We start from the raw sequence: 72,089 nt of genomic DNA, 5'->3' as shown, positions 1-72,089 counted from the left end.
ACAGTCTTTTTTCACGAAACCGGCGAAAAAGTCACAAAAAGCAACCAAAGCCTCGTTTAGAGCTACACATTTTCCGATAAAGAAGAAGAAGGCATTTTCAGATGGAGAAGTTGTCAAAGAAGCAATGATTATAATTGCTAAAGACGAGAAAAATGGAACCGATCTAATCTCCACTCTCTCCGACATCCAACTGGGGGCATCTACGATGGCTAGACGAGTGTCAGCTATGTCTGGTAACTTGGCCGATCAGCTGGACCAGGATCTGGCGAGGTGCAGGTGGTTTAGCATACAGTGCGACAGCGCAGCTGTTGATTTTTATCCGGATGGTGTTTGAAGATTTCTCCACAAGAGAAGAACTCCTGACACTACTGCCCTTAAAGACAACCACGAGGGGAGGTGACATTTATAAAACGGTAAAGGAGTTTTTTGTACAGAAAAAGGTACCAATGGAAAAGCTGGAAGCGGTGACTACAGACGGCGCTCCTGCTATGATTGGCCGACATACAGGTTTCATCGCTCACTGTAAAGGTGACCCAGACTTCCCAAAATTTCTGCATTATCACTGCGTCATTCACCAGCAGGCGTTATGTGCAAAAGTGATCGGCTTTGAGCATGTGATGACTCCCATTGTAAAAATCATAAACAGCATCCGCTCCAAAGCAAAACAGCACAGGATTTTCAATGTGCTATTGGAGGAGATGTCAGCTGAATATGGTGACCTGCTGCTACACACCGAAATCCGATGGCTCAGCAGAGGATGAGTTTTACCTTGTTTTTTGTCACTTTTGGGTGAAATCAAAGAGTTCATGCAGTCCCGAGGCGAAGACGTCTCACTGCTAGAGGACACAGAGTGGACACTTGACCTTGCATTTTTGACGGACATTACTGGGAAACTAATCCACTTGAACTGCGAGCTGCAAGGCAAAGTTAAGACTGTTGTTGTATAAGTTGTTTTAATTCATTTAAAGCCAAGATGAACATTTTCACATTTCATTTACAGTGAAAAAAGGTGGTGCACTTTCCCTCTGTGCAGTTGGTGCTGAAAGACAATGCTTCTGCATCTGAGACATTTGAAAATGTTGCAGAAAAGTACTGTGAAGTCATAAACAGACTTGGGCAAGAGTTTGAGAATAGGTTTTGCGGCCTTGATCAGCTTGAGCCATGTGTGTCATTCATTTCCAATCCTTTCATGAATGTGGACACAACATGCTTTGCTAAGCAACTTAGTGCAACGTTCAACTTGGATGCTGGACAGGTGGAGATTGAAATCATAACATTGCAAAATGACCTTCACCTCAAAGCCCACCAGGCTGCACCAAACTCTTGGTGCCTTGTTGACACAGAGAAGTACAGTGGTGTATGCACAGCAGCTATGAAGGCTGCCAGCCTGCTTGGTTGAACCTATCTCTGTGAATCAGCGTTTTCCGACATGAACTTCATCAAGAACAAACACAGAACACGCCTCACTGATGCACATCTGAAAGACTCACTCACAGTTGCAGTGTCAAGTTACACACCAGATTACAGTACAGTGGTGAACAGCATTCAATGCCAGTCTTCCCACTAACAAGGAAACAGATACCAGATGTTGTCAGTAGCAACATGGCAGTGCCATGGCAAATTTGAATTAAAATGTTTTAGAATAGTGTTCAATTTAAAAGTGTGTTCATGACTTGTAAGTTATAATTTTGTTAAAAATGCCGCAGATTTGTTCATTAGTTCAAAATGTGACAAGATTTATTTAAAAATATGTAAGTTGATTTTTCTTTAACATTACATAATTGATAACTTTTTGAAACATGGTGCAACATAGTTCATGGTTTGTTAGTGGCTAGTGAAAATGGGACATTTTTCCTATGAAATATAGTGATGTAAGTGATCATCTGAAAGTTTAACAATTACTGAGATTAATAAAGTTCTGAATATTGATATCTGTTTCCCACCTTGTTGTCATTGTTGATAATTGTGAGAAATCATTAACGTGATCAGTGTCTTTATATAGATGAGTATCATTAATCATTATTGATAATGTATACTGTAATTAAAGGCAAACTGAGCAAATTTGTTATTACAGAAGAGCGTATCAAACTGGTAGCCCTGGTACTGACTCAGTACCCATGAAGTAGCTCTCAGTTTCAAAAAGGTTGGTGACCCCTGCTGTAGTCCATTTTAAAGACTTTTTGTAATCTTTTTTAAATGTATTCTACATTTACATTTACATTTTGTCATTTAGCAGACGCTTTTATCCAAAGCGACTTACAAGGGAGAATAACATTCAAGCCACATTGCGACAGAGACATTAGTGTAACAATAAATACTGCTAAGTAGTGCTAAGTAATTGTAGGTTAGGAGAGGAGGTACTCACTGAAGAGCTGGGTCTTCAAGTGCTTCTTAAAGACAAAGAGGGAGGTCCCTGCTCTGGTCATTTTTGGCAGCTCGTTCCACCAACGTGGAACTACAAATGAGAATAGCCTGGATTGCCGTGGCTGTATGGCTGGCAGAGCCAGGCGACGCTCATTTGACGAGCGCAGCATCCGGGGGGGCAACATGTACTCTTACAAGAGCATTTAAGTAGGTGGGAGCATTCCCAGCAATCACTCTGTAGGCCAGCATAAGAGACTTTAACTTGATGCGAGCGGCTACAGGTAACCAGTGGAGCTCGATGAGCAGCGGAGTGACGTGCCCTCTTTGGCTGGTTGAACACCAGTCGCGCCGCCACATTCTGTATCATTTGTAGTGGCTTCACCGCACAGGCCGGCAAGCCTGTTAAGAGGGCGTTGCAGTAGTCGAGACGGGACATCACCAAGGTTTGTACCAGCAGTTGAGTGGCATATTGGGTCAGGTACGGCCTGACTTTTCGGATGTTGAATAGTGCGAAGCGGCAGGACCAGGAGATGGCGGCAACATGGTCCGAGAATGTCAGTTGGTCATCAATAATGACACCAAGATTCCTTGCAGCCTTGGCAGGAACAAGAGATAGAGAGTCGATTTTAAAATCAATGTTGTGATAAATACCTTGTTTGGCCGGGAAGACCAGCAGTTCCGTTTTCACCAGATTTAGTTGAAGATGATAATCCTTTTATCCATGTGGATATGTCAGCGAGACAATCCGAGATCCGCGTCGAGACAGTGGGGTCATCGGGCGGGAAGGACAGATAGAGTTGAGTATCATCCGCATAGCAGTGATGTGAAAAGCCATGTGAGCGGATGATCGGGCCCAGTGAGGTAGTGTATATGGTAAAGAGGAGGGGTCCTAGCACCGAGCCTTGGGGCACCCCTGTGGTGAGGTTGTGAAGCACAGACAGCTGGCCTTGCCATGTCACACTGAACGAGCGTCCAGTAAGGTAAGATTCGAACCAGGAAAGTCCACTGCCCGTTATGCCCATACTTGAGAGTATGGACAGGAGTATGCTGTGATTGACAGTGTCAAAAGCAGCTGATAAGTCAAGCAGAATGAGAACCGAGGATTTGGCAGCAGCTCTAGCAGTTTTTTATTCTGATGTAATGTCATATGTATGTATGTAACCTAATATGCTGCCACTATGACATCTACAACTCCAGGGAAATTTAACTGCATCCAGCAAATTGTCTTAATGTGTTCAATTTTTTGTATTACTTAACGTTAAGTGTTAAAATACCTGTAAAGTGAAAATAAATTTAGTTCTGAGTTTGTCACACCACAGAAAAATGTGTAAATAACAACTCAGCCAGATTTGAATGACTCAAAATAATTAGCGACGATTCCCCTGGTTCCCGTTTACAAGCCATGTATCGTACGGGAACGGGTGGTGATGAGGGACGTAAAGCGGTGGTCGGACCATTCAGAGGCCACGCTTCAGGACGCTCTTACTGACGTAGACTGGGACATGTTCCAATCAAGTTCCAATGATGTCAGTGAGTTTACGGAAGTAGCTGTTAGCTTCATAACTACGCTGGTGGACAGCATCGTTCCCACGGCGAAAGTTCGGATCCGCTAAATCCGCTGCGCTCTGAATGCTTGCACGACCACTTAAAACGACGGTCTTGTATCCAGAAACATGAACAATTACAAAGCGGCATCGTACAATCTGCGGAGGGCGGTGAAGGACGCTAAACAGACGTACAGAGAGACCATGGAGCTACAGATGGAGCAACAGGACACCAGACGATTGTGGCAGGGGCTGCTGACTATTACGAACTACAAGGGCAGCCCCTCCCCAGCCACGAGTGTGGACGCCTCCCTAGCCAACGTACTGAACTCTATTTATGAGTCTGACAACAACACCGTTAGCTCGCCGGCTAATTGGAGTTACACCGCTGGGGATGAGCGCGCACTCTGTGTCTGAGAATGACGTCAGGAGGGCTCTGATGTGTGTGAACACCAGGAAAGCTGCGGGCCCAGATGGCATATCTGCCCAGATGGCAGAGCTCGGACTAAGCACTCCGCTGTGTGCCTGGATCCTGGACTTCATCACAGCCAGGCCCCAGGTGGCTAAGGTGGGGAGGCACACGTCCAGCTCCCTCACACAGGATCCCCCCAGGGCTGCGTCCTCAGCACCCTACTGTACTCCCTGTACACACATGACTGTCTGGCCAGGTCCAGCTCCAACACCATCATCAAGTTTGCTGACAACACCGTTGTGGTGGGCCTGATCACGGCGATGAGGTGACTGACCTGTCACTCTGGTGCCAGGACAACAGCCTCCTCCTGAATGTCAGCAAAACTAAGGAGCTGATTGTGGACTTTAGGTGAGGATTACAACCGAGGACGCACGCGCCGTTGGTAAGAAATGGGACTTTGTCGACAGGGTGAGTAGCTTCAAGTACCTGGGAGTCCACATCACAGAGGATTTAACATGGACTATACACACAGACACTCTGGTGAGAAAGGCGAGGCAGCGTCTTTACCATCTCAGGCAGCTGAAGAAATTCCGGGTCTCAGTGAGGATCCTCAAGTCCTTCTATGGTGGAGCAGTGGAGAGCATCCTGATAGGCAACATCACTGCCTGGTTTGGGAATTGTACTGTTCAGGACTGTACTGTACTCTAGCTGGCACAAAAGAACGTTCATTATCTGGGTCCTGACATTTCATCACAGGGTCGCACCCTGGGCAACTCGAGAGTTGCCGCCATTTTGGATATGCCCAAACCAAAGACTAAAAGGCAGGTGATGGCCTTTTTAGATTGCTCTGGTTATTGTCATTCTTGGATTGTGGATTATGCGATACTTGCCCACTTAACAATGGCTCATGGGAAGGGTTTGTCGTTGTGGGATAGGGTTGATTGGAGCCCTGATGCAGGGGAAAGCTTTGTTGCTCTTAAAAAAGCTGCCCCATGTTTGGGTTTGCCGGATATGATACAATCCCATGGAGATAAATTACGTGGTATTGCATATTCTCAGAAATTTGGCCTACCGTCCACTTACTGTTTAAGTATCACATGCTGTAGCCTCTATCTTGCTAAAGACTAAAATTAATTGCTAATCGATGTACCATTCTTAATCCAGCCACTCTTCTCCCCAACGCTGACGATGGGGATTCACATGATCGCTTGGCAGCGATAGCCATTGTGGCTTCACCCTGCCCAGATCTTGCTGCTGACGCTCTTGCAAATTATGATATGGAACTTTTTGTGGATGGGACAGGGGTCACTGGCTGGTGACCCACTTGTGGCATATTCAGTTGTGACTTCTTTTGAGACCCTGGAATCTGCCAGGCTCCCTGGGCATCTTTCTGCTCAGGCTGCAGAATTGTTTGCATTAACCCGTGCTTGCATTCTTGCTGAAGGAAAAAGTGTCGACAGTCTTTATGCATTTGGTGTTGTACATGATTTTGGTGCTCTTTGGCACCACAGAGGGTTCTTAACCTCCACTGGGAAATTCATTGGTAATGCTGACCTTGTAAAGAACCTTTTGGACCCATCAACCTCCCAGTTTAAATTGCTATTTGTAAATATGCTGCTCATACTATTGCCTCTGACCCCATCTCTAAAGTTAACGCTTGTGCCAAATCAGCCGCCAAAGCCGCCGCTGTATCTGACATTGCTCGTGTTCTAACAATGGCCATCTCTACTGCAGATGGGGAGGACTCGGATTTTCTTACTAACCTTGTTTCCCTCCAAAGACAGGCGTCCCACACAGAACTGTTGTTGTGGAAGTCAAAAGGTTACTGCGACAAAGACATTTGGCATAGTCCGCAGGGGAAACCACATCTCCCCCGCCAGCTTTTTCATTACTTTGCGCGTTTGACACATGGTAAGGACCAAGTCTCAAAAGGGGATGGTTCGAGAATTAAGTAAACATTAAGAAATCCCAGGCTTCAGTTTTTGCGAATTTTTTTTGTAAAAAAATGTGTTATTTGTGCACAGAACAATGCAGAGAGAGGTGTTTCCCCCGCCAGCTCTTCCCACCCTACTCTGAGTACTCCATTCGAGCACTTGCTGATGGACTTTATTGAGCTGACTCCGTGTCGTGGTAAAAGCATTACTGATCAAAATCATTCCGTGGTAGGGGATCCCAATGAAGTTAAGCTCAGATAATGCTAGTCACATTGCAAATCAAGCGTTAAAGGAAGTCTCTGCTTATCTGGGGATCCAGATAAGGTTTCATTGCTCTTATCATCCACAAAGTAGTGGTGCTGTGGGAAAAGCAAATGGAACGATAAAAAATTAACTAGCAAAAACTATTGCTGAAACCAAACTCGATTAGGTCCGCTATTCGTAATGATGGAATGCAAGGATGGTCACATGGTGTGACAGGACTGTAAAAAGTGCTGACCGGGAGGCCAATGCGATTAGGTCCGTCTCCCTCCGTTAAAGCCACGGATGAATTACATCACTTGGACCGAGTAATGTTGTGATAATGTATGTCTCTCCCCTAAGTGTTGGTCAAAGGTCAAGGTCAAAGCAACCCTACCTGTTCCACTTGAAGGACCGCTACACAACCTCCGACCAGGTGATTGTGTGGTGATTCGCAACTTCCGAAGGAAAAGCTGGAACTCTGCCAGATTCCTGGGACCATTCCTGATCCTCCTCACCACCGCAGCAGCAGGTAAGGTGCCAGAACGACCGACATTGGTACACACACCTCATTGCAAGAAAGTCTGCAACCTTGTAGACGACCAGATAAACAACAACGACGGAGAATCATGGGACGTGAACTGAGATCACGATCCGAACAAAGAAGGTGCTGGTAACTTCCAAAGAGGATTTTCCACTATAGTGGCAAAGACCTAAACTTGAAAAGCATGACGCCCCATCAACAGGAAAAGATTGGTCACGTATGTGTATATGTGTATATATGTATGTATGTTTGTATATATGTATATATATGTGTATATATATATGTATATATGTATATGTGTATACAGTATGTTTGTTGTTGTATGTATTCTGAAAAACATGTTTTTAAATTTATTATGGTTATTTTTGTCAGGTTCATTGACTCTTTTGAACTCCCCCAAATCCACGCTTACCTAGGTCAACACTCGTAAGAGTAAGAGACTAGAAACGGAGTTGCGCCGTTACCTCCTGTCAGCCGAAATAAAACCTAAAAAAAAAAGTCCTCAATAAAAAGGGCTATTACGGTTATTCAAAACATGTGGCAAAAATACACACCTGGCCATAATAAGCAGTTGTAGCAGTTTTAAGCGCAGAGAAGAGTAGGTTTTTAATATTTTAATATCAGGGCAATTTGGTCACTTTTGACATCAGTCAGCATATCAATTAGTATAGTTTGCAAAATCTACTCAAAAAAGTTCTTCCAAAGATTACGTAAGTACATGGATAAAACAAGTTACTACGCATCTCTGTTTGCAATGCAATTTTTAACCAATGGTATTAGGACCCCAAATTTAAATTAATTTTTTTTTTATATTTGTGTCACATGCTGAAGCCTATCATTTGAATGTAATTTAGAAAGTTTACCAAAGAATAAAGCTTCAAAGTGCATCCGTATATCATTAAGTTCGGTGTTCATCCTCACAAGATTTGCCTGAGATATGAAAATACTGCTAGGAATGTCCACACAACCCCTTAATCAGCCCAATGAGTGGAAGATGGGTGTCAATTTTTCTCTTGCTGGAGGTCAGGAGCCACTTCAAAAGCAGAGCCTGGTGAAGAGGGATGCTCATGATTGATCAACTAGCAATTGTTCTTCATGTTGAACAAATTAAATTAATACATTTTCCATGAGCAGCTCCGTTTACTGTTTTTTTTTTGCCCACTAGATCAATCTACACAAAGCCCTTCATGGGCCAATAGTAAATGCTTGGTCTTTGCACGGGACCAGGGCTAATGTAGCTGCGAAACCTGCTAATAAAAATTTATTTCATGTATTAAGTGGCAAAAAAAAAAAAATGATATATGTATATACATTACTCACAAAAAGTTAGGGATATTTGGCTTTCGGGTGAAATTTATGGAAAATGTATAAAATTCACGCTACAGTGATATTATATCACGAAAGTAGGGCATTTAAGTAGAAGCATGCAATGGTGATTTCCTCATCTCAAACAATTTATTGAAACAAAAGCCAACAACAGCTGTGGGTATACCACAACAAAAAATGTCTGTCTCTGTGATGTTCTGATGTTATCTGGGGAAAAGGCTACCCTGGTGGTAACTCTAAACGCGATGTTGTTTGTACTATCGATCTTGCCGTAGTTTGGGTTTGATGACACATGCGGCAGTGAGCCGCCACATGCTTTTCTTTTTTGATCCGGTTGGATGGAAAACACGTTTGTCTTTTTACAGTGCTTTCTAAGTAAAAGTTTGAACGATACAAGCTGCTCCTTTCTTGGAAAAACTGTTAACTATCTGTCGAGCAGATGTAGCAGGTGTGCGCGCCACACACACACACTGAAGCAGGGGCAGAAAAGTCTCAATAACTTGTCATGTGCCCTTGAGCATCAATTACATCTTGACAACGACATCTCATGCTGTTCACAAGTCGACTTATTGTCTGCTGAGGCATGGCATCCCACTCTTCTTGAAGGGCGGCCCTCAGGTCATTGAGGTTCTGGGGTACAGAGTTACGAGCCTCTACATGGCGACTCAGCCGATCCCATAGGATTTCTATGGGATTCAGGTCTGGAGAAAGTGCAGGCCACTCCATTTTTCCAGTCTCCAGCAGCCGTTCCCTAATGATGCGACCTCGATGAGCTGGAGCATTGTAGTCCATGAAGATGAAATTAGGCCTGTGTTGTTCATGCAGGGGCACAATGACTGCATTAATGATGTTATTCAGCTAGTATGGGCTTGTCACTGTACCATTCTGGGTCAAGACTGGTACCTGCACGTGCTGGCCCTGCTACGGATTCCGACGACCCTGACGATCCCGATCTGAAGATACCAAAGAATCCAACAAAACCAGTCATACTAGTACTACACAGATTCTACATCAGCAGCCCTCCGTCCTTAACAGTACAGTACCCACTATGCGTCTGTCAAGACGAGCCTCATGGCTAACACCTAAGTGCTAAGTGCGTCTACTGCAACTGAACGCAGAGGGCCTGACACGGTCGAAGCGTGATCTCATCCAACACATTGCCAACCAACATCAGGCGAACATACTGCGGCGGCAGACTAAAAACAAGAGAACCACTGTGTCACTGAAGACAAGCTACTCATGGTTTCGACCTCATCAGCTTCATAGATCACAACAAACACGGCATTGCCTGCTACACCAAACAGGGAATAACTGCAAGAGCCCTCCAGCAATCTCCAGTCAACTCCATTGAATGGTGCACCATGGAAGCTCTGGGCACCACCTTTTGCAACATCTACAAACCACTACCTGCTGAGTTGGATATATCCTTCCTCCCCACCATCCCTGTGAACTCTTTTGTCTACAGTGATTTTAACTGGAGGAACATCAAATGGGGGTACTCAAACACTGATAGAAATGGCTCTGTTGCTAGCGACTGAACAACCTTCATCTGCTCTTCGACAACAAGGACCCCAGAACCTTTTACTCTGGCAGACACGGCACCTGGACATGCCCTGATCTGTCCTTTGTCTCCAACATCAGCAGACGCTGCAACAGAATGGTTCTACAGAAGTTCCCTACAGAATGCCCTTGAGAAAGATCTCTCGCTACTGAGCAGGTACTTCCACAAATGGCATCTCAAGCTAAGCCTGCCCAAGACAGTTTGCTCAGTGTTCCATCTTGCCAATCGATGTGCGAATACCATGCTGAACATCACACTCGATGGCACCATCGTCAGGCATGACCCCAACCCTAAATATCTCGGTGTCACACTTGACCCTAGCCTCACCTTCAAGCCACACATCCAACAAATTGCTGCCAAGACCGCTGCCCGTGTAAACCTCCTGAAGAGACTGGCTGGCACTGGATGGGGTGCAAACTTCACCACCCTGCGCACCTCTACCCTTGCCCTGGCATACTCCATGGCTGAGTATGCCGCCCCTGCATGGAGTCACAGCAGCCATACAGCCTGTGTTGATGTTGTGCTTAACACCGCCATGAGGCTAATTAGTGGTGCCCTGCCATCAACCCCTGTCGAGTTCCTCCCCATACTGTCTGGCATTCCACCTCCAGAGCTCCGTCGTAACTTCCTGACCTTGAAGCTGGCCTGCAAGAGTGCAGATGAGCCAACAAGCCTGATCCCCCCCGCCTGCTGAATATGGCCACCAGAGACTCAAACGCAGACACTTCTCCACCGAAGCTAGGAGACTCCTTACCACAAGCCCTCCACACCCTGGATGGATCCTTGACTGCTGGAACAAGCAATGGTCTGAGTCAACCTCCACGTTGAGGAAGTTCATCAACTCCCCATCAACCAATCCACCTGGGTGTGATCTACCACTGAATGCCTGGGTCAACCTCAACAGAATTAGCTCTTGAGTAGCAAAGACCAAAACCTATCTGCATATGATTGGAGTGCCTGCCACGAATCTCTGTGAATGCGGAAAACCACAGACTGTTGAACACATCATTGATGAATGCCCAATCTTCAAATCACCACATGGAGTCAGCGGCCTCATTGAACTGGATGACGATACCACTTCTTGGGTAATGTCCCAGTTGCCTGTGTAGCCCTACACGGACGAACTGTACTATTCAAAATGTGTAGGGCAGTTCTGTATTGACTAGACACACCTGCCCACACTGTAACACCACCACCAAAGGCTTGTCTGGTGACAACAGTGGCTGATGCATAGCGCTCTCCTTGATGTCTCCAACATTGTTGGCGACCATCATTTCTGCTCAACGTGAATCGACTTTCATCAGAGAACAGCACTGAGGCCCACTGGTCCCTCGTCCAGCGTCAATGCTCCCTGGCCCATGCAAGACGATGATGCCTGTGCCTGGTGGTGTGGTCAGGTACCCTTGCAGGTCGTCTAGCACGCAGACCACGCTGATGTCAACGGTTTCGACTGGTCTGACATGACACTTGGGTGTCTCTCTTAAATGTGCCTGGAGTTGAGTGGCATTCATCATCCGGTTCCGCAGGGCACTGTTCACAATGAAGCGGTCATCAGTGTGGGATGTGGCCAAAGGACGTCCACTTCTATGCCTTTCTGTGACTCTTCCAGTTTCTCTGTATCTCTGTTGCAACCTGCTGATGACAGTGTGACACTCTAAGCTCAGTGGCCACTTCCCTCTGAGACCATCCTGTTTGAAGCCTCGCAATGGCGAGGTACTGTTGATCCGTTGTTAGGTGTCGTCTTGGTCTCATGATGTCAAAATGTGAACAGCATGATGAAGAGGACTGTTTAAATACCAATTCTAATTGAACCAGGAAATGTATTGGTCGATTCATGGACCAAACACTTGTTGTGAATTTTGCCGTTCAGCTCCTTGTTAAAGAACAGCAAGTTGTGCAAAAAGTACTGAAACATTGGATAGTTTGACATGTGCATTCAAAAGTTTAGAGAAGGTCAAATTAAGTTCACCTGTAAAGTTTATAGTGCATTTTAGGGTCATCCTGAAATTTCACCTGAAAGCCGAATATCCCTAACTTGTTGTGAGTAGTATATATCTTTTTTCTTTTTTTAAGCAGACCATTATTTTGTCCTTTTGAGGTCTCCATGGACAACATACTGTGTGTGTGTGTGTGTGTGTGTGTGTGTGTTTGTATATATATATATATATATACTGTATATACTGTATATATCTGTGTGTGTGTGTCTATATATGTATATATACACACATCATATGAATTGTTTATACAATAAATATTTGGTGAGAATATACCAAGACCCTGACGGCACGATTAAGAAAAAAAAAAACACGGACACAAACAGTAATATCTCTAATCGACAAAATATATTCGTGGATAAATGATAATAATGTTAAAAGACAAAGGTCAAAACACAATCAAACACATTTTGTATAAATGCCTTTCACTGTGTGAGAAATATTATTTACGGGGTTTACTCTTAACGGCTAGATTATATTTCATTAGTTTAAAAAGATTTCTGATTCGGACCAAGTTGTTCGTCATCTCTACTGTTAAAACGCTCTCGGTATTTTCTCACGTCGCTGGCATTTCTACGAGGCAGAAATGTCGGACGATGACGACGGGGGAGAGACGTGAAACAATAGATCCTCTCGTGGTTTTCGGCTTCCGAGAAGGGGGAAGAGGCTAGCAGAGGTGGTCCTCCTCATCCTGGTCCTCCTTTGAACCCTTCAGCCACAGGCGGGCAAAGTCCTCGAACACAAAGTCGTCGTCTGGAGAGAAGCCGCTACTGGAGAAAGTGGTCACATGGTCACTTCCATTGTCAATCTTGACCCATCTGATATTGAGGGATCACTTCTAATATATTTGGATTTGATTGTGAATTCACAATTCCCATAGCTATCAATTGGTGATGTACGCTCCTACGACCACACAAATAAGTTTCCATATTATTGAAATAATTTCCTAATTTGTAAACATTTTCATGATACACATACACAGTTAAAAACACGTATAATGACACATAGGTTTTGTTTCATAAACATATTATCGTATTTTCGTTTCGTATCATATTATTATTTTGACTTAATACATTCATCTTTTCTGTAATATTACCAAATGCTGTTGTGCGCCATCTCGCCTGCCGAGAAAGGACAAGTACTCCACAGCTGCGGTGGTTCAGTAGCGGTGTTATTGAGCTGTACAGTAGAGTAATCCATTCTGTTCTACCTCCCGGGCGGGAGGGATGGGAGTCGGGTGTCTAATTTTTATTTGCTGTAAAAACCATCCCTTGTTGTATATCAATGGTTTTTGTATTTATTTAGCATTAAAATCTAAAAAGTTATCTTCGACCATCTTATACCAAAATTAACCGCTATACCCGGGTTTTTTTAAACGTAGGTAAACTCGCTAAATATAGGTGATTGACGCCTTTCCTATTGCCAGGAGTAATGCCGTTTTTAGTTGATTTTAGTTGAAAAAAAAAACTAACATCACGAATATGCCGGAAAAGGCACGTGTCATGGTTCCAATGTGATTGGGGAAAAACAGTAGAGGAGTCAGTAACTTAAACAAACAGACATAAACCTCTAAAACTTGGAGAGAAAAAAAAGCACCATCACCCAGCGAGATTCTGTTGCCTTCATACCCAACACTACAGTAGAAGCAGCATTGAGTATCCATGCCCATAACCGTGCACGCACTGGTTCTTCGGCGGCAGGGAGCGGAGACGGTGCTCCAGTCCAGAGACCGGCTTGGGGCGGTGCTAGGGTGGCTGGTAGCCCGGTGGAGAGACTCAAAATATTTAAAGGTCCCCGATACGGGGGAAAAAAAAGTTCATTAACTTCTGATTTTGGATTCTAAATCGGATATGAAATGATCGAATGATACACAGATATTTCTGTCTATTTATGCGCCAACGTCCAGAACTTCAGCACACGTTGCATCGTGCCGGTAAAGGGGCGTAAATTAGCGTGTTGACCCAGGTGTCTTGTTTATGTCAGAGCCAATCGGAGCTGGAGCTGATAAAAAGCTGTGTCTATTGCAGGGTAATCTGCCCAATCTGACGCTGAAACCCGGATGTTACTTTTCCCACAAATGCCGGATGTTAGCGGGTGTTACCAGGTTTTTGGCGCTGTGGGAAAGGGGTATGAGTCCACCGTTTAATCACATTTTGTGTGAAATAATGTTGTTTCTGATATCTGTTTGACCCCTCTCGCGTCAATTTTGGTTTGGCCATGTCCCTATACACTGTACAGTATATGTTGCCTCCTTGAATGAACACGCACACACACACACACAAACACACACACTTACTTGGTATCAAACTGTATTAGGTTTGCGTCTATTGGAGCGTCTATATCAGGCACAACTGTAAAACAATCACAAAATTACACTTAGTAGGATGAGCAATGCAAAGTCAGTTAAGTAAAGGGAGATTCCATTTAACTCATGCAACCTTCCAGGTGTATTAAGTAACAATTTAATATTAGCTGTACTGTTTTGTTCTGATCCTACCTGACTGCGGCTGGGAGCTGGGTTGGTCGGTGGGTTTGGGGTGCATCAGCACAAAGGGCAGCTCAACCGCGACATCCCTAGTACATGGGAGACACATCGGAAAGATGTCAGATGTGGTCCAACTTCAAACCAAAACTGTGGTCGTTTGTTTTCACCTACCCTCCGCGAGACACCACCAGCTTCACTTTGACTCTGTAGGAAACCAGGATTCCCAGGACCTCCTTATTGGAGACGTCTTTCACTCTGTGAAACAAACACACGGCAATGTTAGAGAAGGGATCGCCAACATTTTTGGTACACGCCCAATGATTTACCACCTTCCATGGTCAGTCAAGGTGACACTTTAGGAGATGCTCCATTGTCACCTGCGATATCGGAAATTCAGTTATCAAAGTTTCAATTTTAACAGGTTAAAATGCAAAATTTTGAGGGCAAAAATGTAATTCCTGATATCAGAAATGTAATTGTTGATATCAGCCTTCATGTTTTTATATCAAGAAATAAATTGTGATTATTAATAACGGTAGAAGTCTACCGGACGTGTTGGCGTAGTGTACAGGTGCGGCACCCTGGGGAAACAATGAAGTGGAGTGTCAAATTTGTTTTAACATTGTTATACGCCAGCAGACTTCCTGCAATGACTTGGGCTGCAGGGAGGACTCACTGAACAAATCCACTACAAGAACAAGTCATTCGCTAACTAGAGACTCACTGGAAATCATTCACGAGTCGGTGAACAAATCTTTTTAGTTAACTGAGTCAAAAGATTTGTGTCCCTGAAAGGAATCGGAACATCCACCACTACAGTGCTCTCCTCACTTGTGTAGTGGAAAAGTTACAGAATGTGTTTAGCGCAACACATTGTTTTGGCTATTGAAAAAGTGGTTCGAACGTAGTTTTCTCGCTCAATGCCACTCCCAAGAGATAAGTCAGTCTGGTAGATATTACTATTTAATTAGACGAATTGTTGGAATATTCTGCTAAGAACACACTCGACGACTAGATACTATAAAAGAGTATGCATCTGTGTATTGAGCGAGTCTTGTCCTCTGCAGAGACAAACATATATCTTTTTATAATAAATGATCTTAAATTAGAGGACCTCCTTTCCAAGGTGATTTTTCAACCACATATTTGGCATCACGAACAAGATTGGAAAAAGAGCAAAAAGGAGGACATTTCTGCGCCTCCAGGCACCAGTGTCGTTGGGGCAGAAATCCTTCCCGCAGATTGGAAAAAAGTGGCCAAGGTAAGCATTTTGCTTATTTGATTTTTATTTGGTGGAGGAATCTGCTGTTTTTTTCCCTGACGATATGGGTAAGACCAGAATCAATTTGGCTCTCCAAACAAAGAACTAATGCAGTGGAGAAGCGGTACTAACAAAATAAAATATAAAAAAAGAGAGAAAAACTCTTATGGTTATTGTATTGTCTGCATGCCACTAGAAAGGCTTAAGGTTAACCGGCCTGTTGATGCAGGCCTGTTTGAGCCTGGAAATAAATAGGTCATATTGAGGTTGGTTATTGAACTTACAGGTTGTTTGTCCTGGAAACATGGTCTGGTTGTACCACTATAGCTAGTGAGCTATGATATTCTTTGTGAATTGCAAGTGAGTCAAAAACCAAATGACTATAAAACAGTGCATTGCCCTGCTGCCTCACAGCAAGAAGGTCCTGGGTTCGATTCTCGCCTGGGGCGCTGTTGGCACTGTGCTCCGGGGCAGGTTATCTCCCAAATAGGAGCCTTTCGGTGTGGAGTTTGCATGTTCTCCCCGTGCTCACATGGGGTTTCCTCCACCTAACGTCAGTAAGGACCCCCACCAAAAACATGCACACATCATCTGACCAGCGATGGACATTCGTCACCAGGTCCCCGGGCGTGTCCACGAATGCTGCCCACTGCTCCTGGCTGCGCCCCCGGAGGAAGGACAAGCCAAGGATGGGTTAAATGCAGAGGCCTCATTTCACCGGCCACCATCCAAAGCATGTGCATGTCTGCCTGTGTGTGTGTGCGTGCATGTAGTGTGGTGTGCTGTGTGACAATTAAAGATTCTTCTCTTCTCTTCTAAAAGCATAACTAAAATTATGAGCAGAGTTGAGAAACTTGAGTAATAAAACAAAGTTCCCCCTCTTAAAAGCAGACTGATAATAAAATCGCCAATACTGGCATAAAAGGAAAGTATGGGAGGGAGTGAAAAAAATTGTGCAGCTGCCAAAATAGACAAAAAAAAGGAGAGATAGAAATACACAGAAGGTTTATGCCTCAGAAACTGGGATATTCCATAGAACAAAATATTATTAACAAACAAACAAACAAACAAGGAAAGGGGTCACCATTTGCATGTGTTTTTTATTATTAAAAAAGCTTTGAAGTGACCTCTAATAAAAGATTTTTTTGGAAAAATTGTTTTCACTAAGAACAGGGAGAAACGGAGAACAAAAAGGTGGGGGCTTTTGATCCTGTGAGAAAATTCCGAAGTTGAGATTGTTGACAAAACAAACTCTGGGAACGGTGCAAGTAAGCAGATAAAAACTGGCTCTGATTTCTTGGTTAGAAGGAGAAACATAGTTCAGAGAACACAGAATAGAGAATTATTAAGTACAAAATAAATAATGGAAATGAAAAAAGTGTCAACCGCTGTCGGGATATTCACAAAACACCACCCCCTGTTATCAAATGAGATCCAAGAATGCTCCATAAAATGGAATAAAAGAACATAGAATAACCCTACCCCATCGCCAGTGGAAGGAACATTTGATATTGATGTGTGTGCGGAGATGGACATCCTGATAAAGAATCACAAGTCCAAGGAAAAAAAGAAAAACAGAGAAATACTTGTGATAACATTATTCAAAAGACAGGGAGACAAACTTAGAAGTGCCACGAAAAAAACATCCCAGGGACATTATGGATAAAAAAAAAAAACTAAAAAAAACAAAGCCCTACATAGCCCAAATGCCAATAAAAAAATTTACCGTGTTAGGAGACTAGGAATTACACTAATTAAAAACAAACATGAAGTCTGTTCCCTAGCAAAGAAGAATTAAGGGAATAATGTGAAAGTTTAGGGGGCGAGCTGGTGGGAAATACATTTCATCTGAGGAATCAAAAAACGTATTAAACAAAGCCAAAAGTGATAAAACGCTCTCGGTGCGCGGGGTGCTAATCGCTGGGGGGTCGGGTTGTGGGTGCGGGTGGGGTGGGGTGCCACCCTCTGTTCTGTAGTCCACATGCTCGGCGGCTGGGGGCTGACCAGGGGCCTGATGGGGGCGCGGAGCTGCCCGACATGGCTGAAGTGCATGGCGGACGCTCTGCGCCCTTGGCTGATCGCTGTGGGTTGGCTGCCACAAGGTACGGGAGGTGGGCGCACTGGGGCGCGTTTGGGTCCAGGGGGAGGGGGTCTGGGTGCCTGCTCCCCGGCCTGCTGCACCCCTGGATCGATCCGGTTGCAACTCACCTATCTCTCCCAGTGCCAAACTCATACTCAACATCGAGGTGCCCCGCGCTGGCCACTTGCTGCTACGTGTATGGTCACTCGGCACTCATGCCGGGCGGGGCGTCTGGTCGGCTGTGGTGGGGCGCGCCTCCCCCCTTGTGCCGGGCGTGAGTGGGCGTGGGGGTCGGGGTGTCGGTCTGTCACCGCAGGGCCGTGCCTTGCGCCCGTGGCCCGGGTTCTGTGCCGGCGGCTGCGTCTTGTGCCTGTGCCCGGGGGTTGGTTTTACTGTATGTTTGCGCCCCTGGGGTGCGGGGTCTCCTCGTGCTCCCTGGGACTTGGTCATTCTCCTCGGGCTGGGCGTGGGAGTTGCTCCACGGCCCTCTGGCTTCTCTGGGGTCCCGGGGGTCTTCCGTGGCCGCAGGGCCACCTCCTTCAGCCGGGGATTGTCCGCGGGGCTGTGGAGTTCGGTGGGGCTTCGGGGCCCGTTGCGCTGCTTGGAGGCGCCGCAACATAATACCGACCTTCTACACCAGTACCAATTGGGATAAGTCATGTACACTCACCGGTGGACATCTTACACACACACGCACGCACGCACACCTGCTTGGAGTGCACCCCAGAAACCTGGGGTGCACATAACTTATACAGGAAGAGGCCACGTGACCAGTTGTAGTTCCAGTTTTCCTGGACCTAATTCAGTTTTTCAATACATGTTGTCGTCCAATGTTCATGTTTTTGTGTAAATGTTGTTTGTGTCTTGTGTTGTGTATTTGTCTCACCGTGGTGATTCTCCCCCTCTTGGAGTAGTGATCAGTTGTTTATAGACCCAAACATGATAAATAGTTCTCCAAAGAGGGGGGTTGGTGGTGGCTCTCCATAACCAAAACTGTGCTCTTGTCATTCTACAGGGCATCTACAGGACAGAGTTATTGCAGCAGTTCTTGATGATTTAAGAATTAATAAAGAGTTGCATTGCAGGTTGAGAACTTGAACTACACTTGCAGACTAACTCTGTCCTAGATGCAATGGCATTCAAATACTCTGTGTTGTATGCCCAGCATGCTGACAGCACAGGTTAAAAAAAAGTTTTTAAAAAAAGAAAAAAAAAGAAAAAGAAAGGACAAGAATGCCAAAATAAACTCGATCAATGATTAAAAGACTTGCACTCCCAACAAGCCCACTGACCCACTGAGCAAATCTGAAATGAGATCCGGACAATTACTCTACTCAATTACTACAATTACAAATCTCAACTTGATAAAATGATCCATCAACAGACACAATTCCTCATGCAACGGACAAGAGCAAATTATTTTGAATTCAATGACAAATCAGGTAAATTTCTTGCCAATCAATTGAAATGCGATAGAGAAAAAAAAAACACTTATTACAGCCATCAAAGATCCACAGGGTAGGATAACAACACCGCAAGACATCAGAAACATATTTAGAGGCTTTTATAATAAGCTATATCATTCCAATAATGAATCAAACATATCAAACATTAACTCATTCCTCGATGATATCGACCTCCCTAAACTTTCCACAGAGCAGGCTACCAGATTAGATCACCCACCTACTCCAGAAGAACTCAGGAAAGAGCTCTTCTCTATGCCCAATAATAAATCACCTGGATCAGATGGCTACCAAGTGGAATTCTATAAACACTTCTGGCCACTTATATACCCATTATTCATCAGAATGGTTACATATACAGTATTAAGTCAAACTCCACCATTCCTCAGCACATGAATACTGCTCTCATTTCGGTTTTGCTCAAACCTAATAAGGACCCAACCCTCACCTCCAGTTATAGACCCATGAGCCGAATTAATTGCAATTTAAAAGTTATTAGTAAAGCACTAACCAACAGAATTGGAAAAGTAACTCCATTCATAATTCACCCAAACCAAACAGGCTTTGTCAAGGGCAGACACTCATCCAGCAATCTGCACTGTTTATTCAGTCTGATCAGCATATCTCAAAGGAACAACTACGGTTATTGCCTCTTTAGATGCGGAAAAAACATTTGACAGAGTTTATTGGACATATCTATTTTCAACCCTCAACAAATTTGGCTTTGGAGAGTCACTCATGCAATGGATACAGAATCCTGTACAACTCTCCATCTGCTTCTATCATCACCAATGGTTACACTTCACAGCGTTTCACTCTACAACGCAGCACAAGACAAGGATGTCTGCTCTCCCCTTTACTATTCGCCATCTCTATTGAACCCCTCACGGCGGCTATCCATCAAAACAGTAATATCATTGGCATACACACAGGAAACTCTGTTCACAAAATCAGTTTCTATGCAGATGATATCTTGTTGTACTTATGTAACTCAATATCATCCCTACAGGAAGTGTTCAATCGCATGTCTAAATTCTCAGCTATCTGAGACTACTCAATAAATTGGTCTAAAACTATGTTCTTACCACACAGTGGGGAGGCCTGGAATGCTGTAACCCAGAAACTTCCCCTAACCATCACAACGGCAACATTAGATACCTTGGTAATGATATCTCCATCAATCTGTCAGATTTGTTTACCCTTAACTTTACTCCCTTGCTCAAATCCATTGAAGGAGACTTCATTCGATGGAACAACCTACCCATCTCACTAATTGGTAGGATAGCAGCAGTGAAAATGAATATACTACCAAAAATTAACTATATATTTTCAATGACCCCAGTGCAACCCATTTTGATCTCCTTAACAATTGCCAAGAAAATAATATTACTCAATTGGAAAAACAAAGATCTCACCACATCCCAATGGTTACATTTATTAATAGAATACATCTCAATGGAAAAACTGTTGGCAATATCCAAAAACAAGGTTGATTCATTTAATGAAATATGGGCTACTCTTTTCGCTGACATAACTCCATCCCTTAATACTTGAGTCTTCCTAAGTCGGGGCAATTTTGTGGTGTTTTGGGTCATGTGGGGGTCCTCTCGGTCTCGTCGGGGCTCTGTGGTTGGGTGGGTGCCTGGCAGCTGTGGGGACGTCCGTGTCACTTAGTCCTGTGGTTGTGGGGGGGTCCGGGGGCTCCACGGGGGTGTTAGGGGGGCTGGGTGGTGGCACCCGCTCCTTTTCCTGGGTTGAGCTGGCTTGTCTCTGGAGGTTGGGGGGGTGATGCTCCTGGAGGGTGCCTGCAGCTGGTGTGTTGGTTTGAGGCGTAGTTGCGGGTTTGCTGCTTGGGTTGGGGGCAGGGGGTGCGGGTTGGGGTCTTGGCACCGTGGTCGGCAGGTCGGCGCGCCGCTGGGGTTGCCCGCCCCGTGGGTGGGATGGCGGAGCTTGCGTGTCCTTCAGCGTCCCGTGGGGGTTGGGGGGGGTGGTCTGTCGTGCCCGGGCTGGTTAGCTGTTCCGTCTGGTCCTGTGACCTGGGAGCCTGAGCCTGGCCAGGTGTGTTCGGCGTGGGGCTCACCATGTGGCCTCCTTCGATGGGGTGCGGACTCCGGCTGCCGGTGTGCAGGGCACTCGTCGCTGGGGGGGCGGGCCGCTCTGCGCCTGTGGCTGGTCGCTGTAGATTGCCTCCAGATACGGGAGGTGGCCGTGCTATGCCGCGGTCGGGTTTTGGGGGGGGGGGGGGGGGGGTCCGCGTGGCCGCTCCCTGGACTGCTGCGCCCCTGCATTGATCTGCATATCTCTCCCAGTGCCAAAACCCATACTCAGTACATACACCACACAATAGGCCCAGGGCTTGCAAGATGGGAGGCGTGCAAGCTAAGAGGGCGGTGATGTGGCAGGTGGCTGCCATCTTGTTTGTCACGCTCCTTACCTGACGTGCTTCTCGTCCATCCCGAAATCTTAATCCCACTCATATTAGCCTAGAACACATACACTCGCACACAAATCCTACTCTGAACAACACTCCACCAGACCAGGGTCTGCAGGGCAGGAGGGGTGCGTGTGATTCGGGTTTCAACTTGCTTAGAGGACTCAAACCCCCACACCCCGCAATTTTAACTGCACTTGCCAACAGCACACATTGAGCACCGGAGTTTTCCGGGGTGGCGGGTTGCTGGTGGGTCGGTGTGGGATTGTGGTTGGTTGGGCCCCTCCGGCCAGGCTTGAGTCCCGGTGGCTTGCGCCTGATGGCTTAAGGTGTGCTGTGACCTGGCGAGGCTGCGGAGAGCGCTGCCGGGTGCCTTTCAGGGCTGCTGCTGTGGGTGCTTGCTGCTGTGTGTGGGTTGGGGTGTGGGGGTCATCTGTCAGTTGAGAAGTTGAACTCCACTTGCAGAGTAACTCTGCCCTAGACGCAATAACATACATATACTCTGTTGTATGCCTAGCATGCTGAGAGCACAGGTAAAAAAAAGAAAAAGAAAAAAAAAAGGAAAATGGAACAAGAATCCCACTACTCTATATGGCGCAGAGATGTGAAATGGAGGGATTCATTTGCATTTGTGTCATGTATCTTTGCTGCCCTCAAGAGGCCAAATATAAGAAGTTCTGTTCCTGCATCTGTACCCTGTGTGTTTTTATATTTTTCCTCCAATTTAGTGTATGTTCTTATTAATTTTTATTATGTTCTGATTAATGATTAATTAATTAATTAAGAGTATTGAATTTTGATACGTTAAGTAGTTAGAAAGCATTTTTAACTGTGCATTAACAATGAATTCCATGTTGAAATGTGTAAGAATGTCTGAAGGTATCCCGCATATGTGTGTTTATGTAGACACAGTTTATTCACAATGTTTCGAATCACTGAGTTGACCATACTGGAAGGAAGTGTGTGAATGTTCCGCGGGCTTTTCTACCATCTTTTTTCGGCATTTTCTTTTTTAGGTTTTCGCTCATTTTCTTTTAAGCTTTTATTTTTACATTGAAACTCTGAAGGATCTGTGGATGAACAACACAGAATTTTCTATCTTAATTCTTTTTATAGTTTTTCCTAAGTTTTTCACCTGAGTTCCTCATAGTTCGACTTAGTGAAACCAGTTCCAGCTAAATATTTTTTTCAAAATTGTCATATTTTACCAAGACACAATTGCAGCGCCTGCCTTAAAGCTGACCACGCCAGGCGGGACAAAGGGACATCCTGAAAGACACCACTGTTCCTGTCTCTCCAAACTGCCAACACTGCGCTCCAGGGGTTCATCTGCTGAAGTGCACCGGTCATCAGACACAGCCAAGCAAACTAGCCAGTCCCCTATCAGCAGAACTACACCCAAGGGCAACACTGTTACAAGTATCTTTAAACACAGCATCGGCTCAAGTTGTCAGTCTATGTCTAGCAAACGCTATGCAGTCCGCACCAGTGCACAAGTGGCTGGATGTGAATGACTTCCGAGAGACGAAGCTTGGACGTACGTATATAACTTTGGATGAGGATGTCAAAAAGGGCCAGCTCGTGCTAACATTCTACTACTTCCAGTAGTAGAATGTAGTCCAGTAGTCCACTAATTTCTGCTCCATATGTCCATCAATATTGATCAAACCTCGAACGACAAGACGTCTGAAACGTCGGTTCTAATAAGACCTCAACCATGTCTGCTTACTGCGGTTGTCGTGTTCCAGATACTTTTAGCCCGCAAAATGCCAAGAAGATTAAAAATAAAAAAATCTGAGCAATAACAATGGGGTTAGGGTTGGGCTGGTCCACTTATATGTCGCTTACATAGTACTGGAGGCCAGATTGGTGTCCTCGTGCTTGAGCTTGCCGTCCAGAGCCAGGCCTCTCTTTTCCCTGTTGTTGGTGAGCATGGGTGTCAAGGTATAGACCTTGCAGAACGTCGAGCTGGGAGATACCTGGTCGCTGTAGAGAGAGAGAGAGAGAGAGAGAGAGAGAGAGAGAGAGAGAGAGAGAGAGAGAGAGAGAGAGAGAGAGAGAGAGAGAGAGAGAGAGAGAGAGAGAGAGAGAGAGAGAGAGAGAGAGAGAGAGAGAGAGAGAGAGAGAGAGAGAGAGAGAGATTTGATTTTTAAAGCATCTTTATTTTAACATTTTCTCTAGTTCACAGTTACAGACAATACAACAAACACACTTGGTTCACTAACAGAGTCCTACACGTTAAAAACAGACTGGAAGCACAGGTCGTCCTCCACCAGGGAACAGATGGCGTCATTAAAACACCACAGCTTGATGAAGACGTCCAGACTCTTCATCAGTCTGTGAAAGTTAAAATCAATCAAGACTCTGGCCCTGACCAACGCTACAAACACTCTTCCGAAAGCACTCTCCTTTCCCCTCAGTTTGTTCCTCCTCGTGAGGTAGATGGCCATCTTCGCTTCCCCTACTAGAAAATTAAGCAGTCGCCATTTCTCTGCGTTGGCCCTGTAGTATCCAACCCCAAAAATAAAACCGTTTCTGGACCACTCCTCCTTAAAGAGCTTAAAACTTTCCTTTAAAAGACTAAAAAGCTCTAAAAGTCTGTCACACTCTGCAAAACAGTGAAACACGGACTCTGGCAGTTTGCAGAATGGACATTCATTTGCGACCGTGGGATTAAAAACAGAAACAAAGCTGTTGACAGCTATGGCTCCCTGTAGGACCCTCCATTGGAGGTCCCCCGTCCTTTTCTTGGAGGGAGCTTTGTAAAAACTCCTCCAACACGGCTCCTCCTGTCCCCCCATCTGGAGCCGTCCCCTCCAGACAGTGTCCTGCCGCCCTTCCAGTCCCCTCCTATTTAAAACAACCACACACTCTTTGTAAAAAGCCTTCCCGCTGGCTGCGTGCAGGTCCAGTTCTGCATAACGTGCCCTGTGCAGCAGCTTCCCGGAGGACCCCTCCAGGTTGGGGGTCAGAGTCATCTCCGGGAAGGGATCCTCCGGGTTTGGCTCCTCCGCGCCTTCGCCGTACTCCTTCAGCAGGGCCAGCTCCTCCTCCGTGAGCGTCTCCCTCCACCTCTTGAGCACCAGGTGTACGATCCTGGTGGACCTCACCCCCAGCCGCTCCGCCATGGCCTCGCCGTCCTGCAGGTCGCGCCCCGCCGCCGCCACCACCTGCCTCAGGGTCAGGACCCCCGCCTCCCTCAGGATGCTCCTCAGTCCTGGAGTGGCCCCGTCCTGCACATCCAGCCTGGCTCCTCCGATCACCGGCTCCTCCAGGAGCCAGTGGAGGGAATCTGCGGCCTCCCTTTTCCTGTTCTTAAATAACCCCCATGCCTTAAAAAGCTCCTGATAAAAACGGGGTAAGCCCGACTTGTTTAGAAGACTCGTGTCCATTAAAAACAACGAGCGGTCAAGTCCCATCCTCCCAGTCCTCTTTAAGACCAAGCCCGCCACGTCCTTCCAAACGTTAAAGTACCCCGTTAACAACTTCTGCACAAACTGTAACCTAAAAGTTGCCACTCTGCTTTTGATGTCCACCACACTGTGCCCCCCTTCCTCTTTAGGCAGAAAGACCCTTTCCTTCCTGACCCAGTGGAAATTCCACCCCCAAAAGAAATCCATCAGCTCGGCCTGTATCTTCCTAACTAGCAGGTCTGGCGGTTGGACACAGGCCACTCTGTGCCACAGCTGTGAGGCCACCAGGTTGTTAATAATGAGCGTCCTGCCCCTATAGGACAGCTGTGGCAGTGCCCACCTCCATTTTCTTAGCTTGCCCTGTATCTTTCCTAACAGTCCTTCCCAATTCTTCCCCACCATACTTTCACTCCCTAAAAACACTCCCAGATACTTAAACCCATCCCTTCGCCACCGTAAGCCTCCTGGCAGTTTTAAAAGTCCCCCCCTCCATCCGCCCACAGCCAGCGCTTCGCTTTTGCCCCAGTTGACTTTCGCTGCTGATAGCAGCCCAAAGTCCCTGACGATCCCCTCCAGTTTGCTGATTTCGTCCTGTTTCTTTATTAAGACAATGACGTCGTCCGCATAGGCTGATAAAATGTGGCTTCTCTCGAGACCGTTTAGAAACACACCCTCGATGTTCGTCCTTAATTGACACAGCAATGGTTCTATGGCCAGAGAGTACAACATCCCTGAGAGGGGGCAGCCCTGTCTCACCCCTCTACGCACTTTAAAAGGGCCGCTCAGCCCTCCATTAATCTTCAGTATACTCTCGATGTCCTGGTACAAAACCTGGATCATGGCTATCAGACCAGGGCTGAGGCCAAAAGCCTCCAGAGTTTTCCAGAGGTAAGGGTGCTCAACCCGGTCAAACGCCTTTTCCTGGTCTAGCGAAATGAGCCCAGTTTCAATGCCCAGAGAACTAGAGACGTCCAAAATATCCCGAATTAGGGACACATTGTCCAGAATGGACCTACCAGGCACACAGTAAGTTTGGTCCTGATGGACTACCAGGTCCATCACCTCCCTCAGCCTGTTGGCCAGCGCCCTCGACAGGATTTTATAGTCCGTGCACAGAAGGGACACAGGACGCCAGTTCTTGATCTCCTGCAGGTCTCCTTTCTTGGGTAGGAGAGTGATGACTGCCCTCCTGCAGCTGCCTGGCAATAACTTATCTTTAAAAACTTCATTAAAAACCATTAAAAGGTCCTCCCGTAACTCCTCCCAGAACTCTTTGTAAAACTCCGCAGGAATCCCGTCAATGCCAGGGGCCTTACCCCCCTTCATGCTCTGCAGGGCCGTGGAAAGATCCTGCAGGGTCAGAGGTTCCCCCAGCACCGCACTGACATCTTCTGGGACCCTGGGCAGATTCCCACAAAAGGAGTAAAACAGTTATTTTTGGTCCTCGTACTCACTTTTGTACAGCTCTGTGTAAAAGTCCACGGCTCTCGTCCGGATCTCCTCCGGCCTCCTGAGCTCCTGTCCTGTGTCTGATCTCAGGGCGTGGATAAACCTGCTCTGCCCGTTCCTCTTCTCCAGGCTAAAAAAGAAACTAGATGGTGCGTCCATCAGTGCTGCGCTCTGGAAGCGAGAGCGGACCAGCGCCCCCTGCGCCTTGGTGCCTAGTAGGTCTGCAAGAGCAGCTCTTTTAGACTTGAGGTCCTTAATGTGATCTCGATTCCCAGTGGGTTCCACTACACCCTGTAACTCCACAATGTCAGTCTCCAGATCCCTCATAGATCTGGTGATGTCCCTTGTGACATTGAGAGTATACTGCCGACAGAGCTGCTCTATCTCCCTCTTCCCATAGTCCCACCACAGTCTTAAGGAACTAAAATCCTGCTTTCTGTCTCTAAAACCTTCCCAAAAAAACCTAAAAGCATCCTTAAAGTTGGAGTCACATAGTAGGGTGGTGTTAAAATGCCAATATGCGCTTTTGGGCTTTACATTGGCGATAAAAACACGGCAAACAACCAGGGAGTGATCGGTAAAACCAACAGGCACCATTCTACATTCCTTAAAAATGTTAAAGTGGTGCTTAAAACAGTAAAACCGGTCTAGTCTGGCCAACGATAGAAAGGTGCCTCTGCAGTGCACCCAGGTGTACTGTCTTTCATCCCCGTTGGTTCTCCTCCACACGTCCGTTAGCTCGTTCTCGCTTGAGAGCAGCCTCATCGCGTTCTGCGATGCTCTGTGAGGCTCACAGTGGTTCCTGTCTAACAGGTCGTTCTCGGTGCAGTTAAAGTCACCTCCTAGAAACAAAAACTCCCCAGTACGAGCTTTGCTTAAAACCCCATTTAAAACTTGCAAAAAAGTGACTCTGTGTGGTCCTGTGGTGGGAGCGTACACATTTATAAAGACAAACTTATGATGCTCAAATGCTGCCCTCACCACCATCAGTCTGCCCTCCACCACCTCCTCCACCTCAAAGGATGCTGGGGCAAAGCTCTTAGAAAAGAGAAGAGCCACCCCCCCGCTGGTGGTGCTCTTGTGGCTTAGCACCACCTCCCCCCCCCACTCACTCTTCCAGTCAGCCTCATTGCCAGAGTCACTGTGGGTCTCCTGCACCAACAGCACATCCAGCCTCTTCTGCTCCATCAGCTCATACAGCAGAGACCTCTTAGCTGCGTCTCTGGCCCCATTCGCGTTCAGCGTGCTGATGTTAAAGTCACTCATTGTAACGGAAAAGGGAAGCAGCCCGAACAGCAGCACCCACCTCCACCTCCTCCCCATCCTCTCCGTTGTTCAGCTCCTTCCTGATCTTCTGCACTATTTTCTTTAGCCTGTACACCTCCTGGTCCGTAAACCCTCCTCTCCCCTTACTCCTCATCTGTTGCTGGGCCGCGTTCGCCAGCAACTCCTTGTCTGAGAAGAAATCCTCCACCTTTATCCCTTTCACATTCTTCGTCCTGTGCAGAAACGCTTTTATTTTGCCCACACTGTAGCTTTTTTTTCCCTTTTTCTTCTTTACACCGAGAAAGACCTGCCCCTCACTGTCTGCAGCAGAGTCCTCCTCCATCCAGGACTCCGACTCCGAGCCTCCCTGCTCCACCTCCTGACTTGCCCTTCCCTGGCTTGCTGTCCCTCTCTTCGCCTGAGAGTCTCCTACCATTTTGTTTGACTTCCTTTTGAGGCGAGGGACTCTCAACCGATCGTCCTCATCCCCCATCTCAAAGTCACTTCCTTCCAGTGCCTCCTCCTCCCTAGCTACGTCACCTGCACTCCTTTGACTTTGTTCCGTAGCTTCCTTTCCCTCACCAGTCCCCTCCTGTCCCCCCGCACCCACCTGCCTGTCTTCCGGACCCTCCTCCTTCCCCTCCTGTCCTCCCACCCTTACCTGCCTGCTTTCCAGACCCTTGCCTGCCTCCCCCCGTGTCTCCACGCTCACCTGGCTGCGCTGTCTACCTCCACCCGTTCCCTCCTGCGGCTCCACATTCCCCTCCCCCCCCCCCCCTTTTTTTTCCCCTGCCCCTCGCCTGCCCCCTCCTGTGCCCCCACCTTCACCTGTTTCTTCTCCTTTCCTTTCCGCCCTCCACCTGTCTCCCCCTGTGCCCCCACCTCCACCTGTCTTTCCCCTGCCTCCATTTGGCCCTCACCTGCCTCTCCTTGTGCCCCCACCTTCACCTGCTTTTCCCCTCCTTCCTTCTGGCCCTCCCCCGCCTCCTCCTGTGCCCCCTTCTTCGCCCGTTTCCCCCCCCTCTTGACCCCCCCCTGCTCCCTCCTGTGCCCCCACCTTCGCCTGCTTTTCCCCTTTCTGACCCTCACCTGCCCCCTCCTGTGCTCCGTCCTTGTCCTGTCCACCCTTCTGCCCCTCACCTGTCTCGCCGTCTGCCTTCTTACCTGGACATGCCCTGACCTGGTGTCCCTCCCCACCGCACCCAAAGCACTTGGTGGTGTCAGTGTTGACAAACACCACATAGTCAAACTCATCCGCCCTGATTTTAAAAGCTACGTTTAGCTCCGCATCCCTGTTGTTCAACACCATCAGGACGTGTCTTCTGTGCGACACCACATGCTTGAGCAGCGGCGACTTGCACCCCGACGGGACTTTTTTAACTGGCGACACCACCTTCCCGTGCCTCGCCAGTTCCTTAGTGAGGGTCTCATCTTTAATAAACGCCGGAACATTCGCCAAATTCACCCTCTTCGCCGGTGTGGAGAGAGGCAGGACGGGAACAAACATTTTGTTCACCGTAACGCCGCTCGCCACCACAACGTTCACCTTGTCTACACTGTCCAAGAAGATCACCACCGCGCTGTTCATCCGCGCTGCGGACACAACGCTGCTGTAGCCGACAGCCTTCCCCACTGCCAGGCTGCAGTCCTCTACTGAGACCGAGGAAGACACGGGCAACTTAATGCCGTGCTTCCTCGTTAGCCTGGTGAGGTCCGACATGGTTGCGGACCCGCACCACCACCACCACCACCACCCCCCACCCGCTGTGCGCACACCCTACAACCAACAAAAAAACTAAACCCGTCACCAACAAATAATTTTAAACATACAATTGATAGAGAAGTTAGAGAGAAAGTCACTCACTCTACCAAACGCTCACACGCTCCGCTCGCTCACACCTCCAATCACTCAGAGAGAGAGAGAGAGAGAGAAAATTAGTAAATTAGAGGTAGAGTAAATGGTAGAGATGAAAAAAAAGTGTTCGGCCACACTCTGAAAGGTCAGGTTGATTTGGTTTTTTGAACTACACTAAGCAATAGAAGTGTGAAAGTAAAAAAGCATCAGATTGTGGTGTATGTATGTCTTTCATATCCTCACTTGTTGAAAGCCAAATATAACCACAATAATGCAATTTTTTTTTTTATCTAGCACGTGTAACCTTCTGGTGACCCCTACGTGGTGGGGTTACCTCTGCTAAAAGTCTATGTCTACGCTTGTATCAGGTTACTTAAGATTCCAGGTTCACATCTGATTGGTAAGGGGATTGATTGTAGCTTATTAAGATTTATGAGACCTCCAACCCACACAACAACACGTGACCACGACTTGAGAGAATAAAAGTTATGTATTTACAAAGATACCTTCAAGAAATAAATAAAGAAATGGATATGTTCTCTCAACACTGCGGCAAACAAGATTAACACTGACCCAGAATCGCATCACAAAAAAAGTTTAATTAAACTGTTTGCTTGTCTTGGGCCCAAGAACCAAAAGAAAAGTCGAAGAAAAACCCGGGGGGTGGGGGGGTACTGAGTACTCAGAATAAAAAAACATCAAAACAAAATATTCCTCAGTTTAGTTCTCCAATTTCGCTCCTACCACCCCTGGACCCGAGCACAATGTCCATGTGACGGACGTCCGACGAGAGGTGATGGCACTAGGAACAACGACGATGGCGGAAGCAGTCGAATCCAGTTGGATCCAGTGGACAGTCAAACTACCAGTTTTTCTGTCTCCAATGCAGTGTTTTCCACATTAGGTGTGTGTGTGTGTGTGTGTGTGTGTGTGTGTGTGTGTGTGTGTGTGTGTGTGTATATATATATATATATATATATATATATATATACACACACACACACACACACTCCGCGCTTTAAGTCAATGGACATCATCCGCTTCTTCTCAGCACTTAATTTTTTCGGACCGATGGTTGGAAAAAAAATTGGCAAAATAACTACACAAAAACCACAATTCGCGAGCACAAAACACAAAAGAGATGCTTCCACGCTCAGGTAATCACGTGAAGTGAACGAGTGAGACGCGGGATGCTGGCCGGATTCGCTCCCTACGCCAACTAGCGGCGGCACCAGAAGCTCGCTCCTCGTAACTCACATTTTTGCTCGCAAGTCAATACAAAAAATCGACAGACGACAGCTCGTAACTCGGAAAACTCGTATGTTAGTGCGCTCGTAACTGAAGGTACCACTGTATATATATATATCACTTTCAAACCACCATCGCAGTTGCGTGCGTGTCTCGTAGTTCGTCTATGCTCTGTGCTCTATCCTTTGCCGATCATGGGCTCGCGATGCGTGTTGGGGGCCTCGTAAATTACAGTGCTTAGCGATTATCTCAAAAAAATTATACTGTATCTTAAGAACTACAGAAAATAACTTGGGTTACACACGTAAAACACGTTAAGCATTAAACACTCAAAATAAATCACACAATGAAACACAACATATTTACAGAAATGAAGGAAGGAGGGGATGAAAACGGAGGAAGCTGACTTTTACATTACATATTTAAAAAAAAACTGTGACAAATTAGGTGAAGTGGATTTGAGATTACCATATCTGCAATATCTTTCCTTTTGGAGTTTGCGTGACTCACTCAACCTAGCCGGAGCTAACTTTTGTAACTGATGCCGTAAACTGGCATCCGAGCAGTCCTTTTCTAAAAGGACTTCTGGGGGGAAGCCCTTCCGAGTTTGCAGAAACCAGAGATTGCAAGGGGGCCCGCTTAAGTTTTAATCCCGGCCCGTTTCCGGAGTGTTGCGGGGATGTCATTCCGAAGAGAAAACTCCTTAAAAAGTGGCAAGATGGAGCTTACAGATGAGGGTTTTCAAGTGTACTTCTGTAGTGGCCAATCTAAACGGTGTTCGCTTTTACAAAAACTTTGTCGAAGAACGTTGGTGTTCGGACAGGATGTTTTAGCTTGTCTTCCCACTGGCTACAGGAAAGGTTTAATTTATCATTCCTGGAGGAGTTTGTGTTTGCTATTAGCCAAGGAGTAAATCTGGAATCTGTCTACACACATTTTAGCGCCACTCCCATAAAACTGTGAGACTATTGATGCTGTAACAAGACCAACCAGAATCTTTTCCCTGACTTGCAGTACACATTGTCTGGAAGACCATGTTTTGTTTTGTTTTGGGTTTTTTTACAGACAATCGAAACCAGTTGTAAAAAGGCACATATTTATTTTAACTTGAAATTATTTAACTTTATTTTGAGCTGTGCACTCTCATATGTTCTGTGAGTCTGAGGACTCAGCTCAGGGAGATGTGTAAGAGGGTTTGGTTTGGGGTCGTGAAGGAAGACATGTGTTTGCCAATGTAGCTGTAGTTCCTATGGCTTCCTTCAGCAGTCCAATTTTACTGATTTATACTTTTAAGGTGTGCAATGGCTTACTGCAGGTACCTGTGGTAAAGTCTCAGCCTGGGTAGGCAGAGGCCAATCACAGGCATTGACGCGCACAGCAACTTACTGAAATGATTGATAGCGAGACTGCAATGCATTATAAGAAAAGAGGGAGAACAACATAGGCTATAGGCTATGACAAAATCCTACATCGTATCGATAGAAGTTATGCAGCATCATTGCCCAACCATCTACAATTCATACAGTCAATGCATAAACTTAATCTACAAAGCTATAAGTCCAAATGCTGTTGTCAGTGCACCAATAATAAAGACAACAATGCAAAGTTCGCCACAAGTCTATGAGTGGGGGATGGTGGCTCAGGCGGTAGAGCTGGTGGTCTAGTGATCTAAAGGTCGCTGGTTCGATCCCAGGCTCCTCCTGCTAGCATGCTGTAGTGTCCTTGAGCAAGACAATTAACCCCTCATTGCTCCTGATGGCTGCGTCCGTCGGTGTTTGAACAATTGTAAGTCGCTTTGGATAAAAGCGTCTGCTAAATGTAATGTAAGTTAGAAGTCTTCACAGGTCAACCCAAAACTGATAACCCGAGGCCCAACCCGGGACCTGTACGGTTCCGGTCCACATTTAATTTTTCCCTCAGGTCACATTCTATTGGGTCTCTGGTCCCGGGTCTGAGTGTCATTATGATAAATATCAGACATGTGGACTCAAGTCACTGTGCCTTGGGCTCGAGTCAACTCGAGTCACTGTTTCTATGACTTGCAACTTGACTTGACAGAAAATAAATGACTTGAGGCTTGACTTGGATGTTAAAGACTCGTGACTTAACTTGAATTGAGACATGATGACTCAAATTACTTGTTTGTGTTCACTTACATTCCCGGAAACCTTGAACTAAAATGAGATGGGCAAACAAAAAGGTAATTTGGTTGGGTTTGGTAGCCCTCCTCACCTCGATTTGTCACGGCTCGGGAGCAGAAATTGTAGTAATCTATGAATCGTGCCATCGTGCAATTTAAGATTTCCTTATCAAAAACAGGTTGGTGTTTAGAAAGTTGTAAGTTGTAAACAAGGGGCGGCATTTTTTTTCTCTTCCATGTTGAGCTCCGTGCGCCATGATTGGTCCGCGAAGCGCACTCTCCTCCATGTTTTTTTACATTTGCTCCCAGGTGCAGATAACATAAAGCACGGTGACTCCCAATTATGCTACATATTGTTATAAAGCAGTTCTACCGCTGATTTGCGACAGTGATAGAAACTGTATAAGAGCCAGACCAATATCGGTCATTATTTGACGTTTTTGACAACATCGGGATCAGCAGTTATGCAGCCGATGTGCCTGTTTTACACTACATTTAAGATACTCACCAAAATAGGCGCAACTAGGCATAGGATCTCTGAATTTATTTTTTTATTTTTTTTATTTAACATCACCTTTTACACTTTTTATCTATCAAAAAGTTCTTTGCGTGTTTATTTTTATTCATTTGTTTGGTTATAAGATAAATGTTCTCAAATATAGAAACTTTAATAAAAAATAAGTTATTCAAAATTATTTCCGATTTTTGCACTTTTTGACAAAATATCAGTCAAAACATCAGTAAGCGGTGGGTAGACAATAGATTTTTTTAATCGTCTTACAATCTTCATATCGCATACCCCTAATATTAAATATTAAAATTTTCAACGATGTTAATGTTCACACATTAAAAGTGTCAGTGTAACATGACCTAGTATGCAAGCGTACACTGGGCATTGTCCTGATTGGATGACTACCCTGTCAGTCAGGTCCTCACTACCTGACATTATTTCAACAAGAAGCACTCTGTACCCTCCCACTGGTTACACGCACGCACGCACGCACGCACACACGCACACACGCACACACGCACACACACACACACACACACACACACACACACACACACACACTCACACACACACACACACACACACAACTTACTGTGCGTAATCACCGGGTGTCATGACATTTCACTGCATATATGTATGACCGTATGTGTATGTATGTGACAAATAATCTCTTGAACTTGAACTTGAACTTGAACACGCACACACACACACACACACACACACACACACACACACACACACACACACACACACACACACACACAATGATCAGATCATCATGGCCACGAGTCATCACTTTTGGAGTCAAAGATATTCTATTCAATCAAATCAATTTGTGCAAATCTGTTCATAACTTTTTAAGGTGTTTTGCAAACAGGCAGACAGACAGGGGCGTTATATGACAAAGTTTGATGTTTAGTCTTGCTGTCAGTATTTCACTGTTTAAAAGTGATGGGGAGGGTATATTTTTTTGATTGAGAAGAATTTTAGCTTTTATAAAGTTATTTGTTTTTTGTTTGATTACATTTATTTCACCGACTATCAATAATTATAATACAAATTAATTTAATTGTCATACTTTTTGAACAGGTTAGATAGATTGGCCAATAATATCATTATTAAACAGGTACTACAACTTTATAAACATCGGATACTGCAGGTAAGACTGCAGTATCTTGGGGGGAAAAAAGTGACTTGACTTGCCTTAATTAAGGACTCAACCTACTTGACATAACCTGTGACTTGACTTGACCAAGACAAAACAACTTGGGACTTGCTTGAGACTTGGATTAGAGGAACTTGATCACATACCTGAGTAACACCAGAGTAGATTCGAGAGGATCAGCAAGCGCTGAGATCATGGAAAGAGTGAAGTTGAAGTTTATTTATACAGCACTTTAAAAACCAAATCGGGTTTTGACCAAAGTGTTTTACAACAATGGCTGAAGATTCAACTTGCAATGGGGAAAAGTACAGCAGAGGTGCCCTCTTCTTGTTATATGTTTAAATGTTTCTATAATTCAGAGCCTTTTCCATTTCATCTGACATTGACAGGCTAGAAAAATGCATTTTCAGAGCAATTTTGATTATTGTGTCGGTTCCAATCCAGAAAACACCTGCCCAACATGCATGTAGTTCTCTAACATCCCTGGATGGTCAGCCTTTTTTCTTTAAATGGTAATTTCCAATCAAATTTCCCAGGTCCAATCAGGATCGTGTCCAAATTTTGGGACCCATGAAGACCTCCACTATGAGTAGTCTGGTGTCAGCACATCAACAATAAACACAATGCCTCCCACCCACAAGGTGTATCAAGTCTCCCATCACTCGCCTTGAAGCCGTTGAAGGCGCAAAATGCTAGCCATCTTGTTAGTGAACGCTCAAACTGTTGAAGTTGATGTGGTGACATGAAGTGACAGCATGAGGGCTATTACACAATTCATAAAGCACATACACAAGAAATGATCTCCAATGATAATGTACATTCATGCGAAAAGGCTGCGTAGATGCCTGCCTTTCAACATAGATGTTGAATGATATGGGAAGGGACAGCGTAGGTGCTAACAGGATGAATCTTCTTTTTGAATTTGAGTACATTTCATTATTTCAAGCATCCAAAGATGCCACATTTGAACAAACATGTGTATTTGATAAGGTATTTTGAAATAGAAAAAGATTTGCAAATCTAACATTAGTATGCTGTGTAATTCGAAGGTTCTTCTTATTATCACAGGATAGGCACTACCTACCCTTGACAGCGCATCACTGGCTTACTTCAAGGTTTCACAGTTCAAGGTTTTATGAACTGTTTTCAAAAGGACTACTCAGATTGCCACAAAATTATGTTTTTCACCCCCATTAAAACTCCAGCCTATAACCTAGTGTTGGTGAGAATCTGCTTTGTTTTACATTGGTTTTGTTCATCAACTACTTACTGATGCCCCATTTTCTTTCTTTGAGATGGGAACAGGAAGGTAAATTGGCTATACGAGACCTGTTAGTTTTTTCATTACTGTTTCCACCTCCATCAGGGCACAATTACAGGTTTGGTTTTTACAGGATAGGTCTGGAGGGGAGATTTCTAAATCAAACTAGACTCCTGACAACTTGAATCCACAGTTTTACTCACCATGAGCAGCTGTGTCCCACAGCCTTGCTGTAGATGTCACTGGAATACAGCACTACCTCAGTCACCTGGAGCACTGATAAATGACAAATCACCCGCAAGGCTCTCATGTGTTTGCTCTGCATATGCATCTGGGTTGTGTGTATGTTTTGTACCACCACAGGATCACAACAGAAATATAAGCACTCAATATTGACTGTTGACAGAGATATGTTGGGGAGACTAGTGCATTACTAAACCTCTCATTCGACCTCTGCCATCTGAGGCACCGGCATCGTGGGTGGAGGACAGGGGGAATTTGAAGTCAAGTGTCTTGGTGAATACAAATGAGTTGGAGGCTCAGAAGTAGCAGCACTGACTGTCAATCTTCAAATTGTATTCAAATAACCAGTGAAAATACCTTTCCTTCAGTAAATAATATAATGTATAATGTACTTCAAAATACAGATGGAAACACAGGACATGCCGTGCCGAGAACAAAAAGCCGATGGACAAAGGGGCCAAAGAATACTTTGAGAAAGCAGTTTAGATAGAGAGATATCCAGGAGGAATGTTCAGGAGAGGCACGGAGAGAGAGGGGGTACTCACTCAGCTTCGACATGTGCAATGGGACACTTGTACTGAGCAGTGGAGAATAGACAGATGTCGGCATACTGACGCACTGCGGGGAGGATAGGTGAAAAGGGAAGACAAGGCGGGCCCAGGTTAACACGACAGAAGAGAAGACAATCTCAGTCTCACTACACAAGGGCCAGGGACCAAACAAATGAGGAACAGAAAGGTAATCAGGAAATTACTTTTCACACAAGCTCCGCGAACAGAACACACATCAAGGTCATCGGTAATATAGAAGATTTCAACAAAAGCTTAACAAATAAGGAAAATACCACTCTGCTCCAACTTCTGAATGTGCTCCAATCATGTTTAAATCTCCTTTTCAAAAACAGGGAAACTGACATTATAGTCACACGTGCCTTTGTGTGTTTCTTAACAAGTTTCAAATGTTTTGAACAGTAACACCACACATTTAATTACAACCGTTTTTTTGCCACAGTTTTTGCCAAAAACTACTTCCGGGTGCGGCAGCAATGGCTCTTTATGCCCACTATGCAGTTGTTATATGCCCACTACGCAGTTGTTGCCTGTCATACCCCAAGAATTTCATTGTACCGAATGACCTTGTGTTGTACTGTACACTTGACAAATAAAACACTTTGAACTTTGAACAAAGCGAAAAATATTGACTACGGTAGATGGCCAATACGAAGCGAACGCTGGTCTCTTATGCCTCGGTGGATGTAGCCCATGGAGTTGATTTGCAGAAGTTGAAAGAGTCTATAAAACTATGAAAAACCCTGAAAAAACATAAGGTTTGCGACTATTCTTTTAAAGTATGACCATCTGACCAGAGTTTCCATTAGAACAAATTGCTGCCGGTCCACATGTCCTGGAAGATTTCAGTGTCCCGCAGAAATGGGAGAGATTCTGGTCAAATATTATCTGTCTTTATTGAGCTTAAAAACAAATGATAAGCAGGCAATATAAAAGATAAAAGCATGAAGGCATGTGGATTTATAATTTTTTTAAATGTAATATTCAAAATAAAATAAATCCTGTCAGTTAACGCTGTTTTAAAGATAAATAAATATTATGCATATTACGACTTGAAATCAAATCAGTTCATCAATACATTCATGAACAAAAAAATAACAATTGCAGATTTTTTAATTAACCACTTACTCCAATAAAATTTTGATAAATTTAAAAATGAAATAAATATGACAAGTAGGTCCTCATAAATAATAAGGTTTGTCTCGTCAACACATTTTACAACACAACTATATTTACCATCTGCTTTGGGTCGAAACTTAAATATCCCAAAAAATGCCAAACTACGGATGTATGTGTCCCTGTTGTGACATTACATCATCTTTCTGTTTCTCCTCAGTGTTCTGGATGCTGTGCTCTGTCTACGCTGCGTGAGCGTGTGTGTGTGTGTGTGTGTGTGTGTGTGTGTGTGTTTACAAGCGCAACCTGTCCGTTGCAATTTGCCGAACGTGGAAATGGATAGGTCTGCGGAATCTTTATTGAGACGATCAGGTCTATTTTATTTTGATACCGAGGAAAAAAATATGGTGATAATTTGTGTAATTTTTTTTAATGCCAGCACTAATTGAAATTGTGCTTAGAGGGAATTATTATCACCAGACATAATGACCGGAGAGATTTAAATATGTAAGACTTCAACAGATTTTCATGGTCAAAAACTGGCAATTACCGGATAACGGAAACTCTGCGTCGGACAATACTGTAAGTTTCCTCTTTTCGAAAAAGGGAGGGGTTTTATTTTATGAAGCGTGAAGGGTTTACCACATTGGACTACGTCTAAACACAGCAGTGAGAAGCTGCAGCAGAGTTGCAAGTTTCTCAATAGTAAAGCATTGAGCAGTGATAAATTATAGGACCTAACATTTTAATAAGGCCTGGGTTGAAAAATGACAAACCTATGATCATTTGAGAGGTTTTGTTGGTGCGTGCGAGTGGCCTTACCAGAGATTTTGAGCCTCTTGACAGTTTTGGTGGAGTTGTTGGTGACGTGGACATTCACACTAATGGGCTCACCATGGTAGTAAAGCTGAACGACGAAACATAGAGGGAAAGAGCAACATATGACAACATTTTTATTGTAAAACGTAACCTTTGCATACTATTCCTGTCAATATTGACATTATCAAGCCCCAATTAACCTGTTTGCACAACACTGATGCTGTCGATTTGTGTAGTGTCTCTGTATGGGATAGGCCAGTGACGGAAAGTGTTAGTGTAGATGGATTCGATAGATCAATCCTCGGAGAGAAATTGCGGCGTCACAGCAGCTCACATCAGAGAATAGAAAAGTAATAAAATAAAAAATTGAAAAAAATGGCAATATGCAATAAACTTAAGAATAACCTGGCAAAATTGGCAATATTCAACAAACATCAAAATGAACTAGAAGAAAGAAAATTTTAAAAAACATACAAAAAAACCCTCTTAATTAACAATAAACCATAAAAATACTAACATACAGTAACTATAAACAATAACCAGAAAAAAAATTACCGAAAAATAACCAGTGAACACTAATTAATTTGGCAATATACAATAACCTAGAAATAAACAACAAACAAGAAAACGATGGCAATAAACCTCAATAATTAAAGGTAAAAGTACTTAAAAAAGTAATAAAGTAAACGTACACCTCTATATTAACAGATTCATATAAGGGGGTTCAGAAGTCTCTGCAGTTTCATTGACAACCAGGGTGTTCAGCTTTTTCATGGTAAAGAGGATGTTTTGCTTTTGCTCAGACATCTGTCCAGTGCACATTTTGTGCTTGGAGGTCACCAATTCCTTCTCTGGAAGAATGTTTTTTCCATTGTGGTCAGGAAGAGTGGCGTCCAGAAATGACAAGTCGACTCCAGCCACCAATTGAATAATTTAACAATACAACAAATTTAACAATAATTGTCACAGAGTTCTCGGTTCCCAAAAACAATGTATATATCCACACCCTAACCCTTAATTTGTATTGTGATATTAAATATTTCTTCTTCTAATTTAGGCAGGATAATTAAATATTTTTATGAATACAGAAAAGACTTGAGTGTTCCCTGTGGTTTTTTTTTCTGTATACCTCCTTGTCCAGCGAGGCCTCTAGATGCAAGGATCTGTCAGACATCAGAAAGCTGCGGGTGGTCTCCACCATGGGCTGGGGTCCAGGCTTCTCCGGTGCGTACTGTACCTTCCGGATCACCAGGCGTACAGAGTTTCTAACATTGCGCACACCCAGACACAAACAAATTAATACAAATGAAATAGTCACTATTGGTGTAAGTGAACTCTCAGACAAAGATCTCATCCATCAAACCAAGCGGCCGATAAAATAACTAAGCTTAAATGATTCTCCAATTTATTTCCATTCTTTAGTCGATAATATCCATATCTATAATGTTGCTATAGCTTTAACTAGGATCTATCTTACTTGAGAAGCCAACAAGACTTTTCAGAGTATCTCCGTAGAGGACGTTACGGATGATTTGGCGTTTTACGAAGGTTTGGTTGAGTTACAAATTGAAATATGAAGCATGAGCATGAAATATAAGCATGTACACCGTGCCGTGCACCCTTTCCTGTTTTCATGCAGCTCTCCTGTTGGCAAGTGTTGGTTATCGGGATGTAATCACATTTGCATGAGGAGTCTTAAAACACAACACTTACCTTACAAAAAAGCCACACAATTTCACCTGTGAAAACAAGATGTTGTCCCAGGTTGCATGTCACATGTCAGCATATGTGAAATTCATTCAAACTAAGCAAATAGTAAATAGTTATTTTTAGTAAGTACCGAAAGAGCATCTTCAGTAGTGTACAGGGAACAAGGGCAGGGGTCTGAAACTACAGGCCCGCATCCGGCCTGCGACACAATTAAATGTGGCACACTACAGGGTGATAATATGTGACCCACCGCGGGCTTTAGGTGCATTTTCTACCCTTGAACCTTTTGATTCACATCATTTGAAAGTGGAGAATCAGAGCTTCAAAACAAGGTTTCACTTGTGCGAATCAAGCAAATAATTTTGAAGCTATCACTTGTTAATGAACAGGGTGCGGCACACTGTGCTTCTGATTACCCTCAAAGTTTTCCCCACACTTGGCTTCATTCAGCCAGCTCCCAGAATGCAAATGGGTGGAGGACCAACAAACGCACATGGCTACTTGCCACATGGCCACTTGACACACTGCTGAATGGGGAAATCTCTGCATCTTGTTGTGTTTATAGAGAATGTTGAACAGCGTCATCGACACACAAAATCTTTGTTTTTTAAAAAAGCTTTTATTAAGAAGATTAAGAATATCCATGTTTTATAAAAGTGGAATTATTTAGAAGTTTAAAAGTGTGGACAACACAACAATGTCTGTCAATAATATTAGTCTCTGTATATCAACCTCGGTGTGTCATTCAATATATAAATGTGCGTATGCCAAATATCTTCAAAGTTCTTGGAGTTATTATGTGGGCTAACCCCAACCCTACCCCAGCTATACTCCGAGAGGCTGTTTGGGGCTGCCTCTTCCTACTGGTGGTGCTGGGCAGGTGATGGCCTGGGCATCGTCATCATAGAACTCTGTGATCTTGTGGAAGAGGTAGCTCTGTCTAAACTGTCATGGTAGTCAAAACTGTAAGGCATCTTGATGGGGTTGCTCACAGGTTGAACACGACCACCCAAAGAGAAGTTGAGGTGCTCACAGGTGTTCTTGGATTTCTTGATCATGGAGTTGTAGACCTCCCTTTCCGAGCGCGCAAGCTGCAGATGTTGCTCCTGCTTCCTCAACTTGGCACATTTCACAGCCTCTGGCAGATTGGAACTTTTGTAGACCTTGAAAAGAACAGTAAAAGATACCATTGTAAAATATAAAAAAAGCCTAAACTTTCTTTCCCAGCAGAGGAAAAACAGCATTTGATGGGCGAAAACAAAATGAAGTTTTAGATAGAGAACAAAATCCATATCTGGTAATTGTTTTTCTGACAGTGCCAGTTTAGATCAGAAATGGGTTTGCAGCTTGTAATATGAGGCAGAATTTTTGTCTCTGAATGAAAAAACGTGCACAGTCATCTGCTCTAAAAGATGAATAAACCCCCCCAAAAAATAGCCATTACTTTAAGACATAACTCTGTGCCAGTAGGGTGATCTATCTATCTATCTATCTATCTATCCATCTATCCATCTATCCATCCATCTATCTATATATCTATCTATTAGCAGGGGCATCTCAACTTACCTGTAGGGATCAGTGCTTTCCTGCAGTCGTGTCACACAAATGCCTTTGTGACACAAGATAACGACAGCTTTACAGCAAAGCTTTTCTGATTCGGATGGCATCCCGGCAACACTACAGCATGGTCCTCAGCATAGTTTGTGATGAAGGTCACCACTTATCGTATTTCCTCGTGCTGTAGAAATCACTTGTTTGTCCGCTGACCTCTCTTCCTAACACGAGCCATGATGCCATTCTCTTTCATGTGTTGGTGGATTCCAATGAGGCGGTTGTTCCCAATTCTGTTAATAAAATTGAGAAAATACATTTTGCAGGAAATGCGCACATCAGTATGTTAGCTTATGTATGCTTACGGCCTATAACAGGATGGCACCGTTGTGATTAAATGATAATTACCCGTGAATGAAGAGAAACAAAGCTCTGCAGATTTGTACACCATCCACTGAGTAATGGGTCCGCTGCCTCTTTCTTTTGGTTGGCGTTTTCTCGTTGTCTGAAGTCATTTCACTGCGTCTCCCATTGCAGAATAGCTGTCCCATGATAAACATGTCTGTTTCCTGCTTGTTAAGGCTGCTATCATGTAGGGTGATCTATAGATAACATCAGGATCCAGTTTCTTTTGTACATGATTCCTGGGCAAGCCTGCCATTTTCTTTTGGCCCCTGGCCACATTTGCAGGTAAACTTGAGAGTCTTGTCCATTGCTACTTGTTCATAATCTGCATCACCAACCTCAACGGACGTCATCAACTTCTTCCGTGTAACAACAACTGGCGTATTGTCCGTCTCCATCGGTGGTTCTTGAAAATATTCAGTTTATCAGATACCGATATCAGATTTAGCATCGCTGTCCTTCTTGGCGTGGCTGTTGGAGAACTATCATCGTGAAAAATGTAGTCCAGTACGAGCTGCTTACACTGACTTGGATCTATCGCACTTGTCAGATAAAGGTCCGTGATTTGATTTGGAGTGTCCGCCACCCACTTCTCGTAATTCATAACAACACGGAGATTATAGTTTTCACAGACAAGATTCTTGTGTTGCGCTTTATCCATCTGTTTGCGGAAGTGACGTCAGCTTTTCTTCTTCATGGGTTATGTCCCCTACACAATAATGTATCCGGGTGTGTCTCTATCAAAACGGTTTCACATTGTGCCTTCGCATCACATGGAATATGGAGGGATGATCTTCACCTGGATGGTCACTTTAAAGGAAACGATCGATCGGTGTGCGTGCTGTTCAGCGTTCCGGTAAGTGAATTGTGTTTCCCCATGTAATCTAACGTGAATATTGAACTCGATTGTTTAACATTTATCTACTATTTATAAATCAAACTCAGTTCTGAAAATACATAATAACACAAAGGAGCATGAATCTGACAAAATCAAATTTTCCTTCCAGAAAACTTTTTAACTAATTTGGCTGCTCGTGGAGATTTTGGAAATGCGCGACAATTGGGGAATCCGTGCGGTGGGACACATACAGTATTTTGAGAAATCTGGCCAGCAAATATTCTTTTCAAATCACCACCCTTGCCACTCCCCAAGTAAGTACTGGCTCTATCCAGGGAGCCCAATGGCAAAAAAAGGTTCTGAGTACACTACTGATTGTAGTCAATTATAAATTCTAAAATGATTATTTAGAGATATAAACAAATGTCCATAATTTCATACATTAAGTATGCAACAAAAAATAATTTATTGTTTCATGAACATAAATCAATCACCATTTAGGTAAACATAAATCAGTCTTGATTTGCCAATCAAGTCAATAAAGTTCTTAGCAAACAATTGCATTATTAACACATGTTTTGATAATAGATTTCCCATTGTTCATACATTTGTGGCTGCCACCAATCTGCCTCCAGAGGACAACCTTACCATGTTTTGATCAATGAAACACCTTTGATGATAAATGATAAAGTTAACTCTTTGTGGCGTGGTTAAGCGGTTCAGACAGCAGCGCAGCTTCCTTCTAGCAACCTGTCCCGATTTGCCGAATAAGAGCACAAGCAGCGCTGGTTGGTCCGATCCGTTCTAGGGAACCAGGTCTCCAGAAAAGGGGACTCTTGCTGTTTTGTTGGACACGTTTGTTTAAGGTATGTGAACCCTGTTTCAGACTCTGGTCGTTTTTGTTAGGCCCACGGCCTCCCAGCACCACTAGAGGCCGCTCTTGCCTCATCTGCAGCTCCCCCTTGAGCCAATTGCACACACCTGGGATCAATTACCTGCATCACTCCACACAGTATTTAGTCTCCAGCTTCCCAGTCATTCTTTGCCAGACCGTCAACTAGCTTACCCAAGTTGTACAGCTACTGGGTCCATTCCTAGTTCCAACTTCCTAGCTCCTAGTGCTCGTTTCAAGTCTCTAGTCTATGTCTCTTTGTTTCGTCTTCCCCTTACCTGCTTGTCTCCTCTCGTCGACCCAGTCTGTCCATCCATCTCCAGCCAGCCCGGTTTACCTGCTTGTCTCTGCTTGTGGACCAAGGCTGTCTGCCCTTCTCCATCCAGCCTGGTTCCCCGTCTCTCCACCCGGGTCCTGGACCCCTCCTCCCGGTCATCATCATCCCTGCCCAGACCGGGTCCCCCCGGCCAGCTCCACCGTGTGGGCTAACAAACATCCTTTGTCTGCCTCCCGTCTCCCCGTGTCATGCGTTTGGGTCTCTCCTAGCTCTGGTCGTGACAGTACGGTCTGGCCAAGAAAACATGGACCCAGCCGACACAGAGGGGCTCCCCCGCGCACTCCGGGACCAAGGAGTGTTGCTTGGTCAACATGACCAGGCCCTCCGGGACATCGCGGAACTCGGCGTCAGTCAGCAGCCTGCAGGTTCCTCCGGCTCCCGTGGCCCCCCCTGCTCCTCCGGCCCTCCCTCCTCCCTCCTCCAGGGCTCCTAGCGCCTCTCTCGTCCCCACTGAGCCCCATGTTCCGGCTCCAGCGCCCTACAACGGCGATTTCGGCACCTGCCACGCCTTTCTTGTGCAGTGCGCAGTGGTTTTTCAACAGCAGCCATCATCGTACGCCTCCGATGGTACCCGCATTGCATTCCTCATCTCCTGCCTGAGAGGGGCGGCTCTCTGCTGGGGTTCCGCGGTTTGGAGTCAGGGTGGCCCTGGGAGTCTCTCCTACAATCTATTCACCCGCGAAATGAGGAGAGTCTTCGACCACCCAGTTTGCGGCAAGGAGGCCGCCAGAAGACTCCTCTCCCTCCGCCAGGGTCCCCGTAGCATCGCCTCCCTCGTCGTCGAGTTCCGGACACTAAACGCAGAAAGCGGCTGGAATGACGGAGCCCTACAGGACGTGTTTCAGCACGCCCTGAACGACGAGTTGCAGGACGAGTTGGCGCGGCCGGACGAACCCACGGACCGGGACCAACTGTTGGAGACCGCCATCCGCCTGGACAACCGGCTACGGGAGCGCCGGCGCGAGAGGTAGGGGGCAAGACTCCAGCCTGTGCCTCCCGCCTGGGCGGCCACGCCCCGGTCTCCAGCGCCCACTACTCTTGGGCGCCTCAGAAGTCCCCCAACTCTCTCCAATGCCAAGCCCAGGCAACTCGGTCACTCCCGGATCTCCCCCGAGGAGGGAGCCCGCCGCATACAGACCAGCGCCTGTCTGTATTGCGGCCGGCTGGGACATCTCCAAGCCACCTGCCCGGTCCGGCCGGGAGAGGGCGACTCCTCGCTAGGGTTACGTTCCGGTCGCTCCAGCTCCAACCCTATCTCCCGTCCTCTGCTCCCAGCTACCCTCTCGTTACTCTCTTCCTCCGCTCTCATAGATTCTGGGGCAGATGCGAGTTTACTCGACCTGGGACTAGCATGCCAGCTAGGGCTGACACCCGTCCCTCTCCCCACACTGCTCGAGGTCAAGGGGCTGACCGGGTCATATCTGACCCGGATTACCCACCAGACGGCCCCCCTCGAGCTACTACTCTCCGGCAACCACCGTGAGTCCTTGAGGTTCTTCCTCATAGATTCCCCACTGAACCCCCTGGTTCTGGGGTACCCCTGGCTCCAGACCCACAACCCTCAGATGGACTGGCGCTCGGGCAGCGTGAGCTCCTGGAGCACACACTGCCATGCCCACTGCCTCCGCTCGGCCTCAAGAGCCCTGACCTGTCCTCGGTTCCTTCATATCTGTCCAATATCTGGACCTGGCCCCTGTCTTCAGCAAGCAGGGCACGCTATCCCTACCACCTCATCGCCCCTACGACTGCGCAATCAACCTCTTGCCAGGCGCCCCCCTCCCCTGCCATCGCCTGTATAACGTCTCCCGGCCCGAACAGGAGGCCATGGAAACCTACGTCCGCGACTCTCTCGCTGCCAGGATCATTCGCCCCTCGTCGTCTCCGCTGGGCGCAGGGTTCTTCGTTGTTGCCAAGAAGGACAAGACCCTCTCTCCGTGCATCGACTTCAGGGGACTCAACAACATCACAGTCAAGAACAAGTACCCCTTGCCCCTGATGGACTCAGTCTTCGTCCTCATCCAGGGTGCTGGACTTCTCCAAACTCGACCTCCGCAACGCCTAGCATCTGGTCTGCATCCGTGAAGGGGACGAATGGAAGACCACATTCAACACCCCGCTCGGACACTTTGAGTATCTGGTAATGCCTTTTGGTCTGTCAAATGCCCCAGCGGTCTTCCAGGCCCTAATTAACGATGTCCTCCGGGACATGCTCGACTTGTTCGTCTTTGTGTACCTCGACGACATCTTGATTTTCTCCAAATCCCTCTCCGACCACGTAAAACACGTCACCTGGTGCCGCAGCGGCTCCTGGAGAACCGTCTCTTCGTTAAGGCCGAGAAGTGTGTCTTCCATGTTGCTTCCATTTCCTTCCTAGGATTCATCATTGGCCAAGGGAGGCTGGAGATGGACCCCAAGAAGGTGGCCGCTGTGATGGAGTGGCCAACCCCAGCCAATAGGAAGCAGCTCCAACACTTCCTCGTGTTTGCAAACTTCTACCGGCGCTTCATCCGAAACTTCAGCCGTATCGCCGCTCCCCTCTCAGCCCTTACCTTCACCGCAGTGGGCTTCAAGTGGACCCCCGTGGCCGTGGCTGCATTCCTTGACCTCAGATGCTTTTCGTCGGCCCCAGTCTTGGCCCAGCGCGACGCCAACCTCCAGTTGTGGTAGAGGTGGACGCTACAGACACGGGGGTAGGAGCGGTACTGTCTCAGCGTTCTCCAACCGACGGCAAGCTCCACCCCTGTGCCTTTCTCTTCCGCAGGCTCACCCCACCCGAGCGCAATTATGACGTGGGCAACCGGGAACTCCTGGCCGTCAAACTTGCCCTGGAGGAGTGCCGCCACTGGCTTGAGGAGCAATCCACCCCTTCGTCGTCTGGACCGATCATAACAACCTGGCCTTTATCCGGACGGCGAAGCGGCTCAACTCACGGCAGGCCAGGTGGGCGTTGTTTTTTGGCCGGTTTAACTTCTCTCTATCCTACCGCCCAGGCACCAAGAATACCAAACCTGACGCCCTGTCCCGTGTGTTCGCGCCAGAGGAGAAGACAGGGGATCCAGAACCCATCCTTCCACCCCTGTTCCTTGCTGCCACACTCACCTGGGAGATCCAGTCCCTTGTCACCCAAGCGCAGGAACATCAGCCTGACCGAGGTGCCGGACCCCCTAACCACCTGTTAGTCCCTGACTCTGCACGCTCCCAGGTTCTGCAGTGGGCCCATGCCTCCCGCCTCAGCTGCCATCCCGGGATCACGCCATCCCTGGCTGTCGTCCGCCAGCGCTTCTGGTGGCCGACCCTGCTCCCTGACACCCGGTCCGTCGTCTGTGCCTGTCCCACCTGCGCCCGGTCCAAGACCTCCACCCGACCCCGCTCCGGCCTCCTCCGCCCGTTACCCATCCCGACTCGTCCTTTGTCCCACATCGCCCTGGACTTTGTCACTGGTCTCCCACTACCCCCCAGCAACACTACCATCCTCACAGTGGTGGGCCGCTTTTCTAAGGCGGCCCACTTCCTCGCCCTGCCCAAACTACCATCGGCAAGGGAGACCGCGGACCTGCTGGTGGCCGAGGTGTTCCGCCGCCATCCCGGCAGACGTGGTGTCGGACAGAGGACCCCAGTTCACCTCCCAGGTCTGGCGTGCCTTCTGCTCGGCCCTGGGGGCACAGGTCAGTCTCTCCTCCAGTTTCCACCCCCAGACTAACGGCCAGAAGGAGCGGGCAAACCAGGAGGTGGAGGCCACCAGCCCCACCTCGTGGAGCAATCAGCTGCCATGGGCCGAATACGCCCACAACACCCTGGTCAACGGCTCCTCTGGCCTGTCGCCCTTCCAATGCTCTCTGGGCTACCAACCCCCACTGTTCCCTGCCCAGGAGGTTGAGATCGCCGTACCCTCCGTCTAGGCCCACATCCGTCGCTGCCGGAAGACGTGGAGGAGGGCCCGCTCTGCCCTACTCCAGGCCTCCGCCAGGTCCCAGCCGCAGGCGAACCGGCACCGTGCGCCCGCACCCACATACGTCCCCGGACAGATGGTATGGCTCTCAACAAAGGACTTGCCGCTCAAGGTGGACTCCCGAAAACTCGCTCCCCGGTATGTTGGTCTCTTCCCCATTGTGTCAATCATCAACCTCTGTGCCGTACGCCTCCGTTTCCCTCCACCCCACTTTTCATGTGTACCTGCTTAAGCCGGTGGTTTCCAGCCCTCTCTCCCTCCCCGCACCATTGACGGTCACCCGGCCTACACAGTGCGGCGCCTGCTGGATGTGCGCGCCGGGGGAGGGGCCTCCAGTACCTCGCGGACTGGGAGGAGTACGGTCCGGAGGAACGCTCCTGGTTCCCCAGAGACTGATCCTGGATGCCTCCCTCATCCGGGATTTCAATCGGACTCGCCCTTCCGGTTCCAGATGTCCGCCAAGGGGCGTCCGTAGAAGGGGGGGGGGGGTACTGTTAGGCCCAAGGCCTCCCAGCACCACTAGAGGCCGCTCTTGCCTCATCTGCAGCTCCCCCTTGAGCCAATTGCACACACCTGGGATCAATTACCTGCATCATTACACACAGTATTTAGTCTCCAGCTTCCCAGTCATTCTTTGCCAGACCGTCAACTAGCTTACCCGAGTTGTACAGCTACTGGCTCCATTCCTAGTTCCAACTTCCTAGCTCCTAGTGCTTGTTTCAAGTCTCTAGTCTATGTCTCTTTGTTTCGTCTTCCCCTTACCTGCTTGTCTCCTCTCGTCGACCCAGTCTGTCCGTCCATCTCCAGCCAGCCTGGTTTACCTGCTTGTCTCCGCTTGTCGACCAAGGCTGTCCGTCCTTCTCCATCCAGCCCGGTTCCCCGTCTCTCCACCCGGGTCCTGGACCCCTCCTCCCGGTCATCATCATCCCTGCCCAGCCCTGCTCCATCCCTACCTGACCGGGTCCCCCCGGCCAGCTCCACCGTGTGGGCTAATAAACATCCTTTGTCTGCCTCCCGTCTCCCCGTGTCGTGCGTTTGGGTCTCTCCTAGCCCTGGTCGTGACAGTTTTAGGTATGGGTACCCTGTTTCAGAGTCTAGGCTTTTTTTTTTTGACACACCACAGACACAGAGCGGCCCGGCATACAACAGCAAGTGTGGTTCAGGAATCTGTGATCTGTGTCGAAGGTGATTTGTGGATTCTAACTTAAATGTCGGGTTGTTTTCTCTTTTTGCTCTTATATAATACTAGAACTGAATACAATGTCCACAGAGGTGGAAATCTGCCTTTGTCTTAACACATTGGTTAAGAAGAACCACACAATGAAATACACAATAAAATGAACAGTGTCAGGTCAGACACAAAAACTATGAAAACTATTCTTTGTGCTGTAATATTTATGACTACTAGCAAAAAGATTAATCTGCCTCGGAAAGAGTGTAGCATCTGTGATCTGTACCTTTTGTGAATCTTCTCCTCAACCGTTTTGGCGTAGAAGGCTCTCACCTCGAAGTCCACCCCGCATGCCTTCCCAGTGTCCTCTGGGCCGGGCTGTAGGGTCACCGAGCATGGCAAGTTCTGAGGAATCTAGGAAACACAAACAGACCCTGTAAGGCATAACATTAGCAATCAATATTCTCAATGTTTCTCCAAAGCGAAGCCTTCAGCGAGGTTTTAAATGATGGGAACCAACATTTGAATTAGTCCATTGAAAAATGTCCAACCTATCCTATAAGTGGAAACATCCCTGTTTTTGGCTGACCCCAACTCACAGTAAAGTTGAATGGTTGAGCATGCTGGCCCAGCTTCTTCAGCAGCCTCTCCTGCAGACGGCTCAGTGTTTTCTTCTCCTCGGGCAGTGGAGGGAACACCTGGAAGGTGCTGATGTACAAGTCCTTCCGGAAAGACAGACCCAGCACATCCAGGTCCTCTCGGCCGTAGCGAAATGCACAGGTCAAGGTGACGAATACTGCTAGTGTGGAAAGGGGATTTGTGTGTGAAGTTAGCAACCAATGACACACTATTCCCCACCAAAATATGCTTGGCTCCACCGTGATTTTTCAGTGGATAAAATTTATGTCATCAACAGTATGTCGCAATCTGCACTTATTGCAGGCCTTTCAAACTTGGATGTTTTCATTTTTTGTCTCTAATACAGTAGCTCTCAAAGTGTGGGGCCAACCCCCTATGGGGTAGCAGAGGTTCTTGCAAGGGTATATTGTTCATGTACATTAAATGTATATTTACATTTTAAATGAACAGTCTTACATCCATAAAGGCTGACAGGAACTAAAGGGGCTATAATGGCGAAACAGGAAAATAATGCCTTACATTAATTTGAAAAAGAAGGCGCATTCAGTAACATTGGACAAGTAGCAACAAATAGCGACCACTTAAGGAAGCCATATAAACCACACCAAAATTGCCAAATGTGACTGCTTAGACTTCATAAGAGGGACTTTTGCAACAGCAATTTGCACAATGAGCAAATAACATTTTACTTATTATACTTTTAGGTGAGCAGCATTAAACTTGCATTTTGACATGAAGCTGAATGAAATGTATTTCACATTGCTATAATTAATAAATGTTTACTAGTTTAAACATTCAAACAAACTTTGAGAACCACTTCTCTACTGGTACTTGGTTCATTCATTTTTGTAGCTATTTTAAAGTTGAAACAGTTATTTGGTTATGAGTAGCTGTTATTAGCAGCAGGCTAAGATTTTAACAGAGTTTAAACAGCAGCTTTTGATAAATGATCAGTCAAAAATGTTTAATCTTCTTCTTCTTTCGGCTGCTCCCATTAGGGGTCGCCACGGCGGATCATCCGCCTCCAATACCTTCTGTTCTGCACATCTTCCTCCCTTACACCAACCGTTTGTATGTCCTCCCTCACCACATCCATAAACCTTCTCTTTGGCATTCCTCTTTTCCTCTTGCCTGGCAGCTCCATCCTCAGCATCCTTCTCCCAATGTAACTCCCATCTCTCCTACACACGTGTCCAAACAATCTCAATCTGGCCTCTCTCACTTTTCCACCAAACTGTCCAACCTGAGCTGTCCCTCTAATGTACTCATTCTTAATCCTGTCCATTCTCGTCACTCCCAATGAAAATCTCAATATCCTCAACTCTACCACCTCCAGTTCAGCCACCTGCCTTTGTGTCAGAGCCACCGCTTCTAAACCGTACAACATAGCTGGTCTCACTACCATCCTGTAGACCATCCCCTTCACTCTTGCTGAAACCTTTCTGTCACAGATCACTCCGGACACTCTTCTCCATCCACTCCACCCTGCCTGTTCTCTCTTCTTCACCTCTCTCCCGCACTCTCCGCTGCTTTGGATGGTCGACCCCAAATACTTGAACTCATCCGCCTTCTCCACCTCTACTCCTTGCATTCTCAGCTTTTCGCCACCCTCCCTCCCATTCAGGCACATGTATTCTGTCTTACTCCTGCCGACTTTCATTCCTCTTCTCTCTAATGCATGCCTCCACTTCTCCAGGCTCTCCTCAACCTGCTCCCTGCTCTCACTACAGATCACAATGTCATCCGCGAACATTATAGTCCACGGAGACTCCTGCCTGATTTCATCTGTTAACCTGTCCATCACCATTGCAAACAAGAAAGGGCTCAGAGTTGATCCTTGATGCAATCCCACCTCCACTTTGAATGCCTTTGTCACGCCTACTGCACACCTTACTACTGTCTGACTGCCCTCATACATATCTTGTACCACTCTTACGTACTTCTCTGCCACCCCTTACTTCACTTCACTTCTTCAGTCACAAATGTTGAATATCTGTTATATATGTTTTATAGAGAAAATAAGATAAGATAACACTTTATTAATTCCCGGAGGGAAATTCAGGCGCTAGCAAAGGCATTTAAATGGCAAAATCCTGGTCCCTTTTACACCTGTCATTTAAAATGTGACCTGTATCTGTACATCTTATCTTCGCATTGTGATCGGAACCCTCCCAGGTGGAAATGCAATCTGTACAGCTTGGCCATGTTCGTGAGAAAAAAAAATCTGCCCACAAGTTGAAAACATCACCAAATTCCTCTACCTCCCAGTGTCTCCAAAGAAGTGAGGCTGCAGAAAATGATTGCAGAAAAATGCCAAAGAAGAGCTCTTCCTTGGCAAAGGAAAAATAAGTAAAAGCCATAGAGTAGCATCGCTTCCTGTGACCTGGTACACGCCATGCTTGTTGACAAGTCCACCTATCTAATTTGCATACTGAGATCCCTTCACAATACGGACAGAATCAAGATAACGAGAATGGTTGCTAATACTACGTGTAAATGCAAAGTGATCGGATTTCATTATCCAGATAACGTATCTAGATACAGATCACATTTTAATACCAGGTGCAACAGGGGCCCCTGCTAACAGTCACCATGTAAACATGTTCTGGTTCAAATGGTGAATCAGCTTTTTTGGGGGGGACAAATGCCTCTTGCATGAATGGCCTGCTGCATGACTCAAAATGCCATTAGCAGGACGAAGGTGTATACATGCCACGGTTAAGTGGAATGGCGGATCGATACCAAATGCATTGATACTACCGATACTACGTCTAGCGTCAATACGATCGATTCCAGAAAGGGATCAGTTACTCTCTCTAAAATAAGTAAAATTGCTTTGTTTTTTAAGTTCTACATATATGTTTCATCACTTGCGGCAGCAAAAAATGTAAAAATGCTGTTTTACATTGTACAAGGTATTTTGGAAATTATAAGGTTTAATATAATTACATAGAATAATTTAAGTGACATACGTGCACACAAACCAATCATAGGTCAAAACATTGCTAAAGTATAAAAGCCAGAAGTGGTACTGAATGAAGAGCTGTTTGGTTAGCTCTTATTGCTGAGATGAGCAAATTGATCAGACCAACTAGTGCAGTGTGACGCATGGCAACTTAAACCCCCGTATCGCTATCGATATCAGTCATTCTCCCCTGGTATTACTTGGAATCAGATTGAAACCAAATTATGCGGTATCGCCCACCCTATCGTAGAGTGTACCCAGGGGGTGGGGCCAAAATGCCCCACATCTGGGATACACCTCCTCTTACACTAACCTCTAGGTGCATAGTGCCACCTACCCAACCGGAGTATGTAATACACAGTATAAACTACAATGTAAACTACAGCACCATCGAGTGATTGCTTTTGTCAAGTGAATTGATTTTGTGCATTTGCAACAGAGCAGATCTTCTTCTTCTGTAATTTTAGCAAGCCAAATTTATTTGTATTACTTTAAGATTCATTAGTTTAAGAAGTCAAATCTGCCTTTATTAATTTGGGATTCAGTATCACTCCACAATTTTACTTTATTATGTATGATTTGAATTTTTACTTTAATAGGATTATTTTTATTTTAAAATTTTCCTCACCTCCCTTCCATCTATGATAGACCTGTTGGACTTAGATCCCTCTTTATTAATTGAAACCATTATTTTTTAATATTCCTTCTTTATTATCTCTGAATTACATTTTTTGATAACTCTAAAAAGATTTATTTTCTTCATTTTGTTATTATTATTATTATTATTTATTTTTTATTTATTTTTGTTTTTTATAATTGTATTTCTCTCTCACCTAGAAATACACCAGTGTAACTTATTAAGCCGATCATTGTAGTTTCAAGACTAGCTTGGTGACGACCACAAAGGGCGGAGGAACTCCCCATATCCTATTGACAGATTCAGACTGGCGAATTCCGGCCCATCCCAACTCAAAGAGATCTCTTCGAGAATATGACCGAAGAGTCATTACTTGGTTATGCAATACAAATCCTGGATGCTGACACCTCTGACCTCACAGTGGCAATATCAGAGCTTGCAGTTACCCCAGGTAACCTCGAGACTAACAGAACAGTTTTTAGCCAGAGCAGAAGTTTGCATTGATGAGCTGGAAGGTCAATATGAGGAAGATAGGCATTTTTCTGAATTTTTCAGCATTGCACTGCTGCCTCACAGCAAGAAGGTCCTGGGTTCGATTCCCGCCTGGGGCGGTGTTGGCACCTTGCTCCGGCGGGTTATCTCCCAGATAGGAGCCTTTCTGTGTGGAGTTTGCATGTTCTCCCCGTGCTCACATGGGGTTTCCTCCACCTCACGTCAGTAAGGACCCCCACCAAAAACATGCACCCATCATCGTCTGACCAGCGATGGACACTTATCACCTGGTCCCCGGGCGCGTCCACGTATGCTGCCCACTGCTCCTGACTGTGCCCCCGGAGGAAGGACAAGCCAGGATGGGTCAAATGCAGAGGATCCATTTCACCGGCCACCATCAAAGCATGTGTGTGTGTGTGCAAGCATGTGTTGTAGTGTGGTGTGTTGCGTGACGAATAAAGACTGTTTCTTCTTCTTCTTTCTTCTAGGTTCAACTGCAAATCAACTCCACATGTCTGGAAACCTCCTTGAGAAGGCAGTATAGGAAGCAAATACTTGGAAACTCAGGTCACAATTTATTAAAAAGCTAGAAAGGCTGACCTAAAGTACAGGAGCTAGAACAGCAACTAAGGACAGCCAGTGACAGCTTCCAGGAGTCCCAACAGTCACAGTGAACAAGAGAGAGGGAGTCGGTAGATTTTAAAAGAGAACTACAACGTCCTCTTGAGCATAATTGAAACCGACCAGAGTATTTGTACAAAACCTCCCACTCCCAGGCCAGGCGGGCCCTACCTGACCAGGTTAGGGCAACTTTTCCTCAGTGACCCTACCGGCCTTCAGGTAACAAGGAAAACCCCTGCTGTCTTGGGCTTGTATATATATATATATATATATATATCAGGGTAATCTAGAATAACCAAATAACCATTACAGTTAGACTAGTTATCTTTGTTATGTGTACTTACAATATATCTAATGAGACATCAACCCAAATCATGAAAAGCCGTCGGTACGTCACCTGTTCACTTTGCCTGCAGTTGTCCTCACCTCATCGGTCTGAAGTTCCTTTGGATATGAGCATCGAACTGAAGGAGGGCTATGTAGCGTACAGGAAAGGAGTTTCTGCCCTGGAATACCTTCACAGGATCTAACACTTTTCTGCATTCCCAAAAAATAAAGATGCCAATCGGGACAGAACAAAGACAGACGGGAAGAGGACCACATTTATGTTATCACGGCCAAGACTGTGTCAACAATCCCCTCTCTCGCCTTCCTTCTTTCACACCTAACCGGCATCCTTACCTATTGATCACGAAACCCCCAACATGAGGGGGTGTTTAACTATATCGTCTGCATTCTGACAGACCGACAATCAGGTTCAATGAGTAGATCAACAGCAGGAGGCAGAACCACCCAAGGACCCAAGGGTGTCAGTGGACCAAACAATGAACCACTTTGCTTCATTCCTCCCCCTGTTTCCCTGTTTCCCTTTGAACAATACAGACCACCCATGGGGAGGCTGTCCAAAGACACGTCTGATAGGAGAAGACCCAGCTGGATAATTAGCATGTGCAATCTCTCCTTTTTGTTTAAGCCTAAATCTGGATTAATGTGAACCAAGGTCAAATCAGTCAGCAATTGAAGTTACATTATTTGTACAGATGTTTCTATGAAAAATTATCTGTGAACTCTCATCACTGCGTGACGTAAATTGAAGAAGTTACCAATAATACTATTTAAATGTATTTACTTTCATGTTGTCAGGTTGCCATCTAGTGGCCGACAGGTGGAAACTGGTATAACCACCCGTACTGCAATGCCCATTGTGTGTGGTATAATCAGATTAAAGATTATGCTTTTATGCCATTTATTAGGAGTGTTGAAATTACGTTTTTATAGTTAGTAATTAGAAATCAGCTTAACAATTAATTAGTCACGATTGTTATGTTACTGAGAGAATGGTTTTGAAAGATGACCGATGTCATGTTGTTTTTTATATATTATATGTAAAACATTATCACAATAGTTTATGTTTGAAAATCATTAATTGCTTTGAGCATATTGTTGTGTGAAGCTATGTGAGGAATTTAAAGAAATTGCATTCACTAGTTTGGAAGAATTTCCTGGCGAGTGTTTTAAAAGAAGCCATCGACCACTGACTTTTCAGGCAGGCGGGTCCTCACTCAAGTTTAAGAACGTTCTCTTTTTAATTTATTTTACGTTTTTCAACATCTTCTCTTTAAATCTTAAGTTTTTGCTAAAGTAGGCACACAATTATAATTTTGACTAGACAAGCCTGCTCCAGCCACCGAGCAACATTGCAGCTTTCTGCAGGTAAGGTGGCACAGTGCATTGCACTGCTGCCTGACAGCAAGAAGGCCCTGGGTTCAATTCCCACCTGGGGCATTGTTGGCACTGTGCGCGAGTGGGTTATCACCTCATTAGGGTCCTTTCTGTGTGGCGCTCACATGGGGTTTCCTCCATCTAACATCAGTAATGAGACCTGCAGAACATTGTCATCTGACTAGCAATGAACATGTGTAACTGGTCCCTGGGTGTATCACTCTATGCTGCCCCCTGGAGGAAGGACAAGCTTTTGATAAAAGTGGGTCAAAAGCAGAGAACTAATTTCACCAGCCACCATTCAAAGCATGTGTGACAAAGATATATTCTAATTTTGCAACATTACATTATTTTCTCCTTTTTATTTTCAACTGATCAATGAAAGACTCAAGCATGACTTATTGAATTTAGTGTAGTTCGATTTATTCGATTTAACACTCAACCACAACAAGAAAAGCACCCGAAGCCATCACCATTCAACCCGGAAGACGTCGGACAGTCAAATCAGTTCGCCCGGACCAACTCCGTGACAGTGAAATGATGGCCCCCGGAGCATGATGCCTCAGAGCCTTCCCACGCCGGTGAATCGTACCAGTCTGCCTGGGAACTTTGGACTTTCCCTGGCACCATCCAAACTGCCGATGCCTACACACAAGATGAGCTGCAGTGATGCCCACAACGTCACAGAAGCTGTTCGATCCACAAGCTCTGGAGAGCCTGCTGAAAGTCTCCACAACGTCACAAACCCCACTTGGTCCACAGGCCGTAAGACAAAAGGCTTCTAATTCTCCTTCTTGATGAGGGTTGAATTAAATTGATTCCCCTTTTAATATAGAAATTAACTGCCCATAGTGAGTGCCTCATTTTATTATCTTGATGAAAGAGTCACATAACTTCCAACTTCACTATTGTCTCTCAGTTAAAGTGTGTAACCAATTTACAATTTTACCAAAATAAATCCTGTGTTCCTCTGCTTTAAATCATAGTAATTTATTCACTATTTTCATTTTCATATAATTTACTATTATTTCTTTATCATTTATCTTCATATGATTTTTTTTTTATATTATTTCATTTATTCGAGTAATTAGCATGATAAAATAAATCCCATTGATTGGAAATAAGTTGTCTATTTGTGTTCCAGTAGTAAATATATCAGACCAAGAACTCCATTTATTTTGAGACTCAGTCAATCAATTATAGTTATTGTGGTTCATTTACTGTTCTTCCTGCTGGGAATGGTGCCCGGTAAATAATGCTCCCTGGGAGTACCTGCAGCTGGCATCCGTGTGTTGGTTTGGGGCGTGGTTGTGGGTTTGGGGCTCGGGTTGGGGGCGGGAGGTGCGGGTTGTGGGTTTGGGTCTCGGCTCCATGGACGGCGTGTCGGCACGCCGCTGGGGTCGCCCATCCCGTGGGCTGGGTGGCTGGGCTTGTGTGTCCTTCTGCGTCCCATGGCGGGGTGTGGCCCATCGTGCCTGGGCTGGTTAGCCGTTCTGTCTGGTCCTGTCAACCGGGGTCCTGAACCTGGCTGGGTGTGCCCGGCACAGGGCTTACCATGTGGCCACCTTCCGTGGGGGGCGATCTCCTGTCGTCACACCAGGCTGCCAGGGTACCTGTCCTCTGGTGCTCTCGGTGCGCGGGGCGCTCATCGCTGGGGGGTTGGGCTGTGGGTGGGGGTGCTGTCTGCCGCCCTCTGTTCTGTGGTCTGCATGCTCGGCGGATGGGGGCTGACCATGGGCCTGATGGGGGCATGGAGCTGCCCGGCATGGCAGAGGCGCATGACGGGCCGCTCGACGCCTGTGGCTGATCGCTGTAGGTTGGCTGCCACCAGTTACAGGAGGTGGGCGTACTAGGGCACGGTGGGGTCCGGGGGGAGGGGATCCGCGTGGTTGCTCCCCGGCCTGCTGCGCCCTTGCATCGATCTGGTCGCGATTCGTCTATCTCTCCATCGGTGTTTGAATAATTGTAAGTCGCTTTGGATAAAAGCGTCTGCTAAATGTGATGTATAATCAGCACATACACCACACAATAGCCCTTGGGCTTGCGGGATGGGTGGGGTGAAAGCTATGTGGGTGGGGATGCGGGGGGCTGTCATCTTGCTTGTCAAGCTCCTGCCCCAGTGTGCTTCTCATCGGTCCCAAAACTTTAATCCCACTCATATTAGCTTATAACACAGACACTCGCACACCAATCCTACTCCGAACAACACTCCACCAGACCAGGGTCTGCGGGGCAGGAGGGGTGCGAGTGATTCGGGTTGGACTTACCTGAAGGACTCGCACCCCCATACCCACAATTTTAACGGCAATAGCCACATTGAGCACTGGGGCTTTCCGGGCTGGCGGGTCGGTGTTGGGGCATGGTTGGCTGGGGGGGCCCCCCTGCTGGCTGGGCTGGAGTTCTGCAGCTTGTGCCTGGTGGCTTAAGATGTGCTGTGACCTGGCAGGGCTGTGGAGAACGCCGCCGGGTGCTGGGGGTGGTAGAGGGCCCATATATCTGGTGGCCTGCTGGCATCGGCGGGGGTGCGGTTAACATCCAGGAACCCGGCGCTGAGCACACTCTGCTACGTGGATGGGCACTCGGCGCTCACGCCGGGTGGGGCATCTGGTGGGCTGTGGCGGGGCAAGCCTCGCCCTTACGTGGGGTATGGGTGGGCATAGGGGTCCCGCGGCTTGCCTGCGGGGCGGGCGGTTCCAGCCAGGTGTCAGTCTGTCGGTGTGGGGCCGGGATCCGGGCCTGCGGTCCATGCCTGGTGCCCGCGGCCCAGGTTCTGGGCCTGCGGCTGTGTCTTGTGCCTGCACTTGGTGGTAGGTTGTATGTGTGCGCCCCTGGGGTGTGGGGTCTCCTCGTGCTCCCTGGGTCTGGGTTGTGCTCCTCAGGGCTGGGCGTGGGAGTTGCTGTACAGCCCTCTTGCTTCTCTGGGGGCCCGGTGGTCTTCTGTGGCCCCAGCGCAGGGTGCTCAGGGCTTTCCTGCAGCCATAGGCTGTGGAGCTCGGAGGGCTTCGGAACCCCTTCCGCTGATTGGAGGCTCCATGACATAATACCGACCTTCTACACCAGAACCAATTGGGATAGGTCCTGTACACTCACCGGTGGATACCTTACCAAACACACACACACACACACACACACACGCCACCACACTTGCTTCAAGTGCGTGGGGGTTGCTCCACGGCTCTCTGGCTTCTCTGGGGTCCCAGGGGTCTTCTGTGGCCAGGGCAGGGTACTCAGGGCAGGGTACTCGGGGCTTTCCTGCAGCCGTATGGTGTCTACAGGCCTGCAGAGTTCGGGGGGGCATTCCGCTGCTTGGAGGCGGCGCAACATAATACCAACCTTCTACACCAGTACCAATGGGGATAAGTCATGTACACATGTACACTCACCGGTGGACATCTTACACACACACACACACACACACACACACACACACACACACACACACACACACACACACACACACACACACACACACACACCAGGCCGACAGACCACCCCATACAGGCGTCCCATCACACACGCACACACCACCACACCTGCTTCAAGTGCACCCCAGCACCCTCCTGGTTGCATTCCTCTCTTTTCCTCCCTCATTTATTGCCATTACTATGACAGAAAGAGGCCACGTGACCCATTGTAATTCCAGTTTTCCTAGACTTACAGTAATTAACTATTTTTCAATACATGTCGTCTAATGTTTATGTTTTTGTATAAATGTTGTTTGGTTCTATGTTTATTGGCTTACCCATGGTGATTCTCCCCCTCTTGGAGTAGTGATCAGTTGTTTATGAACCCAAACATGATAAATAGTTCTCCAAAGAGGGGAGTTGGTTGTGGTTCTCTATAACCAAAAACTGTGCTCTTGTCATCCCACATGTCTGCGGTCTTGGACCGCAGCGTGAGACACGTTGGATCTGGAGCCGATACAACTATACTGGCAGCAGTATAGGCTATGGTAGCTATTTAGTTTCAACTTTACACAGCCTTCTTAATAATAGAATTATGTGCACAGGTGTTTATGTACTGTGCTCTTAAATTTGGAACGGGCATGCACTAGTCCACCTTAAATTATCCACATCATCAAACCCTTTTTCCTATATTGTCGATTTCTGTCAATGTTGTTGATCTTGTATAACAATACGTATGCAAATTAATTTGCAGTGCGCCATACTGGCATTCGGTGGAACTGCTTTGTCTTGCACTCACAAGACAAATGCAAAGAGGCCACAGAAAAAATTGTTTAGTAACAATTGACATTAATATGAACCCGGTGGACTTTTTAAATCTGTCTTTACTCATGTTAAAAATGCACTCAAAAATGGAAGTAAACTGACTGGGCACACATCGCCAGAACAATTTATAGCTTAATCAAAAGGACATACGACAAACAGTACGTTTCAGCAATCACTGACTCTGTGGTTGGTTATCTGTACAAGACTTACCTTTTCTGTCTTTCAGATACTCTGGGTCTACAAGTAGAACTCCATCTAGAGTGGAGGGACAGACAGAAGTGTCAGATAATGCGTATAATGCGTTGATAATAATGTTATCAACCCCCCGTCATCTGTGTCTCTGTGCCGGAGATCCCTGAAAACGTCACTTGGGTGTCGTATGGTGGCGTATCTGCCACAGACTGATTGAAATCAGTTGAGAAATGTATGTGAGAAAACTTCATAGTGCATTTTATCCAGAAAAAACGCAGCTCCCCGTGTTGATCATTTACACGGAGCGCTCTGACAACGTAAAGTGATCCAGTTGACTTTGCAACAGTGGCGCAAACAATACCACTTGGAAACGGTCGGGGGGGGTTAAAAGTTATCTATTGCCCCTTTAGCGTTGCCTTACTCCGTCTAAATCTGGGTAATTCAGAATATGTTCCCTTTTCTAAAGTTGTTTTATTCATAGATGATGCACGCCACACACACTGTTGTGTGTGTGTGGCGTGTGGGCTAGCATGTGTGTGAGGTGAGACATCGTGACTGTATTCTTGAGGACTGTGTAAGTAAATCCTTTTTTTTTCCCCTCATCCTTAATAAAGGATGACTGATCTGATCTCTGTACTCACCGACTGGATCGATGTGGTCTAGATGGTCGACAAAGTCTCTCTTCCCTAGATACACGTGAGCTGTGGGAAACAGATTAAAGACAACGAATGAAAGAAAGATATCTACCATGCCAAACATACATATATCTGCCAAAACAACACCCACACCCACACACACTGACCCCCAGTCTTTCCACACCTTTCCTGTAGACCACCCTTCCTGTTGTAGCCACATTATCCACTCCCATAGACTGTGATTCCTCCATCGTAGACACGCAGAGAAGGAGGAAGAGAGGGCAGGTGAGCAAGAGGTTTGGGAATGAGGAGGAGGGGTAGTGGTGAGTGGGGGGTTTGGGGGACATGGTAGGAACGGCCCAAATAAAAAGAAAAAAATGGATGGTTTAGACAGAGAGAAAGGTTTTTTCGAAACCAAGGAGAGTGCAGTGATTGAGAACACAATTTGAAAAGAAAGTAAAGAAAGAAAGGTAGTTGAAACTAAAGTAAATATAATGAGAAATAATAAGAAAAAAACTTTTACAAATGAAACTATATCCAATTTATGGAAAAGATGGCGTTACAGTAGAAGGATTAGAAATAAAATCCAACTGCAGTTGATGAGGAGGGGCAGAAGACAGGGAGATTGTGGGAAGTCAACAAGTACAGAGGTGACAACGGAAGGGGTGGGTGGGTCACAAATCGTCTTGGAGATTGCAGAAGCCAGATACAAAAACAGACACACAAACTAACTGGCAAACACACCTTGCAGTTGGGGCTAGACTTTTTGAAGACTCTGTTGAGAGAGAGAGAGAGAGAGAGAGAGAGAGAGAGAGAGAGAGAGAGAGAGAGAGAGAGAGGGAGAGAGAGAGATTGTTAGCATTAGTGTCATGCCTTAATACAGTGGTTCCCAGCCACTCACATAGCTAGTTTCTCGCATGTTCTGACCAAAACCTTTCCTTTCATAAAGCCTAACTTAAGACATAGACATATTGGCAGTTTCATGAAAAGACTTTCATTTTGTACTGAATTTCACTATCAATACTATCATGATGATGAGTAATTGATGCTTTTCGGTCATTAACATGAAAGCATAGAATTGAAATACCCAGCCTTAAAAGGGCCAGAAGGTTCTAGTCCTTGATGAATATCCAAATTAACCAGATTGGCAATGATTCAACAAGTTATTTTCCTAACAGTGTCCATGTACACAATAGCTTAACTCTTTCAATTAGTGAGTTCATTTAGGTTTTACTTTTTGCATGTTTAAAGGCTTGTTTGTATATAATATGATATGGTGGGGCTGGGGCCATTCACTAACCCCTGGCTAGGCGGCACTCAGTTGCAGTGGTGGAAAAAGTACTTGAAAGCCATACTTGAGTAAATGTGGAGGTATCCAAGGTTCAAATTGCGGGGGGGATTGTGGTCTGACCCCCCAAATTAAGACATGCAACCGCCAAAAAGAGGTAAAAACACTTGTTTGGGGGAGTCTAAACATTTATATATCCTTCTTACCTGTTATCGTAAACATCACAATATATTTTGCATATTCATGCATGGAAGAATCTTGTAATACGATTTCAGACCTCTAAAGTTGACCATAGCATTACACTGAGCGCCGCGCTCTGCAGAGCACGGAGCAGCAGAGGACGCAATTTCCTCTGCTTTGTAATTGAATGAAACAAAAAAAAACTCAGTGCGGGGACACTTTCTCAGTCACTATCCCTCAGAGTGGCTGTATGCCACCCTGGGGGTAAAACCTCCATCCCCACACACACACAGGAGAGGAGCCCTTGTCATGACATGCTTTCCATTCGGGCTTCTTCCACCTTTCCCACACTCTACAATAAAACTGGTGTGTATCCAACCCCATCGCCAGTGTCTCTGTTTCAGAGGGCCCTAGAAATACCACTAGGGTGGCGTGTGGCAGGCTAAACTGCCACAAGTCCCGATGACCCAAAAATGAAAGTTAACAGAGGTAGGGTTGCCAGGTCTCCATGACAAACCAAGCCATCCCCCAACATGCAGACGAAAAAACAACACACTTCAACACATAAAAAGTAGCCCAATTCCACGGGAAAACCATAAACTTGGCAACTCTGAACACGAGCTCGAGAGTGGATATGGCTGGACATGACACTTGATTCGCCAACATGAACCTTGTGATATTTGGCTTTCACTAACATCATTTACCAGTTTTCCTCGAATATCATTTTGTAGCAAATAACAAAGGTGTTCAGGGGAAGTGTATTAGAGTAAAAGTATACCCTTGTGGAGGCGAAATGCACCTTAGTAAAAGAAAAAATTGACTGAAATATAATAACTCAAGCATAAATAAGCCCTAAAAATACGTAGCACAGTAACAGTATTTTTACTTGTTACTTTACACCACGGCTGAGTTGTGGGGCCGTCAGGGATGACATTTGACTTTTTGCGTGGATGTAGGGAACAGTACCGGGGGATTGGCAGACATGGGTGGGACCAGAGGGTGTGTTCCAACTATTGAGGGATCAAGCTGCTCAGCATTCTCTGGGAAAGTCTATGCCAGAGTTCTGGAAAGGAAGATCAGGACACTCGTCAAATCTTGGATACAGGAGGATACAATGCATCCAATGAACATTGAGCCCATCCTGACATTGGAACAACAGACAAACTCTTTACATTTACAGATCCTTGAGGTGTCATGGGAATTTGTCAAACCAGTCCACATGTGTTTTGTGGCTTATGACAGCATCTCCCAAGGGGTTCTGTGGGTCACTGCTGCACGCCATTCGGTCCCTATACAACTGGAGTGAGAGTTGTGTGTCCTCAGTGTTCTGTATCAATAGACTGCATTCCTGCTTTTTGATAAATGTTTTCCATATTTTATAAAAATTCTCCATCTTTTCATGGACAGCGGTCTGCAGCTTAGACATTATTTTAACGCCCTTGGCTGGCGTAATACCCTTTATCGTCTCCTTCTGCTTCAGTATGGTATATGTGTATGGCATAACCCATAAACAGATTAATGGATGCACTGTGGTCCGGCTTAGCCATTGTCTCCAGGAATCCTCCTCTTGTTTTGGTGTGTATCTTCGTACAAATAAATGTTTCGTCAAGATTGTGCAATGTACAATATTTTATTCTGCCCCCAGTGATGAATCTAGGACTACTGCTAGGCAGACAAAACAAAGCAAATACACAACTAATTGTATAGATAGCCAGACAGGGCATCAGGTGTTCACAATTCACAATGACAGAATGTCATTGAATCAACCAAAATTATCTGCAAATGAGGTGCAAATGTGACTTGATTTCTCAATAAAAGAAAAGGTTAACGTGGTAGCAATTATCTTATCTTTCAAAAAAAGTTAAAATACTGTATTAAGAGAAGGAACAAGGACATTTCATCTTTCAGAAAAAATAAACATTCACTTTCTTAGTAGTGGAGTTTTTCTAACATCTAGCATTTTCTAACAATCTATTGTTTATTTTCCAAAAATTCCAGGTTGTGACAGTTACATTTTTTTGCAGTGTGAGACATTGTTTACATCCAGTGGGGTGATTTAAAAGCATGCACTATGAATAATAGTCCACAACAATATAGATAACACAGTACATTTGCTTGGCAAAAAAATAAAATAAATTACTTTGTCAAGTTGCACTTTATTTATAAAGCGCATTTCATACCAGGGCAAAACACATGCACTTTACATACATACAATCAAAGAAAGAACATTGTTGTCGGCTGGTCATTTCAAGAATGAAGAATCTTTAATCGTCACATGACACACATACATGCACATGAAATGTGGCCTCGGCATTTGACCCATCCTGGCTTGTTCTTCCTACAGGGGGGCCAGGAGCAGTGGGCAGTATTCGACGACGTGCCCGGGTTCCATTTGTCCATATGATGATGTGTGCATGTTTTTGGTGGGGGTCCTTACTGATGTTAGATGGAGGAAACCCCAAGTGAGCATGGGGAGAACATGCAGAAAGGCTCCTAATTGGGAGATAACCTGCCGGAGCACAGTGCCAACAGCGGCCCAGGCAGGAATCGAACCCAGGACCTTCTTACTGTGAGGCAGCAGTGCTATGCACTGTGCCAGTGTGCCACGGTGCTGTACCATTCAAAAGAATGCCCCTGAAACAACAGCAACAACAGAAGCAGCAGCAACATCAGCAACAACAACAAAAACAACTACAACAGCAGCAGCAGCAACAACAACAATAAAAAATAACAACAAAAACAACTACAACAGCAAAAGCAACAACAGCAGCAACAAATTCAGCAGCAACAGCAGCAGCAACAACAACACCAGCAGTAACAACAGAAACAGCAACAACAACAGCAGCAACAACAAAAGCAACAGCAACAATAGCAACAACAACAGAAACAGCAGCAACAACAGAAACAACAGCAACAACAGAAACAACAGCAACAACAGAAACAGCAGTTACAGCAATCATAGAAACAACAGAAACAGCAGCAACAGCAGAAACACCATAACCAGCCAATGTAGAGATCTAAGAACAGGGGTTATATGTTAAAACTTTTTTCTCCCAGTGAGAATGCGTGCAGCTGCATTTTGGATTAACTGTAGCTGCTGCACAGCTGATTTCAGGAGGCCGGTGAATAGGCCATTACAGTAGTCCAATCTTCTCGTTATGAATGCATGGATTAATTTGTATGCATGGAGTGTGCTTTTGACAGGAAGCCTCTTAATTTTGAAATATTTTTTAGATGGTGGAAGGCTGATTTTGTGTTGTGATTGATATGGCTCTTAAAATATAGATCGCCATCTCTGATTACACCCAGATTTCTGGCTTCATTCTTGCTGTGCAGGGACAGAGAACTGTGATGAGCTGCAATTTTCTGTCTCTGAGCCTTTGCACCAAAGATGAGTATTTCTGTTTTATCTTTGTTCAGTTGTAAAATGTTCTGTGAGATCCATGCATTAATACCATTAATACACCGAGTGAGGGAGCGTATGTGGAGTAGGTCATTAGGAGATAGGGATTTGTACAGTTCATAAATTCATCTGCATAATTATGGTAATTTATTTTGTGTCTCTTTATAATATGTGCAAGTTGGAGTGTGGTGGATGGGATGGCTTGAGCAGCCACAACTGACACTCGTTGGTTGGGCTAACGAGCGGCAGGTTTAAAAACACCATCCACACACACACTCAGGATAGGAGCCTTGTCATGACATGTGCTATCGGCTCCTGACTAATTCCACCTAGCCTCATCTTTACCATAAACTGGAGTTAACAACCCCTCCGTCGTCTGTGTCTCTGTGCCGGGGGGCCCTGAAAACGCCACTTGGGTGGCGTGTGATGGCGAAACTGCCACAGGGAGCATATAGAGGTTAACCCATAATGGGCCCAGAATCTAATCTCTGGGCATTCCACATATAAAATCCACTTTGTTTGACACAAAATCTCCAATGGACACAAAGAGCTGCCTGTCCTGTAGGTGGGTTTTGAACCATTGAAGAACAGGGCCAGATAGGCTGACGCATTTTTGTAATCTCGCTAATAAAATCTGATGGTTGACAGTGTCAAAGGCAGCACTGAGATCCAGGAGCAGAAGAACAGATAGTTTTTTAGAATCAGTGTTTATGTGCAGATCGTTATCAAATTTAATAAATGCTGTTTCTGTGCTATGGTGAGGTAGAAAATCAGATTGATAAGTGTCTAAAAGGCTGTTTGAGGTTAGATAGTTGTTAAGCTGAATGTAAACTGTTGTTTCAAGTATTTTGCTGAGGAATGGCAGGCTGGAAATGGGCCTATAGTTGACAATAACGGTTGCATCGAGATTGCTCTTCTTCAGGAGTGGTTTAATGACAGCTGTTTTAAATGCTGCAGGAAATATACCCGATTAAAGAGAGCCATTTAAAATTTTGAATACCTTATATGTTAGGCAGTTAAAAACAATTTTGAAAAATGTGGTAGGGAGTTTGTTTGATGTTTGTTTGAGTCTGTTTAATTTCTATATTGTATTGATTGAGTCTATCCTTGTAAATTTCATGATGAACCTGAAGTTTTGTCTTTCTCCATTTTCGTTCTGCCTGACGACACTCTCTTAAGCTGCCAAACAACCGCTCCATTTCCCCAGGGGGCTTTGTTTTTCTATGTTTTTAATGTTAACAGGTTCAATGTTATCAATGATATTTAGTATTTTTGAGCTGAAGTTGTTCACAGGATCCTCAGTTGATGATGCCATGAACAGTGGTAACAAATTTACAATTCTCTTAAAGGTTTCAAATGGTATTGTTAATTATATGTTTTTTAATTGTTCGGGTACCCCTCTATTGTACAGGAAGAGCAGACACGTCAAAGAATATGCAACAGTGATCTGAAATAGCAACAACCATGACACAGGGTACAGGGATATTAAGTCCTTTAAATATGACCAAGACCAGAGTATGCCCCTTATTGTGGGTGGGTCCAGAAACATGCTGAGTGAGGTCAAATGCCTCCAATAGGCTAATGAAGTGTTGTGCATCTGGGTCTATTTGATTGTCAAAAGGAATATTAAAATCATCTTAGATAATTACACCATACACACCATACAACTACATCATAATCAGTAGAGACCTTGGACAGTAGCTCAGAGAATTCATCAAAAAAGCCACACTCAGATTTTGGTGGCCGATAGACCATTATGAATAAAATCGGGGCACTGCAGTTTATAGATATAGCAAGGTGTTCAAATTGAATTTTCCGAGGAGGATTTCGTTGCAGGTATAGATATCAGAGAAGACAGCTGCTATTCCACCTCCTCTCTTGTCATCTCTAGTGGTTTTGATGAATCTGAAATGAAGAGGTCTCAATAAATGCAACTGTGCCATTTCTGTCCAGCCAGGTCTCAGTCAGGAGAGAGAAATCCAGAATATGGGTAACTAAAAATGACTTCTTAGTTATTGACCTGACTTTTAATAGAGCCATTTTTATTGGGTGGGTTATTTAAAGGGTTATTTATTTAAAGGGTAAACTCCGGAGTCAGGGACTCGAAGAGACGTAGTTTGGAAGGATGTAGACTTAAACTAATCCCCCAGGTCCTGAGTTAACAAAATATCGATGAAAGCGCTGAAAATAACTAAAATAAAAATAAGTAAAAAGATAAAAAACAAATAAATAAAAATGGGAAATAACTGTTCATGCTGTTGTAAAGGACAAAAGAAAGTAAAATACGAAGGAGATGCGAAATGTATGCAGACAAGAGGACAAAATAACATAAAGTACTTAGAAAAATGAAAAAAACATTATGATTTTAAGGGAAAGCTAGAGGTAGAAGACTGTAAAAGGTTGGTGTCAACGATAGACGACAGATCAAAAGGGAGAAAAAAGCAGAGATGAAAGAATGGGTATGAGGAAGTGAAAGCGTGGTTAGCCGAAGCAGAGGCAAGACATTAGGGAAAGCAAAGACAGAAGGAGAAAGAAAGGGAAAGAAAGGCAGCGGGAGAGAAAAGAAGCCGAACAAAAAGATAAAGAAAAATCTGAAAAACCAGGGTGACTGACATGTACCCTGTTCTTTGTTTCCGAAAAACAGGTTATGCACCCACATACACACGCACACACGGACTTGGGTGAAGGCAATTCAGAAAGAATTCTCAGCCTAGGAAACGCGGACATGATGATTAGACCTGTATGAGCAGAAACCCTATGTCTTTAATAGTGGGAGATAGAGAGATCGCATTTCCCTGCGATTCAGGAGCATGCAAATCGATTATACGGGAAGAAAATGCAGACGGTTTAAAGATATCTAAAGAAAAATAAAATACGTAAATTAAAATAATTATAATAATTAATAAATAATTAAAATAACACCACAGGGATCATTTAAGACATATATTTGTGAACTTATATTTATATAAGTGTGAACCCCCATGCATATCTATTGGCTGCAGGATCAGGATATTAGTCTGCCTCAGCGCATGAAATTAATAATTTTGAGACAAAAAGAAAATCTATTACCTCGTATAAACTATGATTACAGTAGGCCAGGAAAGATAATGTTATGTGCCTAAGTCAAACAAAGAACTGCACTGAATTTAATTTAACAGTTAATATTTTCTTCTCTGCATGGACTACTGCACCTTCTGAAAATTTGGAGCATTCATCATGATATACTGTAGGTGCCTGGATTATTCTGCTAAAAACAAGTATTTATCAAGTATTTATCAGTCTATACGCAAACATTATGAAAAACTCATCTTGTATTGCACTCAATTTTGGTGAAACATCACCTAACCTCCAAGTGAATATAATATATTAGATAAAATGTAGAATAACAATAAAAAACAAACTTTAAACATGAGATTGACAATAAAAATGGGTATTACAACACCATACTGTTAAACAATAAGTGTAAGTCTATTAATTAACAATAAACTATTGAATAAGCCAAGAAATCATCAAGAAATTAGAATAAATTGCAAAATACACGAATTTAGAGTTAATTTGGAAATAAAGAAAGACCAATCTCTTACTACTCGGCAACATTAGATACAATAGCGAGAGCATTACCACCGTGCCTACAAGCTGTGCAAGCAGCAGCCCTCACGATCCAACCATCAGCACCAATAGTGTTGTTTCACTCTCTGACGTTAAAAGTTTCACATGCAGTCTCAAAACTTCTCTTACAGAATAAAATCACTTTCCTGTCCCCTGCCAGACATCGCGGGTGTATGGTAGTTCTATTATCTCAACCTCATCTTACCATAGAACGAGTGCTTCCACCCTTTTACCATCTGCCGCGGACAGGGAGACGCATGACTGCATCTACCGATAGTCAGTACGCTTTCTCCACCCTACACATCTTCGCGGCACCATGGAAGAACAGAGGTATGGTCACATCCACGGGAAAACCAATTACACATGCGGAACTAATATTAGCACTACTAGACGATTCTCATACCAAAAGTTGTAGCAGTCTGTAAATGCGCAACACACACCAACAGAACAGATCCCGTTTCACAAGGCAATCGCTTCGCTGACAAGGAAGCCAAACTCGCAGCCACTCGACCACACAGACCACAGTTTAAGCTGCGGTGACGCATATAGATCAAGAAATTTTACAAGACATGCAAGAGACGGCTCCCGACAACGAAAAGACAAAGTGGAAAAACAAGGGAGCGAAACAAACAGATAATGGCATTTGGAAATGACCAAACGATAAACCTATCCTTCCTAAATTTCTTTTAAGATTTGCGGCTATTTTGAGCCATGGGTATACCCATGTGTCAACAGGAGGGATGGTCAATATGGTTGAATGTCAGTTCACAACATAAGGATTTCATAATTACTCCAAAAGAAATTGTGCATCATGTCTAATTTGCTCCAAACAAAATGCAAAGGGAAGATTACGACCAAAGATAGGCGCATTCCCGGTCTGATGGGCAAAAACAAAAGTTGACACAAACCACACCAACGGAAATTCTTACAATGACACAAAAGTTTAATTAGATAACACGTTTTAGGCATTATGAAGAGTTTATAGAAAATCTCCAAAGGAAGTTATAAGTCTCTGATGGCATAATATATTCAGCCAATTGAGATTGTTTATCTCAACTATGAACATACATTTTATCCGGGAAGAAGGTTGATGTTTTATATTTCGTTTATCACGCTAGGGAAAGTCTTACCTAGGCAGGGAAAGGTCCAGCTGTAGGATCAGATGGGACAACCAGTCTGTGTTGGACACCGTTTGATTTTTTTATCTTGTACCTTCTTCCCTCTTATTACACAGAGATTAAGAATTTTATTATTAATGTTCTAAAAGAGTTGTTTCAATTTTACACTAATGACTGTTTTTTGTATACCTCATTAGGCTATGGAGTACAGGTGGGTGGTCGCCTAGGCAGAGGGACCGTGAGAGAGCTTCCCTGTCTGAATGGATATTGAGTTTAGGAAACCGGATAATTGTGCTGCCCGGCAGGGTTTTTGCTCTCACACTCCATATAAAACATACAATGTTATGCTTGGATTAAGCATAAACAGAAGAGAATGTTATAAGAATTTGATATGTCTATGTTTTGCTGTACTTTTTACATGAACTTTTGTACAAGGTATGTGTACTTTGCTTTTCTTATAAAGGCTAAAAACACTTTCTGTGCCATAATGTGAAGACGAGAAAGGCAACATGTCTCGACCATCAGATAGGGGAACTTCAACAGACGACCTGTCTCAATGAAACTGCCCCATCAGCGAAACTGTCTCTTCAGCAGGACCCATGCGGACGCGTCGCGACATCTGCTGACCAACATCTCAACGACTCGTCAGCTTCGCCACTCCTAGAAAACTGTATAAAAAACTCAGATCTCCAGTGAGAACTGACTTCCTCTGTGGCACTCTGTTGTGTTGTTACACGGAAACTGCTCCTCTTGTACAAGATTAAATATTTTATTAACCTAAAGTATTTGTCTCTGATTTCCTCTATAAAGAT

At 45.3% G+C, this 72,089-nt stretch overlaps 1 protein-coding gene across 1 annotated transcript; it reads right to left on the bottom strand.

The window, feature by feature from the left end:
- Positions 1-12,586: 12,586 nt before the first annotated feature.
- arrb2b (arrestin, beta 2b) lies at positions 12,587-63,032 on the bottom strand (the record flags this gene model as incomplete). Its single annotated transcript, XM_080023118.1, is given in 15 exon segments — positions 12,587-12,686; positions 14,216-14,270; positions 14,417-14,493; positions 14,576-14,659; positions 23,488-23,625; positions 36,736-36,808; positions 38,698-38,782; positions 39,824-39,959; positions 49,834-49,961; positions 50,147-50,343; positions 61,063-61,107; positions 61,686-61,739; positions 61,742-61,745; positions 62,424-62,454; positions 63,022-63,032. Coding segments are annotated over 15 exon segments (1,218 nt in total).
- Positions 63,033-72,089: the final 9,057 nt, after the last annotated feature.

Source organism: Zeus faber (assembly GCF_960531495.2).
Source record: "Zeus faber genome assembly, chromosome: 22".
NCBI lineage: Eukaryota > Metazoa > Chordata > Actinopteri > Zeiformes > Zeidae > Zeus > Zeus faber.
The sequence above is the reverse complement of the archived record's forward strand: the minus strand, read 5'-3'. Positions and strand labels throughout refer to the sequence as shown.